Source organism: Agelaius phoeniceus, chromosome 2, assembly GCF_051311805.1.
Source record: "Agelaius phoeniceus isolate bAgePho1 chromosome 2, bAgePho1.hap1, whole genome shotgun sequence".
Classification (NCBI taxonomy): domain Eukaryota; kingdom Metazoa; phylum Chordata; class Aves; order Passeriformes; family Icteridae; genus Agelaius; species Agelaius phoeniceus.
Window position 1 is genome coordinate 103,498,224 of NC_135266.1, and position 54,317 is coordinate 103,552,540.

Below are 54,317 nucleotides of genomic sequence, written 5' to 3' on the forward strand. Positions count from 1 at the left end.
ATCATATGGGGTTAATTCACCAGTAGTTATAAATCGAAGCATATTTGCATATTTGCAACATCAGCCCGTGTTTAGCAGCTAGCTGGCGTGGCTCTGAGAGGATTTGCCAATTAAAGGCTGTGTATTTTTCAGGTGCTGTCCCATTACCTCACACCACTGGGAATACTGGAATCATTCCCCTGCCCTGTTGCCAGCTCTCTGATGATGAAGTCAGCTCAGCCCCTTCTGTATCTCCACAGTCTGGAGCCTCCTGTTTTGCCTCTATCCAGAGGGTCACTGAGCCTCAGCTGGGGGCGTTTCCTGCTCGCAACATCCAAGGGGCTGCAGCTCCTGTTGGCAGGGCTGTAGGGGCTTGCTCAGCCTGCTGGACCTTGCCTGTCGGTGCCGCGGTGCTGTGACAGTGACAGTGGCAGCTCCATGAGTGACAGTGACAGCGACAGTAACAGTGCTCCATGTGTGACAGCTCCATGTGTGACAGTGGCAGCTCCATAGCTAGGCTCGGTACCGGGACCCTCCATCAAGCTGTTGGAGCTTCTTGCTTCCGGTGTGCTTCCGGGTGTGACGTAGAGCCAACATCCGGGCATTTGTAGTGACGTCACCTCGGGCCCCACCCCCGTGTTGCCGCGGTAGGCAATTATAATATTAAAGTGAATATTATATGTGTTATGTTAGAAAGTTGTGCTGTATTCATTTTTTATTAAGTAGTGTGTTAAATATAGTTTTAGGTTATAACATAATGTTAAAATAGAAACAATGCTATGTAAGATACTTTTATTAAAGAGAGGACCCGCACCGAGATAGCAGCCAAAGGACACCTAAATCTTTCAGAGAAAGAGAATTTATTGCTCCATTATCAGAAGAAACGAACTTCTTCCCGCCTCGCTCAGCCATGAAGAAGCCGTCAGGATTCAGAGGAAGAAGTTGACACTGACCAGACAGAATCCTTTGTTTGAATGGAATTTATGCATCATGTATGAGGTGTATGAATATGCAACAGGCTATTGTTTTTAAGGGTTAATCCTCTGTTAACGAGTGTCCTTTTTCGGGCTTATTTTGCCCAGAAAGAGGTACCCAGACTGTCCGTAACTCTTTATTTTCATTGTCTCATATTGTCCTAAATCCTAATTTTCCAAATTTTTATTACTCCAATTATATTACTATTTTATAACCATTTTATTACTATTAAACTTTAAAAATTTTAAAAAAACCAAGTGATTGGCGTTTTTCACAGATCTCTTGTGAGCAGTTGAATTACCCCCTGAATTACCCTGCGAGCAGTTGAATTACTGCACATTACCAGCAGATGCAGGGGGGTAATTCAGCGCAGTTCGGCCAGGTGAGGCGGCACGGCCATTGTGTTTCCCCACATGCTTTTGGGCTTAGAAAGGCATGCATTCCCCCCAAAATTCATCTGGTGTGTTTTCCTTCCCATATAGTTCAGTATTTAATAGTCCTATTAAATCCAAAACGAGCCTCTGCGGTTTTATAACTCTTGGCCACCCCCAAAACCTTAATTTTGGGGTCCTGGTCACCCCCAAAACGCAAGTTTGGGGTTCTGGCCACCCCAAAACCTGAGTTTGGAGTCCTGGCCTGCCCAAAACCTCAATTTTGGGGTCCTGGCTCCCCCAAAACCCAAATTTTGGGGTCCCGGCCCCCCCTTTCCCCCAGCACAAGCCATAGAAAGCCGGGGGGGGGGCCCAGCGCCGCCGTTGTACAAATGTAATAAAGCACCCGCTGCACCCCAAAACTGGCCTGGGGGATTTTGGGGAGTCCTGGGGGAGGTTTTGAGCAGACCAGGAGGGGTTTGGGGCTTCCTGGGGAGGAGTTGGGATGTCCTGGGGGGATTTTGGGGAGTCCTGGGGGGGCTTGGGAACATGCTGGGTGGGTTTTGAGATGTCTGGGGGGATTTGGGGAGACCTGGGGGCCTTGGGGGCATCCTGCGGGGGAGTTGGGATGTCCTGGGGAGAATGTGGGGGAGTCCTTCGGGGTTTGGGGGAGTGCTGGGGGGTTTTCAGGGCTCCATCTCTTTCCTTGAGGAGGGATTGAAGAGGAGGAGGGCTGGAAGAGGAGGAGGTGTGGTTTAGTAAGAGGAGGAGGAGGAGACCAGGGAGGATGGAAGAGGAGGAGCGGGAGGCAGAGGAAGAGGAAAAGGAGGGACAAAGAGGGATCAGGGCTGTGCTGAAGCAGCCGTGCGGTCGAACCCTGCCTGTGGGATCATCGCCCCCCGCATCGCGCAGGTGAGCGGCGAGGGAGAGCTCGGCTCAGATATCCGGGGGGGCTCTGGGTTGGGTTTTTTTTTTGGGGGGGGATGTTTGGAGAATGAAGAAGTCCAAAGTTGAGCGGAAAGGGCCCCTTGGGGGGACATCGTGGGGTGCCGGGGAGTGCCGCCATTGGCGGGAGCCTCAAGAGCCTGGAGAGGGGCAGGGGGGACTCCTTGGAGCCGCTGCAGCCCAAAGCAGAGAATGAGGGGAGAATGGACCCCGGGAGCCCAAAAAGCCCCGGCATCCCGAAATGGAGAGAGCGAAGAAGGGGGAGTGCGTCCCCGGGGACGCCCTGGGGGGATCTCTTTGCCCTTGCCTGTGGCATGGAGGCAAATCCCATCCTCTCCTTGTCCTTCCTCCCCCAGAGCAGGAGCTGAGCATGGAGAGCAGGGAGGACAAATCCCCGCGGCAGAACCTGGTGGAAGAGGCCGTTTTGAGCGGCTCCACGGCGCAGGAAGCCAAAGGGGAGGAAAAGCCCCAGAGATCCCGCACGAAGAGGGGCTGCAAACGCAGATGGCGGGGATCTGAGGGGGAAAGAGCCAGCCTGGGCCGGGAGGGCGGCCAGAGATCGAGCCAGAGCTCGGAGCTTGTGCTCCATGAGCAGCTCCGTGATGGGGAGAAGCCCCATACGTGCGTGGAGTGTGGGAAGAGCTTCAGGTGGAACTCCAAGCTCATTGAGCATCAGATCATCCACACTGAAGAACGGCCCTATGAGTGTGGGGAGTGTGGGAAGAGCTTCAGCTTCAGTTCCAGCCTGATCAAGCACCGGAAAATCCACACTGGGGAACGGCCGCACGAGTGTGGGGAGTGTGGGAAGACCTTCAGGACGAGCACCCACCTGATCAGCCACCGGATGACCCACACTGGTGAGAGACCCTACAAGTGTGGAGAGTGTGGACAGAGCTTTAGCCGGAAGTCCAACCTGATGCGGCACCAGGTGATCCACACGGGGGAGAAGCCCTACGAGTGTGGGGAATGTGGGAAGACCTTCAGGTGGAGCTCTGACCTAGTCAAGCACCAGATGATCCACACTGGGGAGAGGCCCCACGAGTGTGGGGAGTGTGGGAAGAGCTTCAGCTGCAGCTCCCACCTGACCAGCCACCAGAGGACCCACACTGGGGAAAGGCCCTACGAGTGTGGGGAATGTGGGAAGAGCTTCAGCTGCAACTCCAGCCTGATAAAACACCAGAGGACCCACACTGGGGAACAGCCTTATGAGTGTGGGGAGTGTGGGAAGAGCTTCAGCCAGAGCTCTGACCTCATCAAGCACCAGAGGATCCACACTGGGGAACGGCCATACAAATGTGGGGAGTGTGGGAAGAGCTTCAGGTCAAGCTCTGACCTGATCAAGCACCAGAGAATCCACACTGGGGAACGGCCCTATGAGTGTGGGGAGTGCGGGAAGAGCTTCAGGGACCATGACACCCTGATCAGACACCGAAAGATACACACTAGGGAGAGGCCTTACAAGTGTTTCGAGTGTGGGAATAGCTTTCGGTTCAACTCTCATCTTGTCCTGCACAATCTGAGTCACACAGAGGAGAGGCCCCTCTGCTGCCCCGACTGTGGGAAGGGATTCAAGTACAACTCCCAACTCATCATCCACCAACGAATCCACACCGGAGAGAGGCCCTACGAGTGTGGGGAATGTGGGAAGAGCTTCTCACAGAGCTCTCACTTGACCCGACACCGATGCAGCCACCAGTAAGGGAAGCCCTGCGAGTGCAACGAGGCAGGAAGAGCTTCATGCGCTGCTCCAGCTCCATCCCCCACTGGAGAAACCACATTCCCTGTGATCCATGTTGGAAACACACCTGGCTGCTTCTCCTTTTGGTTGGGCCTTAATTTTTTTATCTTCTCCCTCTCTCTGCACTCCAAAAGCCTAACGGGATGGATCTGTCACCTCAAAACCACTCAAACACCAGTGAAAACACTTCAGTCTTAAAGGAAAAGAGCTCAGCTCCACATCAAAGTGGCTTTTTCCCTGCTCAAAAAAACTATAGCTTGTGACAAACTCACTCGATTCCACAGCCACCAAAGTGAGATGGGGTTGGGAGGAGATTAGGAGAAGTGGGATCCCAATTTCGACCCTCGGGATGGGGATTGTGTGGGGCTGGGTGTGTGGGATGTATTTGATAGCAAATAAAATTCTCAGACTTACTGCTTTCTCTTCCGTTCATGTTCAGTCCGTTGCAGTTCTGTTTGCAGAGTGCCGCCTCCCAGAGTGTCCCGTCACAGTGTCCAGCCTTGGCCTGAGCCCACCCCTTTCCCCTCACGGTTCCGGCCTTTCCCCGCCTCTTTCCCCTCACGGTTCCCGCCCTTTCCCCGCCCTCTTTCTCCTCACGGTTCCAGACTGTGAGGGTGGATGAGCAGGGGGAGGGGAGATGGAAGAGGAGGGATGAAGGCGGACAGAGAGCAGCGATGGAAGGAGGAGGAGGAGGAGAGGGGAGGGATGGAAGAGGAGAAGGAGGTGGAGATAACACAGAGGAGCGGGAGGAAGAGGAAGGACAAAGGCGGATCGAGGCTGAGCGGAAGCAGCCGTGCGGTCGAACGCTGCCTGAATTCGCAGCCCCCATCTGTGGGATCATCGCCCCCCCCCCATCGCGCGGTGAGTGGGGAGGGGGAGCTTGGCTCAGATATCCGGGGGGGTCCCTGGGTTGGGTTTTTTGGGGGGATGTTTGGAGAATGAAGAAGTCCAAGGCTGAGCGGAAAAGGCCCCTTGGGGGGACATCGGGGGTGCCGGTGCCGTCCTGCCGGGGACGCACTGGAGGGGATCTCCTTGCCCTTGCCTGTGGCATGGAGGCAAATCCCATCCTCTCCTTGTCCTTCCTCCCCCAGAGCAGGAGCTGAGCATGGAGAGCAGGGAGGACAAATGCCCGCGGCAGAACCTGGTGGAAGAGGCCGTTTTGAGCGGTTCCACGGCGCAGGAAGCCAACGGGGAGGAAAAGCCCCAGAGATCCCGCAAACGCAGATGGCGGGGATCTGAGGGGGAAAGAGCCAGCCTGGGCCGGGAAGGCGGCCAGAGATCGAGCCAGAGCTCGGAGCTGGTGCTCCATGAGCAGCTCCATGATGGGGAGAAGCCCCACACGTGCGTGGAGTGTGGGAAGAGCTTCAGGTGGAACTGCGACCTGATCAAGCACCAGAGGACCCACACTGGGGAGAAGCCCTATGAGTGTGGGGAGTGTGGGAAGAGCTTCAGCCGGAGCTGCCACCTGATCCAACATCAGGTGATCCACACTGGGGAACGACCCTACGAGTGTGGGGAGTGTGGGAAGAGCTTCAGGTGGAGCTCTGACCTGATCAAGCATCAGATGGTCCACACTGGGGAGAGGCCATATGAATGTGGGGAGTGTGGGAAGAGGTTCAGGTCGAGCACCCATCTGATCAGGCACCAGGTGACCCACACTGGGGAGAAACCCTATGAGTGTGGGGAATGTGGGAAGAGCTTTGGACAAAGAGAGAGCCTGATCCAGCACCAGAGGACCCATACTGGGGAACGGCCCTATGAGTGTGGGCAGTGTGGGAAAAGCTTCACCCAGCGCTCCAGCCTGATCCAGCACCAATTGACCCACACTGGGGAACGGCCGCATGAGTGTGGGCAGTGTGGGAAGAGGTTTCAGACCACCTCCAGTCTCCTCTTGCACCAGCGGATTCACACAGAGGAGAAGCCCTTCCTCTGCCCCGACTGCGGGAAGGGATTCAGGCAGAACTCCAACCTCATCCAACACCGGCGCATCCACACTGGAGAGAGGCCCTACGAGTGTGGGGAATGTGGGAAGAGCTTCAGACTGAGCTCGCATCTGATCAGCCACCAGGTGATCCACACCGGGGAGAGGCCCTACCAGTGTGTTGAGTGTGGGAAGAGCTTCAGCTGGAGCTCTGACTTGATCAAGCACCAGAGGACCCACAGTGCTGAGAGCCCCTACAAGTGTGGGGAGTGCGGGAAGAGCTTCAGCCACCATTGCACCCTGATCCGGCACCAGAGGAGCCACACTGGGGAGAGGCCCTATGAGTGTTCCGAGTGTGGGAAGGGCTTTACAAGCAGTTCCAAACTCCTCCGACACTATTGGATTCACACAGAGGAGAGGCCATTCCAATGCTCTGACTGCGGGAAGGGATTCAGGCAGAACTCCCAACTCATCATCCATCGGCGCATCCACACTGGGGAGAGGCCCTACGAGTGTCCCCAGTGTGGGAAGAGCTTCTCCAGCAGCTCTAACTTGAGCAAACACCAACAGAGGCACCGGTAAGGGAAGCCCTGCGAGTGCTCTGAGTGTGGGAAGAGCTTCATGCGTTGCTCCAGCTTCATCCCCCACTGGAGGAAGCACTTTGGGCACAGCCCTGGTCACTCACATTCCCTGTGATCCATGCTGGGAACACACCTGGCTGCTGCTTCTTTTAGTTTCACCTTAATTTCTTTTTGTTCTCCATCTCTTTGCACTTCAGAAGCCAATATGGATACATCTGTCACCTCAAAACCACTCAAATCCCAGTGAAAACAGCTCAATCCCATCCTGGAAGTGCTCACACCCACCTCAAACTCAATGTCATATCAAACTAACTCGATTCCACAGCCACCAGAGTAAGATGGGGTTGGGAGGAGACTGGGAGAAGTGGGATCCCAATTTGGAGCGGTGGGATGGGGATTGTGTGGGGCTGGGTGTGGGGGATGTATTTGATAGCAAATAAAAGTCTCAGACTTAGTGCTTTCTCTCCCGTTCATGTTCAGTCCGTTGCAGTTGTGTTTGCAGAGTGCCGCCTCCCAGAGTGTCCCCTCACAGTGTCCGGCCTTGGCCTGAGCCCGCCCCTTTCCCCTCACGGTTCCGCCCTTTCCTCACCCCCTTTCCCCTCACGGTTCCCGCCCTTTCCTCACCCTCTTTCTCATCACGGTTCCGGCCTTTGGGAACGGGGGAGGAGGAGGAGGGAGGGAAGAAGAGGCCGAGCGGCTGCAGCAGAAGAGGAGACGGAGAATTTTGTGGTCCTGGCGCTCCATGAAGTCGCCACAGCCCCTGGAGCATCGCCCCCCATCCTGCAGGTGCCTGGGTTGGCGGAGCTGAGCCCAAATATCCCGGGGGGTGCCTGGGTTTGGGGTTTTTTGGGGGGGATGTTTGCAGCTGGCAGGCCTCCAAAGCTGAACTGCAGATGGACATCGTGGGGACATGGCGGGGGGGTCCCCAGGAGGTGTTTTTGGGGGGTCTGGGTGCCGTCAATGTCCTCCCAGTATGAGCCCAGTTGGTCCCCCCGTGTGCTTCTACTTTCCTCAGCACTCCCAGTATGAGCCCAGTCACTCCCAATATGAGCCTAGTCACTCCCTGCCAGATCCCAGTCACTCCCAGTACGGGCCCAGTTCCTCCCAGTCATTCCCTCTGATGATGCAATTCGCTGACATGAAGATCCCAGTTTCTCCCAGTTTCATCCAGTGGGTTCCCAGTTCTCCCAGTTTCCCCTGGCATAATAATAGTCACACCCAGCATGGTCCCAGTATAATCCCAGTTGCTTCCAGTCTCTCCCAGTATGGTCCCAGCTGCCTCCAGTGTGGTTCCAGTTGCTTCCTAGATCAGCCCAGTCAGTCCCAGTATGATGCCATGTGCTCCCAGTTGCTCCCAGTCAGGCCCAGTATAGGGGATGATGTGCAGGGTATGTTCCCAGTCACTCTCAGATACTCCCAGTATTAGTCCAGTCACTCCCAGTATGATCCAAATATGGCCCCAGTGCTCCCAGTCACTGCCAGAATAAACCAGTTTTGCTCTACATAGTTCCAGTTCCTCTCGTTCACCTCCACTTTCCTTCCAGTCACTCCCAGTACCCCCCAGTGTACCCCAGTTCCCTCCAGCATCTTTCCAATTCCTTCCAGTATGATCCCATTTGCTCACAAGCACTCCCAGTCAGCCTCAGTGTAGTGGCATTCACTGCTAGTATGATCCCAGTCACCTCCAGCATGATCCCAGTTCATCCCAGTATAAGTCCAGCAGTTTCCAATCATCCCCAGCATTCTCCCAGTCACTCCCAGTTCCTCCCAGTTGCTCCTGCCGTGATCCCAGTTACTCACAGCTGTTCCCTGTCATCCTCAGCATAATCCCAGTCACTCCCAGAATATCCCATATGCCCCTAACATGGTCTCAAGTGCCACCCGCAGGCTCCTATTCACTCCCAGTATGATCCCAGTCTCCATCAGTGTGATCACAGTCTGCCCTGGTATGGCAGTATGATCCCAGTGTGATGTCAGTACAAAGCCAGTACAGTCCCAGTCACTCCCAGTACGATCCCAGTCCAGCCCAGTCCCTGGCAGTGCTGCCACTGCTGGGATCCTCCAGCCCGCTGTGCGTTCCCGCCTCGCGGATGTGCCGAGAGGAGCCCCAAGGGCTAGCAGTGCCTAGGCAGGGTCCCCAGCAAGTCCCAGTTTGGATGTGCAGCCCCCAGTTTGCCCAGTTTGCCTCTCCTTCGGCCCGGGCCGGGTTCCCCCCGCCCGCAGCGGCTGGGAGCAGCCGAGAGCCCCGCGCTGCCCATCCCGACCTGTCCCGGCTCCATCCCCGCTCCTGCCGCGGCTGCGAGGGCTGCGGGAACGGGCACAGAGGGAGGGCGTCGCTGCTGCTGGGGGAGGAGGAGGAGGGAGGGAAGGGGAGGGATGAAGGAGGAGAAGAGGTGGGGTAAGGGGGAGGAGCAGGGGGAGGGGAGATGGAAGAGGAGGGATGAAGGCGGAGAGAGAGCAGCGATGGAAGGAGGAGGAGGAAGCGAAGGGATGGAAGGGGAGGGATGGAAGAGGAGAAGGAGATAACACAGAGGGGGAGGAGGAGGGGCAATGGAAGAGGAGGAGTGGGAGGAAGAGGAAGAGGAGGGACGAAGGCGGATCGAGGCTGACCTGAAGCAGCCATGCGGTCGAACGCTGCCTGAATTCGCAGCCCCCACGTGTGGGATCATCGCGCAGGTGAGTGGGGAGGGGGAGCTCGGCTCAGATATCCGGGGGGGTCCCTGGGTTGGGTTTTTTGGGGGGATGTTTGGAGAATGAAGAAGTCCAAGGCTGAGCGGAAAAGGCCCCTTGGGGGGACATCGGGGGGTGCCGGTGCCGTCCTGCCGGCAGAGGCAGCCTGGAGGAGCAGAGTCCTGTGTCCCCCAGGAGCCCAAAGTGGGGAGCCCAGAGAGGGGGGAGCGCCGCCATTGGCGGGAGCCTCAAGAGCCTGGAGAGGGGCAGGGGGGACTCCTTGGAGCTGCTGCAGCCCAGAGCAGAGAATGAGGGGAGAAGGGAGCCCAAGAAGCCCCGGCATCCCGAAATAGGGAGAGCGAAGAAGGGGGAGCTTTTGGGATTGCTGGGACTGCCAGCAGCCTGGGCAGGGTGGGCACCGAGGAGAAGGGGGACCCCCAATCCAAGCGTGACCCCCAGCAGCTGGGACAGGGGGGAACCCCCGAACACCAGAGGAGAGGGACCAGGGACGGGGAACTCCTGGGAGGCTGAATCTTGGTGTTTGGGAGTGTCATGGTTTGACACTGGCACAATGCCAGTGCCCCCATGAAGATACCTTCTCCCTGGTTTCTGCTGTGAGATGTGACCAGGAATAAGCAAAGCAGGCTCCTACTTAGGGAAGAAAGAAAACAAAACTTTATTAACTACACTACAACTATGGATAAAAAGGAACACACACAGGGAAAATTAAAACCTTACAAATACATTTCCTTCTCCCCCCAAATTTCCAATACAATGCATCTATTCCCCAAATCACCAACTCTTAGTCCAGAATCACCCTTCAAACAATCAATCCTCAGTTCATTAAGAGGAGAGGAGTCCTTCTGGTACCATGGGCTTCCCCTGGAAACACAGCTGAAGCCTTGTGTGTTTCTGTGTCACTCGTGGCACCGCCCGGAGTACATCTGCCATCGTGACCTCTTCCTTTCATGTCCAGTGCTCTCACCACTGAACATGGACCAGAGCTGCTTTTAGGGTTGTCTTTTTAAGGATGCCTTGTCCTGATCCAAAAAAGGCACAGTCTCTCCTTTGGGACACCTGTCCCCACAATCTCTCCTTTGGGACACCTGTCCCCCCCATATTTTTTCACCCCCTGGGGCCAAGGGGCACCAACACTGAACCCTCTTGGTTCTGTGGCCATTGCCTCCCTCTGGATGCAGTCTCTGTGTCACAAGGAACATGGATCTGTCCATGGCTGTACAAAAAGAGTCCAGCAAAAGCCACTCCATCATCTCTTCCCACTAGGATTCTTCTCTACTCTTCTACTATCTCTCACTCGCCCAGACCTCTCTCACACTTGCACATTCCTTCCTCATCTTCCACTCTATCTTCTAGGAGAGGTCAATGTTCTGTAAAGTTCTCATTCTCCAAAAAGGGGTTAAAAGCTCCTAAAGCTCCTACAAGTGGCCGGCTGAACCCCCCCTTCTTCTCTGTCCCAGCCGTGCTGCCGGCACAGGCCCATGTTTATCAAGCTTCAAGGTTACAGTCTCAGGCACCGTCTCTCTCTCTCTCTCTCTCTCTCTCTCTCTCTCTCTCTCTCTCTCTCTCTCTCTCTCTCTCTCTCTCTCTCTCTCTGTCTCTCAGGGGGGGCTGCCCGGTCTCTCTCTCTCTCTCTCTCTTCCACCCTTCCACCCCCGGGCTCAGGCCTACCTCTCCCGGCCACATGGCTTTTCCCCTCCCCCTGCCCAGCCAGCAGCTGGGCCGGGGCAGAGACCCGAACTCTTTCCCGCCGGAGACCCAAGAGGAGCCTCTCAGGGGAGAGCTCTGCTTTTAACCCCATGTTCTCAGAGGCGGATCCATGTCCTAATGGCCAGGTTAGATGCCAATATTAAAGTCTGAATATCCATTGGCCCAAACACAACATCCCAAAAAACACATTTCCTGTCAAACCGCCACAGGGAGGTTTTTATGGAGCCCAGATGGCCGGTGACTTGTAGAGATGGACTCAGGCAGAGGGACCTTCAAACTAAACGTGTGTTTGGGAAGATGGAACAGGAAAGCCTTATAAATATGATTGTCTGGCAAAAGATTTTAAGAATATGGAAAGCAGAAGCAAGATTGAAATTAAATCCAGCTTTTTGATACCTTAGTTACTGAACAACTGGAAAACAATGGTGTAGCCTGACTGAAGGTAATCCCCTTTTGATGAAACAATTCCCTCTGCTTACAGACAGGTCCAGGGGTCAGAGTAGACCCTACTAGCTTAGCAGAAGGGGTCCAAAGAGTAGTTTTTAGGGTTTAAAACGTAACACAGTATGGTGATGTAATGATTTTTATAGGTTGTATGTAAATGCTATAGGATTTGTATATTGTACTAGATTGGTTAGTGAGAAATAGAATCTTCAACACAGAAGAAGATTTATTGTATTGTAATGGGAACCTCACTCTCTTACCCCTTTTACTCCCTTACTCTCTTACCCTCTCATCCTCTCTCCCCCTCTCTTCTCTTGGGCCTGCTCCGAGCTGTGCCTGGCAGCTCCAAGCAGGGCCCTGCACCCAGGCCCTTTGCAATAAACCACAAGTTCCACAACCTGGCTTCAGAGATCTCTCGTCTCTGTCCGTCCTGACCATCCTACCCCCCAATGCTCCTACAAATGTCCTCATCCCTTGTTTTCCCCAAACCAGGATTTCCCATTGCCAACCCTTGTGAGGCTGCGAGGAAGAGGAAGATGCCCCGGGACACTGAGGCAGGTGAGGAGGAAGTCAGTGCCCCTTTCCCCCTCTGTGCTGCTCCATCTCCCAGCCCAGCAGGGCCCTGGCTGCAGCACAGCCCTGGGGGGATCTCCTTGCCCTTGCCTGTGGCACGGAGGCAAATCCCATCCTCTCCTTGTCCTTCCTCCCCCAGAGCAGGAGCTGAGCATGGAGAGCAGGGAGGACAAATCCCCACGGCAGAACCTGGTGGAAGAGGCTGTTTTGAGCGGCTCCACAGTGCAGGAAGCCAACGGGGAAGAAAAGCCCCGGAGATCCCGCACGAAGAGGGGCTGCAAACGCAGATGGCAGGGATCTGAGGGGGAAAGAGCCAGCCTGGGCCAGGAAGGCGGCCACAGATCGAGCCAGAGCTCGGAGCTGGTGCTCCATGAGCAGCTCCATGATGGGGAGAAGCCCCACACGTGCGTGGAGTGTGGGAAGAGCTTCAGGTGGAACTGCGACCTGATCAAGCACCAGAGGACCCACACTGGGGAGAAGCCCTATGAGTGTGGGGAGTGTGGGAAGAGCTTCAGGTGCAGCTCCCACCTCATCCAGCACCAGAGAACCCACAACGGGGAAAAGCCCTATGAGTGTGGGGAGTGTGGGAAGAGCTTTAGGTGGAGCTCCAACCTGATCCTGCACCAGAGGACCCACATGGGGGAGAAGCCCTACGAGTGTGGGGAATGTGGGAAGAGCTTCAGTCAGAGCTCCAGCCTGATCCTGCACCAGAGGATCCACACTGGGGAACGGCCCTACGAGTGTGGGGAGTGTGGACAGAGCTTCAGCCAGAGTTCTCACCTGATCAAGCACCAGGTGATCCACACTAGGGAATGGCCCTACAAATGTGAGGCGTGTGGGAAGGGTTTCATTCGGAGCTCCCACCTGACCAGCCACCAGAAGACCCACACTGGGGAACGGCCCTACGAGTGCGGGGAATGTGGACAGAGCTTCAGGTGGAGGTCTGACCTGATCAGCCACCAGAGGATTCACACTGGGGAACGGCCCTACGAGTGTGGGGAGTGTGGGAAGAGCTTCAGAGAGAGCTCCAGCCTGATCAAGCACCAGAGGACCCACACTGGGGAGAGGCCCTACCAGTGTGGGGAGTGTGGGAAGAGCTTCAGCTTGGGCACCAGCCTGATCAGCCACCAGAGGATCCACACTGGGGAGAGGCCCTATGAGTGTTCCAAGTGTGGACAGAGCTTCAGCCAGAGGTCCCACCTGATCACGCACCAGATGACCCACACTGGGGAGAGGCCCTACGAGTGTTCCAAGTGTGGGAAGAGGTTTAAGATCAGCTCCCATCTCCTCCGGCACTATCAGATTCACACGGAGGAGAGGCCCTTCCAATGCCCTGAATGTGGGAAGGGATTCAGGCAGAACTCCACCCTCATCACCCACCAGCGCATCCACACTGGGGAGAGGCCCTATGGGTGTGATAAATGCAGCAAGAGGTTTCTGACCAGCTCCAGTCTCCTCCTGCACTATCGGATTCACACAGAAGAGAGGCCCTACAAGTGTCCCCAGTGTGGGAAGAGCTTCTCACAGAGCTCTTACTTGACCCAACACCAACGGAGGCACCAGTAAGGGAAGCCTTGCGAGAGCCCCGAGTGTGGGAAGAGCTGCTCCAGCTCCATCCCCCACTGGAGGAGGTACTTTGGGCACAGCCCTGGTCACTCACATTCCCTGTGATCTATGCTGGGAACACACCTGGCTGCTGCTTCTTTTAGTTTCACCTTAATTTCTTTTTGTTCTCCATCTCTTTGCACTCCAAAAGCCAATATGGGTACATCTGTAACCTCAAAACCACTCAAATCCCAGTGAAAACAGCTCAATCCCACCCTGGAAGTGCTCACACCCACCTCAAAAAAACTCAGTGTCATACCAAATGAACTCGATTCCACAGCCACCAGAGTAAGATGGGGTTGGGAGGAGACTGGGAGAAGTGGGATCCCAATTTGGAGCGGTGGGATGGGGATTGTGTGGGGCTGGGTGTGTGGGATGTATTTGATAGCAAATAAAAGTCTCAGACTTACTGCTTTCTCTCCCGTTCATGTTCAGTCCGTTGCCGTTCTGTTTGCAGAGTGCCGCCTCCCAGAGTGTCCCCTCACAGTGTCCGGCCTTGGCCTGAGCCCGCCCCTTTCCCCTCACGGTTTCGCCCTTTCCTTGCCCCGTTTCCCCTCACGGTTCCCGCCCTTTCTTTGCCCCCTTTCCCCTTACGGTTTGGCCTTTGGGAACGGGAAGAGGGGGAGGAGGGAGAGAGGAAGAGGCCGAGCGGCCGCAGCAGAAGAGGAAGGGGAGAATTTCGTGACTCTGACCCTCTCTGAAGTTGCCACAGCCATGGGAGCATCGCCCCACATCCTGGGCAGGGGGAGCTGAGCCCAAATATCCCGGGGGCTGCCTGGGTTTGGGGTTTTTTGGGGGGGATGTTTGCAGCTGGCAGGCCTCCAAAGCCGAGCCGCAGATGGCCCTCGGGGGGTCTCGAAGCTGGCAGTGTCCTCCCAGTATGAACCCAGTTGCTCCCCCGTGTGCTTTCAGTTTCCTCGGCACTCCCAGTATGGGCCCTAGCCCTCCCAGTACAATCCTGGTCACTTCCCCCGCCTCCCTGCATGATCCCAGGCACTCCCAGACGAGGTCAGTCCCTCCCAGTCCTTCCCAATGATAATGCGAATTGCTCCCAGCACAGTTCCAGTTGCTCCCAGTACCTTCCACTTTCATCCAGTGTGTTCTCACTTCTCCCAGTTGTCCCTAGCATACTCCAAGGCACTCCCAGTATGATCCCAGTTTCTCCCAGCAGGGCCCCAGTCACTCCCACTTGCCCCCAGTGTGTTCCCAGTTCCCCCAGCACATTCCCAGTTGCTCCCAGTCTCACACCCATATGGTCTGAGACCTTCCCAGTATATCCCAGTTGCCCTGAACATTCTGGCAGCCGTTGCCAGGCACTCCCGGTTACCTCAACGTGGTTCACTTGCCCCCAGTTTTATCCCAGTTGCTCACAGTTCCTCTAATTATGTCCCCAGTTGGCTCCCAGCATGGGCCTGGTAGCTCCCAGTAACCCCCAGTCAGGATCCAATCACACCCACTCTAACCCCAGTGTGATTGTAGCCACTCCCAGTAAGATCCCAGTCACTTGCAGTCTAATCCCAGTTGCTCCCAGACACTCTGAGTACAATTCCAGTGCCTTCAGTGTGATCCCAGTTGCTCCCTGTCAATGCCAGCATGACCCCAGTAGCCTCCAGTATGATCCCAGTAAGTCCCTGTCTCTCCCAGTTTATCCCAGTTGCTTCCAGCTTGTTCCCACTCACTCCCACCTCTTCCCAGTTGCTTTCAGCACCATTCCAGTTGCCCCCAGTGAATCCCAGCATGATTCCAGTCACCCTCAGAGTGATCCCAGTTGCTCCCAGCATGGGCCCAGCTGTTCCCAGTGTGCTTCCATCACTCCACTATGGCTACAGACACTCCCAGTATGGTCCCAGTTGAACCCAGTTGTCCCTGCTATAGTCCCAGTGACTCCCCATATGATCCCAGTCCCTCCCAGCAGGATTCCACTCGCTCCCAGTTGCCCCCAGCATGGTCCCAGTTCTCCACAGCATGGTCCCAGTAGTTCCCAGTGTGGTTCCAGTCATCCCAGTATGGTTACAGACACTCCCAGTATATCCCAGTTGCCTCCGGCATGTCTGTAGTCATTTCCAGACACTGCAAGTGGCCCCAGTAAGGTGTTAGTTCTCCCAGTATGATTCCCCCGTCATGCCCAGTATATCCCAGTTGCCTCCAGCAGGCATCCAGTCCTTCCCAGTTGCTTCAGTTTGCTTGCAGCATGATCCCAGTTTTCCTCAGTTGCTCCCAGTAGCCCAAAGTGTGATCCCAATCCCTTTCAACCCCAATGTGATTCCAGTAAGCTCCAGTTTGATCCTAGTCACATACCAGCCCTCCCAGTGTTTCCCCAGCATAATCCCAGTTACTTCCAATCTCTCCCAGTATGGTCCCAGCTGCCTCCAGCGTGGTTCCAGTTGCTTCCTAGATCAGCCCAGTCAGTCCCAGTATGATGCCATGTACTCCCAGTTGCTCCCAGTCAGGCCCAGTATAGGGGATGATGTGCAGGGTATGTTCCCAATCACTCTCAGATACTCCCAGTATTAGTCCAGTCACTCCCAGTATGATCCAAATATGCCCCCAGTGTGCTCTTTTTAGCTTTTTCAACTTCTCTGGTTTCTTTTCCACACAGCCCTTTGGCTGGGATTTCCTGTGACCTTTGTTTCAAAGCTAGCTCCTGCAGCCTTTGCTGTTTATTTTTGGCTCTTCCTGGCCTCTTTCTTTTCCAGCATTTTGCTCCATCTCTCTCTGCAATTTCCACGGGTCCTTGGACTGCTTGTCCTCATGTCAGGGGTCACCATGAATAATATAACACCCGTGATGTTCGTGTGTCAGAGACATAACACATGACAAAACTCCCCTTGGTCATCAGCAGACCTGATTTATTGTATCAGACACCCTTTCATAGGCAATTCAAAAACTGCTGGTGCTACACAGACATTGGTCTAAACTCTGTTGCCCCACAGACTCTTAACCGGTCAAATGCTTGTCTTTTAGGAGAGTTGTTATTTGTCCAAGCCTCTGTCAGTCAGCCCAAAGGCTGGTTTGTGGAGGTGGGCTGCATTTGTTATTTATAACTGGATTCATGTTCAGCTTGCAATGCAACAGGCAACCAAAGTACTTATTTGGGAAGGATGGGAGTAATTTTCATATACTTGGAAAAATCCTGGATTGAAAAGAGCCATTTTCAACTGATTAATTTAATTCACTAACTGCTGTTCCATCATACCTCCAACAAGGAAGGCAAAATCTCTGTGCTTACAGCAGCAGCTGGAGGTGGTAGAAAGGAGGAGGAGAGATGTTCACTTGCCAGAAAAGTGGAACCCTACCAGGCAGCTTTGGAAGGGTGAAGGTGCAGCAGTAGCAAATGGGAAGCTCTGCACTCGGCTTTGGGACAAAACAATGTGAAGGGGCATTACAAAAATCCAGTAAAAACAAATGAGCTATTGATACGTCTCAGCACAGTTGTTCCAGACTCACTGCAAATTCAGACTGGGGGTCCCAGGCTTGCTGTTTCATGCTGGGATTTGTTCTTGCACCAGCCCCCTGCTCACACCTGTTCTGCCCCCTCGCAGTGATGCTCAGCCTTCAGCTCTGCTGTGTGTGCCAATGCATCTCCCTCCTGCAACCCTGGGACATGCTGTCTCTGTTCAGGAGCATCACTAGATTTTATAAAGAGTGCTGGTGACCTCTGGGGTGCTTGAATCTATTGTCAGAGTGACATCAGCTGGGAAATCCTGGTAGTGGAGCAGGACTTTTTTAAGAAGTTACTTTCCACCCTATAGTACATAGAAAATCACCTCAGTTCTTCTGAAATCAAAAAATCCTAAGAAAATTGTAACTTTCCATAATCTGAAAGCAAGCAATGACCTCCCTCTTCAAGAGCATTTCCAAGATTAATATACAATGAAGTTGTATTTTAATTATTTCTTGTCACTGTCACTGAGGCACAGCAACGCAGCTGAGGGACAGAGCTCAGCACAGTGGAGTTTCCTCTTTTAGTCACACAGGAATGAAGCTTCAGCATCAGATCTTATGGCAGGTAGAGGTGACAGTGGTCATACTGAAGGGCTGGCTGCTGAGAATGTTTCTTTCCTGGTCCTTCTGATGATATAATTGTATTTTAATTTACTATTAGGACTACAGGCTCCTCATTAAAAGGCAGAGCAGTTACAACACAACACTACATCAACATGTTTATAATAATTGTTGTCACAGGCTGCCCACATGTATTACTATGCAAGAACCTAATGGATTTCATATGATCAAGGCATAAAGCACAATTGCATTTCTGAAAGCTATCCAGAATTGCTGTAGAGTACCATGGACAATTCTAGAATACACAGACAAGTGGGAAATATATCAGGATTTCTTCTTGGACAAGCAAGAATGCATAATGTGTTTCTGAATGTGTGATAGGTGTGGGTGGAGAAATCCTTCCCAAACAGGAAGATAGGTAAAAAAATTCTCAGAGACTCAGATCAGCATTGACAAAAGGTTTCTTTTCCTTGGGGCAGGAGACTATTTATTAATTTTTTTTAGCCAAAAATCTCTATAGGTACAGCTGAGCTCATCTTTTGGGAAAGAAGCTGTATGAGATCTTACTTGGTAATATCTATATTTGCTTCTCTTACACCTATTATTAGTTTGCTGAACCACTACAACCAGGGTTTCAATTAAGATTTTGTTTAATGACTAAAGATTTACAGTTCCAGCAAGTGACAGGCATTTTTTCATTGTCTAAGTTAAGCCTTGCAAAGGGAAATTGCCTCTTTTCCATATAGAAAACTGATTGCCCTGAACGTCATGGGGAAAAAACACATTTTTCAGACACAAGCTAGTTTAAAAGATGTTGAAAATATCTCCTGAAAACCAGTCTGCATGCACAGCATGTCCTTTTGAAGAAAGGAAAAAGCCAAGCTTCCCAGGAGAGAGTGACTCCTGGACTTACTTTGGCACCAATGTCCCTTGGCAAAAAGGCAGGTGCTGAGCTAGCACGCTCCCTGGGACCACTGTCAGGAAAAGGGAATAATTTGCCTGCTGTACTGCCACTTCATTGAAGACTTTCAAAGGTCATATAAGTAAAAGGAAGGAAAAAAGTGCAACAACTGCCACTAGAAGCATTTAATTTTGGTTTTCAGAAGACCAGTTTCACAAGTAAAAGGCCATTTTAATTAAAATTAGACCTCTGCAATATCAGAGAGTATTTGTTCCTCCCTCTTCAGCATTTTTTAACCTTCATATCAAGTTATGAATGGGTAAGATGTCAATACTCTAAAACTGCAAGATGGTAAAATTTCAGTTTGGTGCATGATTAGATTCTGTGGGTTCCAATCATGAAATAATGAGGCAAAATGTAATGGAGCAATAATGTATCTAATGCACGGGGTTCCATGTTACAACCCTCAAAACCAATCAATCATTAATTCCTGTCCTTTAATTAATTTCTTGTTTAGCATCATTCATGTTAAGAATTACTTTTCCAAAGGAAAAAAATTAAACATTATCAACCCAAATATATTTTAACAGCCCTGACATAGCAATATTAAATTCACAACCTTTAAGAATATGTATGACCTCGAAGAACAAGACGCCCCAGTCCAGTCAGTACAAATACTCCCCACAAACCTGTGTTAATGGACCACATAACAGTTTCTTGATCAGGCAGCAGAGTTCCATGTCAGCTTATCTTGATTAAGAAAGACATTGCAAGCTGTTAGTTGTAATCCCCTACATTGTTTCAATAACAATTTCTGTATGGTAGGAATCCCAAAAGAAACTCAGATTGGATAAATATATTAATAGCTATAAACCCAAATAATAGGTCCTCCACTAATATGATACCAGAGCACTTGTAAGTGAACTTTAAAATCACAGATTAATTTTGGTTGGAAAAGACTTCTAAGGTCAACAGGTCCAACAAGTTACTGAAATGTCTGAAAACCAGTATTTGCTGTCAATTACATGTTGTTGCTGCTAAGCTAAACATAAACATTTTAAAATCAAGTGATGTGGTAGGTATAAACATGACAAAATATTTCAGTCTTGAATTTGGCAGTCCAGAAGGAGGAGTTCAAAGTATAATGAGAATATTATTAAATTGTGCCTCAGTAGAAATAAAGAGCAGTACAAACAGAATTTTATCTTGTTTTTAACATGGACAGTACTAGCAGTTTTGTTAGCAGAGCCACATGAAGTAAATGGGGCCATCTGCAGGAATGAAAACGTCCAAAATTTACAGGTCAACGTGAACCATTCTGACTTAATCACTGATAAAAGCATAAATGGAATAATTTCACAGGGCTCCATTCTGTCCTACTACTGAGTTTTCATCATTTGTTTAATCTAAGCACCATTCTGAGATTTACAATTAAGATGTTAAAGAAAGCTGCTACAGAAATAAAGGACACTGAGTTATAGTTTAAAAGTAGAAACACATAGCCAAATATTGACTCAAAGAAGATACATCTTCAGAAACATAAGCTGAGTTTGCCTTCTTTCTGTACTGAGCTTCTGACTTTAAGAGAAAAGAGAATAAAGGGCAAGTATGCATCTCAGAACTGCTTGTCCCTGAAAGATACTACAAATTAAGTATGAAAATTAACTCTGAAAAATTAAGAAGGCAAATTAGCTGTATAACATTTTTATTTTACTATATTGACATTTTATCCACAAATACTTTATCAGAGTAAAAATAGAAAATAATTGTTTTATGGAAAATTACAAAAAAAAAAGTCAAAACAAAGAAATTTGTAATAATTAGCAGAGTATAAGTGTCTTTATTTAAAGAGTAAAAAGTATGCAAAACCCCTTCTGTTTTACAAAAATTGGGAATATTCTATGTTTTCCTTCCGGCAGTAACAGAAAATCCTTTGACAATACATTCTACATCTTTTGTTTTACTGAAGACGTCAAGTTAGTCACAGATTTCTCCCTCAACTACAGACAGCGTGATAATAATTTTATACCACTTGAAAGGTTCTTTCTTTACTAATTAGAACATGGTGGAAAAGCAGATGGAGCCACAACAAAGAACCCAAGGACCCTTACTCCTACTGAAAGACTGCAAAGCAACAAGAGGATGTAACCGCAAACAAAGGATGGGAGCAGAAGTTTCCCCCATTGGACTTAACCATGTAACAGGAAGAGGCAGGGGAATGAAGTATTGATACTGCTTTTCAATTTTGCTGTGTGCTTACCCACAGTCCAGTTTGATATAGAAAGCTGGTATTTTAAGCTTCTTTTCTTTTTATCCTGTATTTTAACTAAAAATGCCTCTCTAAAACTCTGCTATCTAGAACCCGTGACTTGTACTGGACTTGTGTTTAGTCACGGAATGTTGTTTCAAGCAGAGCTGCTGCCCTCAAACATCCACTTCACATAATTCTTGGTTAAGCAGACCTGCATCTCCTGCACAAGATGCATCCAACACTTGCCAATCAGTGACACCAACTCTAACAGCAAGAAAAGGGGTGATGTTGACCTTTCATGACAGATACATTTATATTTTTTGCTCAGGGCTTACAATGTTTTTTACAAGCAAAATGACATCAGCATGCTCAGCAGGTAGAGTGCTGTAAGAACTCAAGGATGAGAACAACAGTAAGAGTTACCAAAAGAATCCAGCAAAAAACCTTTGATTTTATAATCATGTCGATGAAAAAACACAAATTAGAACTATATGCAAACCTTCTAATCAAGCAAAACCTATTTGCAGATGAGCATCCACCTACAAAAAAACTTGTCCTCAACACATCTTGAGGATACACACAAGTCTTTGTATTCTCTGCCTTCTGCCTGCAAGTGTAACCATTCCTGCTCGGCTCAAGAGCAGCAGCCCAGTGCTCTCACTGCTCAGCACAAACACACTTTGTTCAGAATCTCACTGTTCAAGGACTTCAGATTTAAGGTTTAAGAGCAGCTCGATCCCTAACAGAATTAAAGGTCTTCCCTTGTAATTGTAAAGTGTTACCAGAGGGGGTTTAATTTCTAAAACGTTGGTGAACATCAATGCTGACATAGTAATTATGCTTTTTTTTAGCAGGAAGAGGCAAAAGCAACCCCCAAATCATACCGTTCTCAGACATCAAAAGAAGCAGTCTAACAGACACCAGTATGGAAACTCAAAAGCTGAAGCCTACTTTTCTCTGCATGTGTAAGTTTGCAAGAAGCACTGAGTAGCTCAGAATTCACGATACATCCCAACTATTTCTGACTCATCATCCAGACTTCAAATTGCACCCAGCTCTGGAGCATGCATTTGGCTTAAGAAGCTTCAAAAATATCACTTGGAAGTTCAAAGAGAATTTAATTTTAAATAAAAAGTACCTCTTTGTAGTTAATATACGTTAGACTGTACAATGATTGGGAAATTAAACCACAGTTCTCTGTAAAACTATTTTCAATTTGCTTTCTGTTCCTAACCAGGGACTACTGACTGTGATTAACTTAAGTCTTTGGATACTAAGGTTGACTACCATGCAGGTATAAGCACCTTGCAGAACACAGCATTACTACTCCCCACCAAAACAATCCGCTCTTTGGGTGAGGGCTGTTTTTTCAAGTTTTTGAATTACCTGATGGGGAATGGCATGGGGGGAAGAAGTTCACCTTTGCTTTCTGCCAAATGGCTAACGTCAAGTATGTATTTCAAAACAGGTATTTGCCCTCATATATGTATATTATGTGCATACTACAATGAAATACTCATAATTGGCTTTTCACCTAAGCCATATCTAAACCTGGATCTTCTTCTTCAGCACTGATCTCCAGTTAAGTCTAGTCTTAAGTGTCCTTTGCTTTTAAACACAGAAGCTATTTTAAGAACTTGATGCTTTGTAACATTTAACATGTCTTTCAGCTCCACTTGATTAACAGAATAATGAATATATTGTAAACTTTGAAAGCATCAAATGCCATTTGGTAGTTCAGCAGAGAACAAAAGACTGGAAAAGGCTGCATTCACACAACTGATCAGCCTGGGGACTATAGGGACTTAATTTTTGTTAAAAGTGTTGCAAAAATTACTTTGCACAGCTGTGGTCACAGGCTCCACCTCTCACTAGCTGCAGAAGTTGGGGTGATCCCTTAAATTACATTAAAATATATGCTGTTAAAAGATCCAAATTTATGCACGTCTGAATTCTTTATAGAAATTCATGCTCTATATTGTACAATCAAGAAACAAAAGACGTTTCCAATTCTGATCAAGGTAAGAGCACCAACTGCTCTGGTTATAGAGGAAAGGCCTCAGGTTCCCACTTACAGGTCCCAGTGCTTAATTATCTTTCTCTGCTTGCAGGGATGCTGTAGCCAGAGCCACTGCTGTAACTGGCTGTGCAATGCCATGGAGCTGCATCTTGGCCAGTTTCTTCTGCTCGCACTCCGTGACCAAGCGGTTCAGCTCTGCTGCGCTGTACCCAATCAGAGTCTTCAGGTCGCACACAAATTTGTACACAAACCTCTTGCCCTGCACCTTGCAGATCATGTCTCCATCATAGTAATACCTGCAAAACAGAAATCAGCAACAGAGAATTTTAGCATCTGCAATTTTCATATGCATCCATTACTTACTTAAGGTCACCAGAGGCTAAAATATTATTCTTTTTCTCACTGAGATTCTCATAATTTCATATTCCAAGATATTGCTTAGGCATTTTCTTATATGAGAAAAGAGAAGTGTTGAAAATTGTCTCTGTACCTTGGTATATTAAGGAGAAATAAAGCACAGTAATTATTTTACAGGCTACTGGAAGCATCAGTTCAGGAGAAAGTCCTAGACCAGTTAAAAAACAGCTTGTCAGGGAAGATGTCTTATAGGTAGTGCTTTGCCTTAATAAGAAAATACTGTCTTTCCCCATATTATGGTCCTTTGCTTTGCTTTTCTGAAGAAAAAAATTAATGCTGGAAACGGGTTGAAAATTGCCAAGCAGTTTCCATGCTATGAAAGCAGCTATTCTCTCCATACTGTCTTCAAAAATGGAAATAAAACTATAAAGGCATGGGTTGGATTTGTGGGGTTTTGCTGGTTTAGTTTTTTTGTTTGGTTTGGTTTTTGTTGGGTTGGGGTTATTTTGTTATAATTCATATGCTGTTAAAACTACATCTTTGCCTTTATTTACAACTAAAAAGGGAAGTCTCTAACTATAAGTATCTTTTATATTATGTGACACAAGAATTATCAGTCTGGGCAGAAATATAGTGAGATAACAAGGTCTACATGACCCCCCCCAATAAAACACAAAATAAAACACAAGTTAGAATTTTGCAGTTTTCTTGCTGTTCTACTCTCACCACAAGCTTTAATAGAATGTTTATACCATTCCTCATTAAGGAAACTTAAGTGACTGGGATGTAACTTGGATTTGATGAGCTTGAAAGCTTATGATAAATTGCAAAATAATAAAAACTCAACCAACACAACTCAAACAATGTAATTTCCTCAAAACCATCACCCAAATATAGAACAAATGAACCCAGATTTCTTAACTGTCTAAAACTCAATCCTGTGACATGTTCATAAAGCAAAGATGATTCCTGTTCAGTAGCAAAATTAAGTCAATTAAAACACAAACTTCTGACTCCTAGCTCTGGTGGAAAAGAGGTGACTAAGAATCCCAGCAAATTCTTCACACATCTCAAGTTCTGGAAAAAAAAAAGCCTTTTAATTTCTTACTTTTGAGGGTCAGGACCTAAGCAGCAGGACCAAAGACAGATGAGAGGCTGTGTAGAAAACAATGTTGGTAAATCAGTTGGTTACTGAGATCATACAAGAAACCACAGAGGTCTGTCATGGAGTACAGGAAGAGTCAGAGTAGCTTATTATTGCTCTGTGGGTAAAGGCAGTGTGGTTTGTTTACTAAAGCTCTCCTTCAGCTTTTTCCTGAATGGCATAAAATTATAAAAAAGCTTCCTTTCCAGTCCTTCTCCTCACTCTACCCCTCAAACCACCACCTGCCTCCCTCAACTCCTCCATTTCCTTCTCTGTATCTCTATGCTTACTCTTGGCTGCCACTACAGCTTCCACCCAGCAATTCTCCCATGCCAGCCCTGTTCTCCAAAACATCTCTGCATCAGCTGAAGGAACTGCTGTAATGCTGTCCAGGACTTTCAGCCTCTTCCTGAGGTTTAGTTGCAGTGGGTTGAATGAACTCTGTAAACACGAGGGTGGGATCATAATTTGTGTTCAGCTTTGAAGCAGAGTCTTGTAGTACTGGGCAGAATTGGAGAAGGATGAGCAATACCCTGGTGAGTCCCTTGTGTGTGAAAGGGAACACTGGGCTCAGTGTGGGAACACTGGGCAGACTCTCCTGTTGAATATGACAGGGTAGAGGACATAGAGAAACTGAGCTCTGCTCACTTGGGCACTATGAAGCAGAAAAACAAAGTTTGCAATATGCAGCCATGGCATATGTCAAATGGCAGTGGTGATCATTTTTTAAAGTTTGTTAACTCAGTACAAGCCTTTCCATTTATTGTACAATCCCATATAATCATCCCTATATCAAAAAATGCTGTAGAAAAATGTTTTATAAAACTGAATATACTTTGAATTACTTAGTCCACATTACTGATAGGATCAGAAAGGAAAAGAATCACAGGATATTAGATCATGTTTATATGAAGGCCCAAAACATGCAAGATTCCCACATCTCATGCTCTAAACACTCAAGTTTAAATCAGTTAATGTAGCACGAGGATATTTTCAATACCATGTTCAATGTATTTCTGATTACAGCATTTGTCTACTCAAAAATATAGAAAGCTAAAAAATACATAACATTAAATATCCATGCAAGTTCACAAAGCTACTGGAACATTCCAAGACACATGGAAACTTTGTTTCAGAATAATACAGAAGATGAAATTTTTTTCTTCAAGTCTCACCTCCCTACTGATAACTAAACAGACTTAAACAGGATTTTTAGAACATTTACCAAGATATGTATAACAAATAAAAGCTGCTCTTCCCTTTCTGCCCCTCAGCCCTAGTTTCTATATGCCTGCTTTTCCTGCAGCTGGGCAGAAGAGCCAGCATATTTCTCAATAATACCAACATTATTTCCTGTATTAATCAATGATTGACACAGTGATTTCAATACATTAGTAAACAAAACATATAATCATTTATTAAACTTCAGCTTGGCACCAGTGTTTATCACAGGAGCAGCAAGAGTCATTAAATATCCCTTCAGACAATCAACTGTTAGAAGACATGTCAATATTGATGCAGCTGCCAAAATGACACCACTTTGAGAATTGTGATTTCTGTAATTCTGTGACTAAAATATAAATGCAAAATTTTTCTAATAGTGATTTATGCAAACTGGTGTTTAATATCCCACTGATAAGAGCATTATTCCAAAGTTCTTCAGCTGCCTTTGGCATCTTCTGTGGAGCTTGTTGATGAAACCCAAAAACATCAGCATGGTTTACATAATTTTTATGTATCAGAAGGTTTTCACATATGCCTTTAGTACACAGACTCACAGATACACGGGTTGGAAACATGGGAATGGTATTGGAACAATACAGGCTGGGGAAGAGCTGCACTGGAAAGGTCCAGAAACCTCCTCCAGCCCTCCAACCCAAGAGTCTGTGATTCTAAGAAAAAATTAACATTCTCATTAATATATAAATAATGCAAGACTAGCCATACAAGACCAGACTAAAGATCCATCTAGAACAGGAACAGACTCCAAGAGACTGAAACAAGACTCCCAAGAGACCTAAGGAAAAGCATGAGAGTAAGCATCTACCAATGCTCCTCCTTGCTTTTAGTGACCTGAGGCTCAGGAACTCTCATAAGTTGCATCTTTCAATACCTAATACAGTTCAAAATATTTGCTTTTCATTAATTTTTCCACTTGTCTGTCAAACATAAAATAATTCTGGCATCCTCAGTGCTGTGCCTGAAGAAGTTCTAAGACAAACAAAAGGGTATAGTTTAGCTGTGTATCTCATGCCTGTCAAATGCTAATTAAACACTCCCTAAAAGGGTAAAGAAAGCCAGAATATGATACTTTACCATAATTTCTTACAGAGGGATTTTCAAATAGAAGTTGATATTTTTATATAATGCTAGAGGACTTTACTTCAAAAAACACCAATCAAGCAATGGCACGTATCCAGAAGTGACAATGCTAGTAAGTAAAACATAGACCCTCAATCAAAATGGAACTTCACTCATACAAAAAGAATTTCTAAACCTGCTTGAATAATTTGCAGGATTAGGCAAAAAACATCTTTCTCGAAAACAAATCAAGATAAATATATTTAACAATATCAGAATAAGAAATCAGAAGTTCACTCTCAATGATTTCAAAGAACGTGGATGAATTTTCAAATGATTCCAGAGACTAAAATAATCAGGGAAAAGCAGTTTAAAATTCAGGTACATGCACTCTTCCCCCTCCTCAAGTACCTCACCCACAGTGAATCAATAATACAAGTCCCTTTTATCAATGTCAAACTAAAAAGTCCCAATGAAATGAAGATACTGAAACTCTTCCATTTCTTCAGATCATAGTGATGTTGGAATTGCAACTGTTGGAACATAGCTGTCAACCGTATTTTGCAATTTAAGATCCACACAATAAGAACAATGACATGAAACAATGAATATTTGAAGTCAGAAAAGGTTCTTACATACAGAAAATCACTAACAATTATAGAGAAGTATCTGCTTTATTCCATAACAAGAGCTAGAAGAACACGGACAGTAGAACATAAAAATAAGTTGATAATTCACATTTCTGTATCTTTCATCAATAATCAATATTGTTTGGCATGCTACTAAAAGCATAAATATTGAAGATAAATAAAAACCAGGTATATTTCTGGAAGTGAGCAACCCAAATTAATGATCTTGAAAAAAGGAAATCTATTTTCAAAAGGTTATTCTACTAGCTTCTTTAAAAATGAAAAAAAAAAAAAAAACCAAAATCCCAAAACAAAGGCAAAAAGCCCAGCAAATACCTCTGCCCTAAGATCAGCAGGATCTCATTGCAAGGACCAGCTTCAGAAGATCTGCCTTACTAAAAACACTGCAAGTTCTGCATTATGCTAATTGAAGAGGTAGCCAAATGAAAGCAAATCATACCCCACGAGTTCCTTAAGTTTCTTACCTCAAAGCCCGACTAAGCTTCTCATAGTTCATGGTGGGCTTGTTCTTGCGCTGTCCCCATTTCTGTGCAACCAGTTCAGGCTGGTTCAATTTAAACTCTCCTTCATCACCAACCCAAGAAATACAGTCCCGAGCATCTTTGTCTGTGAGAAGTTCTAACAAAAACTGCCACAGCTGGATCTGGCCGTTGTTCCCTGTTAAAACAGGAATAACAAGTTTCACTTCAAATTGTCCTTTTCATGTTCCATTCATGGCTAAAAACTTGCAACCAACATATTAAAGCAGACCAGCATAGACTATATGATGGAAGGAAAACTTTCACTTAATGAATCCCTCCTAATGATTCTTTTGCAAACGTTTTCTTGTCATCAGTACCCATTTTTTAAAATAAAAATTAAGAATACAGGAAAAAAATAATCAAAATTAATCACATGAATCTTCCCCTAGAACTTAAAAAAACCACAACTCCCCCAACATAACCATTTAGAAGCATATCTGTCTTTAAAATAGAACAGATTTATCAAGAGCTGCTAATTCCTCTTCACATACACACATATGTATGTAATAGCTGTTTTTAAAAAAAAACATTTGGTCTCAAAGTTTCAACATGAAATATGAGAAACATAAAAGAAACCCCCAAATTTCAGTTTACACCAATGTTGCATCTTTCACATCCAATAGTTAAGATTTTTTTCTAACTCAAGAAGCCACAGTAAAATTCCTAAATTCTCAGTGAGATAAAGAGAGTAGACCTGATGGCTGAAGAGAGAAACACACAGTATTCTTCACTAATGTCAGCCAATAAAACCTTGGCCTTAAAATTCTGAATAACATCCTTAGAGGCCTTTATGGAGTCTAAAACAAATAAAAACTCAAGGATGAAGAGAAGGAAGGATTTAACAGAAAAATTCACAACATAAAGGGAAGCAAAACAAAAATGACAGTAAGAAAAAATAAAGAAATTAATAATCAAAGAGTATGTATAAATAACAGTAATTCCAGTATTAAACTGCAAATTTAGTGTGCAGTTTTCCAGACATACATTCATTTAACTAAAAAAGAAATATGAAATTTTATAAATTTTGAAGTCACCAGACTGGGGAAGAATGGAGGAGGAGCACAACAGACAGTGCAAGTAGCAGCTAGGCTACATTTTACAACATAGAGTTTATTTTCTTTCCTTTCTACAAATAGAAGGAGGTTCAAAGCTTGAATAAATGCTATGCAGTGGTTTGAGAGGACAGATTGTTAAGTGATAGGGAAATATATACATTTTATTTGCTGCAGAATGGAAAAACAGCAGCATCATGTGTGAGCTGACCAACCTGCCAGGGCTGCCTGTGCTTACCACAGATTTTTGTACCCATGGCTCCCTTCACAGAGACCCTACAAACCTCTCATCTGGAGCTACCAAGTCGTGTCTCACCAAACTGTAATTCAAACGAATGGGTCAGTGTTCAGTGCATTAGCATGTAAAATAATGGAGGCCATACCTGTTCTGTTCCCAGGGGAACTCCTATCTTCCCCGGAGATCCTTGGAGCTCTCTGTACTTTGGCTGCTTTTGCACTGCTGTTTATCACTTTGATGGTGGTGGGGGTAGCAGGCTGTACGGATGCTGGTATAATCTGCACAGCTGTAGAGCAGAGAGTGTTGCAGAACATCAACTATAAGTTGTTTGAAACAGGCATATTTTATTTATTACCTGTATTAGCATAACATCTAGAAGCTATTTTTTTCCTTTGCTAAAAAGACACACTGCATTAAGTCACAATGCTAAGTATAATTTTTACCTCTTATTTGAAAATTGCAGTTTTAGACTCATTGCAGAAGTGTCACATTAGAGATAAAACACCAGTTTTAATTTATTATGTGTTTACATGCTTCCACAAAAGGAATACAAACTCTCTCAAGCCCTTGTTTTGTCTTCATGCTGTTCCCACATGATCTGCCCTAATGCCCTTTTCTCTACAGTCCCTGCACAAGCTCCATACCTGATATTCAAACAGCAAACACCTTCTATTGCAATGGTGTAGGAGGATACAGATGCCCCACTCAAGATGGCTTTAACTAGACACAACCACAGGATGTAATAAACAGTATGTCTATTTAACATATAAGATGCTTATAAATCATCTGAAAATTGATTCATTTCAAAAATTGATGACACTGCTTAGCTGAAAGAATGAGTTTCAAATAACTGGAAAGTTACTTTAATGTATTATTTCTAATATTGGTTTCTAAGCAAGTCACCTCTTCCACAGAACCCTTCAGTTTTTGGAAACACTTTTTTATTTGAAAGTAATATTTAAATAGATCCATTCATTAATGCAATATATAACCTAAAGCCCCGAAACAACTAAAAACCTCAAATATGTATCCTAGACAGCTTATTTCAAGAAAGTGAAAAATCTACCATCCAAAATGAAAGTTATAAACTTCCATAGTTCAGGTCAAATACTACCTTTCAGCCAGTAACAAAATATAGAGAAACTCAATGTTATCTTTTGAAGTTTAAAATATGTCCTCCTCCCTTTCCCAAGGAAAATCTCTCTTGAGTGATTTTCTAAATGTTGCACTATCATACTTCTGAACCACAGTACAGTGCTAAACCTGCACACAGTGAATTGTGTGAATTAATGCTGACACAAGTACTTACGCTGATCAATTGTAACAGTTGCTATTTCTCCAGAGTGTTCTTGGCTAGCCAACACATCTACAGATTGGAGAAAAAAACAATAGGCTTATATTTAACCTGCAAATAGTAAGTCACCTGAAGATCAAAAACCTTCTTATTTCATAGAGGAAAGAAATAAAAATTTGGTATCAGTTTGCAAGAGATGTCATGGTCTTACAAGTGGAGACATTTAACATCTGTCACTCATTTTTAGAAGGGTGTACATGGCAAATTTCCACTAGCTCCATCCCCAAAAACCTTCTGCTATATTATGTAAATGAAGACAGAATTAGTTATTAGTCTGGCAAGTCACCTCCAAGCATGGTACATCTGAAATGCACATATATTTATTATGTTAGTGTATTATGCACATACAATGCATCACTTAGCAGCTGTGTTGTGTACCATCTAAGGATTTCACTTCCTGTGCTTAAAAATCTCCACTTCAATATGCCACAGAAATGTACATTGAATAACTCAAAATCGATATTTAATTATAGAACTAACAAATTCAGTGGATGCACAAACTATGAAGCTTTATAAAAAACAAAGGTGGAATAATCATTCACTACCTTCCACCAGTTATGAGGTTTGATAAAAGACAGGCAGTGTTTAGTATGCAGACAATGTTTCATGGCAGCAGACATTCTAATACCTTCTCTTATCTTGTACTGACACCCTCGTTTTTACCATCAACATCAAGTAAAGGAAAAATGACCGCTCGTAATTGGTTTCATAGTTCAAGAAAAAAAACTGGGAAAAAAAGCCCCATACACTTTCGAAGAAGTTCCAGGTGGCTCCAGAGGATTTCTCCCCGTGGGACACGCTGGAAGAAATCTTCTTGGCTGAGGTTGCAGAGGTCCCGCCCAGGAATGCTGAGTGCGTTGAGGTCGATGTCAGTCATGCTGAACTCCTTCATCACCCACACCACCCAGTGGAGCACCTGGTCTGTCGACCACTGAACTGGGTCTGGAAAAGACAGATGAAACTGCAAGTCACCTCATCATACACTGCAAGGTTATTATGTAATAACTTCCATAAGAGTAAAGGCACAACATCAAGAAGCAGAGTTACTGAGACCAAATCTACCTGGAAAGTTGGTGACTGCACTTAAAATGGTGATGGGATGGTGTGGGTTGGTGGGGTGACGGAAAGGGTGAAAGAACGATTTTCTTTAGAGAAAGATTTTACATCAGATCTATGCCTGACATATCTCAAACATAAAAAAAGAATTTTCTTCTTCCACAGGTCTTTAGCTTCAAGAGAACAGTACCCTCTCTCACAGAAGGATACTCTCCTTCAAAAATATTGATCAGTTTGTGATTATGGCAAAATACTGCATTCTAAACTCATTCACATCATCTCAGTTTCTGCTGACAAAAACCACCACTGGCTATGTCTGGGATGGATTCATTTTTTTCCCCAGAAGTCCCTATTGTGATGTACTTTAGGCTGGTGACCAAATGGGCTTGAGTTGGCTGCAACCCATGTTCTCCTTCCTGGCCATTAGGAACACCTAACTTTGTGATGGTGACTGTATTATAGACACCTGTACCAGGAATCCTGTTGGGATAGGGATTGGGATTGTGCAATGTTCTGAAACTGCTGTATTCTTTCAAGAATATCTTACCTCTGTGCTGGGTTTCAATGTACCTTGTATCACTCTACGAAACCAGAAATCCCATAATATCAATGTAATGATATCAATGGTAATCAATGTAATACATGATTACATGGTATCAATGTAATATCAATGACTTTTAAGTAAATCTGATATTCAGTATTACACCCTGCACACATGGAATATCTAGAAGAACGGACTGTCTTGTCAGACTATTGGACTCCAATGCAAGGCCTTCTCTGTTTCTCATTCAGACACCCCAGGGAGTAGACAGGGGGTGCACACAAAACTGAGGAGGGACAGCTGACCTCAATTGACCAAAGGCATATTCCACACTACAGGGAATAGTGAGCAATAAAACTGAGGACCAGGCTTTTTTCAAGTATCCCTTGCAGAGAGCCTGTCTGAGCATTGGCCTATTGGAGGTGAGTGATTGCTTCTGCAGGACCTTTTCAGCCAGACCATCAAGTTTTGGGATGTTAACATTGGATACAACATATCAAAATATGTCAACAGGTAAGGACAAGAAACTAAAGTAGGGACATCTACTTTTCACTGGAGCAGAGTGATTATTGCTGCGGAGATATTTTTAAATTCTGATATCCCAAGCAGATGTCACCTTGACATTTTTTTAAGATTTAAAACAAATAAAATTAAGCATTAAGAAAAATTAAGCAAATTAAGATTTAGAGAAGGGAAAGTACCCTAAGTCTATAAACATTTATCTAGGAGCTACAAATTTAATTTTGGTTAACAAAGAACAGCTACATGGTATCATTTTTCACTAATGCTACCTAAAACAATGCAATGTAATCCTGTGGCAAAAGACACACCACAAGAGGGTTGATCTACCAAACATCAGTAGCAGTGAGCTTCCATCAAAAAGCTGCTAATTTGTTCTCATTGAGAGAACACAATCTGCAAAGAAACAAAAATCATTACTTTCTCTAACCACTTCTGTGGTTTCCAAGCTTTCTGCTGCTCCATTTTCTGCATTTATTTCTCATAACAATTAATATTTTCCTTCCTTCTAGGTACCAAATATTTGAATTCCAATAGCAGAAATACTTGTAACAGAAAAATATTTATAATCTCTATAAAATCCACCCAAAACATAACATAAATATAAAACAACATTTTAAAGACCTGCTAAATGCTAGTTTTCAATTTGCAGCAAACCAGAGAAGCCTGTAAGGACGAAGACATTGAACTACTACTTTTCTGGATGATTATTTATTGACTAGTCTTGACTCTTAACATCAACACATTCTGTCTTCTGAAGATTCAATAAATAATTTTGGATTTTAATGTTGAACCTAGGAGCACCTTATTTCAACCCAGGTCCCTGTAATGTCTACTCAGAAAACATTTAAAATGTTATTCTTTTTAGAAGTTTAATTTAGCACATTTTTTTGATATCAAGAGAACACTATTCTTCACAATCTACAGATCTCTGTCATAATGAACTAATATGATTTTCCTAAAAAATCTGCACTACTATGGCCCAAAAATCATTGACCTTTTGAAGCCACAGTTGTGGGTTATAGTGTTTTCTCAAAGCATCAGCATTATTAAAGTTTATTAAAAATATTATTCAACATAACAACATTGGTTTAAGTAATTTTATTCTAATATTAATGTGATAGCATGATGAAAAGTATTAGTCTGCTTCTGATAACGCCTCACATTTTTTTTGTTCAAACTTAGACATCAAATCCCTGATTATCAACAGACATAACATGAGAAAAATTGTTTCTGAAGTGCTTACCATTGAGAAAGCTAAAAACTCATGAAAAAGCGTTTGCTTTAGTTATCAAAAATATGCTCAAAATATTGGCAAGCTGCATGTCTGCAAAGACCAGTGACTTGACTGGAATTCTTAAATCCTTCCAAACTTCCCTCTAGCCAAATATATTCCAGTTTTACAGGTCTGCTCATATGGAACAGCTTCCTGAATATGTCTTGACAGTACATTTCTGCCAGTCATAAGAAGCAATTCAGCTGGATAATCTCCCAAACATGATATAGGTCAACATCCCACAGTTCCAGTTCAATCTTAAACAGACATGCAGAGATGTTTTTAAAGCTAACATTAAAAGAGCAACCTGCTAAGTAACAACATTAACTCAAAAAAAGATGATCATCCAGAAAAATATTTCTTTTCAGTTCTGAATCCTCTTCCTCCAGTATGATGAAGTCCAGCACAGATTCTCATACAAAATCTAATTTAACAGAATATTCAGCATCCTCCAGTCCATGAACAATTTGTTTCAGCAACTTTACAGGCAATGCCCCAATACCAAGTCTGCTCAATTCCACACACACCTGAAGTGCTTTATCAGTACCACACACATTTTAAGGAGGGCAGGAGAAAAGTACTTTCTAAAAACTACATTGACAAGGTAGTTATGGCACAAAAGCACTCATTTAATGAAACTATTATGAGCATTCATTTTACTTCTCCTTGGTTTTTAGAGTAGGAAAAAATTCTTCCCTGTGAGAGGGGTGAGGCCCTGGCACAGTGCCCAGAGAAGCTGTGGCTGCTCCATTCCTGAATGTGTTTGAGGCTGAGCTAGACAGCGCTTGGAGCAACCTCACCTAGTGGAAGTTGTCCCTGTCAATGGCAGGGGATTGGAACCAGATGACTTTAAGGTCCCTTCCAAGCCAAACCACTCCATGATTCTACAATTCCCTTATGCAGATTATTTGCATTGAACTAACCCATACCACAGGTTTCCTCCTCTGAGGTCCTTGAGCACCAACCCTGCACAGCACAGAAGGGACCAGCCCCCAGCTGAATGCACCCACAGCTGTGCACTGTTACCATAAGGAATTCCAAGGCGCTCCTGCTCCTTCCGGTAGCCTTCCAGCGCTGCCGCCCACCGCGTCACCTGCTCGGACGTTTCATCGGAAATTGTTGCAATGTGTTTTGTTCCATCCAAGGTTATCACTTGAGCTTCCTCAACAAGGTGAGCTTCAGCCTCTGCATGATGAGCATCTGGATCAATCACAACCTCCACGGTCTCCACAGGCTTCACGATTTCCAGGATGTTCAGCTTGGGCTCTATCCCTAAGCATGGAAACATCACAAAACTTAAAGACAGTAATGCAAATATGACAAAAATGTTGTTTTAAAGCTTTCTGATTAGTAGGGCTAGCAAACTCAGGAAAGAAGCAGGACACAGGAGTGTAATCAAATATCTCTGAGTGTCCTAAATTAAAATGACGTACTCTATTACAGCTTCTTGTTCTATTTAAGTGATGTATTTCACAGATCTTGAACAGAATGGTCAGCATGTGAGCATAAAGTACAGTATTTTGGTCTGTAAGAAATATACAATATAAAAAACCCCAAAACAGATAGAAAAAGCAACCTCCAAAAGGACCCAGAACAAGTATCCAGCTATACTCCAACCATAAGGCATTTCTTTCAGCATTTACAATATTTCCCTGATATCTCTGTAGTCTACACAAAGCAGTTAACACTTTCTTTCAGTACTCTGAAGCAGGCAGTATGTTAAACAGCAAATTAAAAGAAACCTAGAAAATTCTTCTCATCTTAGACTTCATCAGGTATTAATGTTTTGGCTTTTTGTCTGTCATCTCAGGTATTAGATCACAGAGCTAACAAGATATGTCTGTATCTATTCTGCAGCAAGAAAGAAGACATTCACTAATGCTTTGTATCACCACCTTCTCTGTTATCTTCCGAGGTGTTTTGTCCAGCTGGTGCCTCATTAATTTTCATACATTGTACAGAAGATTTTTCAAAATTATTTCAATTTTTCATTATAATGCCAACAACCACACTTATTTTAAGAGATTTTTATCAAACCTATTTTCACATAAAAAAAGAATCCTTGCAATTCTATTTTATCATGAGTTGGAAAACCTTGACTATGGTTAGGCTGATGAAAGTCAGATTCACAGAACCTCATGTGGCCAGAGTAACTTCAGTATCTTATATTGTACAGATATTACTTTGTGTCCTTCCTGTGTAATCTGTATTAAAGCACAGCATGAGATGGTTCTACAGGTAACAGTCTTAAATGCTAAATCCACAATCCAGTCAGACTTTGTAATGGAAAACAAATGGAGTATGTACCTGTATTACAAGTAAGAAAAAACAAACCTTTTTCAGACAAGTATTCCTCTAGATTTTAATATGCATTCAGCTTGAAAAAATATTAGAAAGGGAACAAGCACTATAAAGACCCTAGAGTACAAAACTCAGCAATGTGAAATCAAGGAGGTGAAAACAGATGTTGACAGCCACTAAGTGGTTGATTAGATGAAGAAGCAAATATGAAGACTAAGGAAGACTAAGGAAACAAACACCTTACTTCGGAGAGTGTTTTATCTAGGCCCTGAAAAATTAATATGCATAATGCAGGCTTCCTTCAAAATCATACAAAAACAGGTAAGGGAAGCTACTAAGGGTTAAGATTCTATTTTTGGTCCTCAAAAAAGAAAGTAAAGAAAAAAGAGATACAGTTCATTATTGCTCAACAAAATAATTCACTGTGTGTCATAAAACTACACGCAATGAATCGCTGTAGAGGAAACATCTTGTAAGTAAAAATGGGAATAACAATCTGCCATCTAACTCACTGCGACACCAGAACAACATTAATCGCCTGGGTTTGCCTGCATCTCTCCTCCCATAAGAGATGACCAGTTCCAGATTCCCATTCCTCCAACCAGAGCAAACGAGTTAGGGCAAGGCAGAGCGCCATAAGAGTCTTACTAGTAAAATGAAAAAATAGGAATGGTATTTCATCTGCTGTAGAATGAAATGCAATAAAATAACTACACTCAAGTTCAACTATAGAAGAAGAAGAAATATGTTTCATCTGTTGTCTTTGAATTTAAAGCCAGCTCATCAAAATTTGCTAGAACATTTGAACTGACATAGCAGCTTTTCTTTCAAGAAATAAGAGAGACCAATCCACCACAAGGATTAGCATCACTGATTACTCTTAGTTGAATTCTATACATTACATAAGTGAGGGGAAAATAAACATAAGTGAACTGAGAATCTCTCAAAACCTCATTCATGCAGGTAAAATATGAGGATGGAGTAAGAAGCTGTTTTTTGCCATCTGGCTCAAAGGGGGACTATGGTCAAGAGTAACAAGTCCATTTTCCTGTTAGTGATCCAAGTATCTTCCTTTTGTTTATATGCATGCTATTTGTTTTCTGATATTCTGCCCTGCCATATTTTACATGCCTTTAACAAACAGGTATCTTATGAGTTATTAAAGTATCAAGGCCTGAAAAACAACACTGAGGAGTGTTCCAAAGTGAAATAGAAGTACTTAATATTCAAGTGTTTCTTTTAAGATGGAAGGCAGGGAGGGGGAGAGAGAGACAAGTTGTGATGGGGACATGGAGCAAGAAGCTCCTTGTGTTATATGATCATGAACCTCAGTTTTACATTAAAGGAAAAAAACAAAACACAGGAAGAACATGGGTGATGGTTTTGAAACTGGGTGGAAACACCAATTTCATGTAGTGGTTTTGGTTCGCCAATTTGAGATTTCGCCAATTTTGACATTTCCCAGGTGGCACATTGAGGAGTGTGATGGGTTCAGCATCAGCCAACCACCAATGCACTCACTTCCTGCTGTGAGATAGGATTAGAAGAAAGGCAAAGCAGGTTCAAAATTTTAAAAGGGTATAAAGAAAAATTTATTAACAATAACTAAAAGAAAGAGCAGCAAGAATCAGAACAAAACCTTCAGAACACTTCTCCTCCCCCAGAACCTTTTCTTTCCCACTGACAATGTAAAGAAACAAAACTTAAAATTTCAGTCAGTTTACCACCTCTAGAATAGTTTTTCTTCAGTTCACTTAGGGAGAGAAGTCCCTCTTATTAATGTTATGGAGACTTCTCCACAAGGGAAAAAAATCCAGTTCTCTCACGGCTCTCAATTTGTCACAAATAGCAGCCACCCAGGGAAATCTGCAATCTTGAAGTCCTCCCACTGCCATAAGCCTTCCCACAGCCATGTTTATGGGCCAAATTATGGGGTATTGTTTTAAAGATGAGCTGTTCAAAGGCAAAAGTTCTCATTATCTATCTCTAAAATCATCTTCATCTGTGGGAACAGAGGTCTTCTCCTGGGGGTACAGGACCACTCTTCTCTCCTTTTCTGTTCAAACATCTCATGGGATCACAGCTACTTTAACATCTGCTTACTTTAGCATGGAAGCCTTTGCTCGATATCAAATTGCACCCTTCATGTCCCCATGGCTTTCATGTGTTACGGGGAAATAGAGTCTTTTCTCCACAGCTTTACATAAGTATTCCAGCTCCAAGATCAAGGCATCTCCTCATCCCTCCCATCTGGGACTTGACTCCTTCACTGACATTGGTGTCTTCATGTTGCTCCTTTACATGCTTTCATCTTGTTCCACTCTCTCAAGGGAGGACTGAAGCACTGAAAGATCTCTCACCCAGGGCCTGCAGATGGTCACTGGGTGCCAGAGGTGGGAACTGTGGCTGGGGCTGTGTCAGGAGCAGCTGCATGGCTGCTCTTTGGTTTCTCTGCATTCAATTCCAGCCGCAGGGCCACTCTGCACAGGCTGCAGGGCTGCCCCTGCTCTCAGCTGCTTGATCTTGTGCAGTGGCCGTGCTGGGGGAAGGGGACCTGGTGGCAAGATCTCCACAGCCATGGCCGGGCCTGCTCCAGCCAGGGCTCCACAGGCTTCTCTGCCTTCCTGCCTGGCAGTGCTGGGGCCTGGCCCGGGCAGGAAGGGGCCTGGTGCCCCCCAGACCCCTGGAGAGGGGCCTGACCCCATGGCAGAGCCTGCCTGGCCCGGCCCATGGCACTCCCTCCCCTGCCTGGCAGCCGATGGTGGGGGGCCCCATGGGGAAGGGGTCCAGCCCTGTGGCCAGGACTGCCCGGCCCCAGCCTGGCTGAGACAGGGTGCCAGGGCACGTTACCCCTTTGCAAACAAGAAGAGAAAGAGGAAGTTCCTGCACTTCTTTCGTCTTTAACATGTGTTTTTCACAGAGGCACATCCAGCTTTCCGGTGGCTGGAAGCTTTGCATCACTTCTCTAAATGTCTCCCATGCAAAACCATGGCAAACCCAAAAGATGATAGTAAAGACATTCATTGCTCACATCCTTTTGAAAAGGGAAGTCTGAGCACTGAATACTAGAAGTTACTGGGCATGAATTAAGAGCAGTTACTCTGGTTCCCTGAAGGATATTTCTATTCTATTTTATAAGTAGAAAGGTAGTACACTTCCCATTACATATGGGAAACTGAGGACTCAACCTAGCACTAGTCACCTGACACTCAGCATTAAATGCAAATTGTCTTACTGAAGACTGTTAATACAAAGCAGAAAAGTTTTCTTCTGTTTAATCTACAATGAAGCCAAAAGGAAACAAAAAGTGCACCTCATATTTTGCTCATTTGCTTTGCTGATATAACTCAAACCAGATAACTAATCTACTCTTGTATGAACTTGTCTCTGTTTAAAAATACAGAAATAAACACCTGTAGCTGTTGCCACAGCCCAATATGTACATTGTCTATAAAGACTGGTGGCTGTTTGGCTGTCCTTCCACTCAAGACATATGGAGGGGGCAAAGAAGAAAACTAGGACAAAAAGTAAAATAATGACAAAAAGTAAAACAATGAAGCTGCTAGTTCCTGAAAATCTGACAAAGAGAAATCCTGTCATACCAGAGAATACAAATAAAAACTGTGCGTTAACAAATCCATATCCAACTGGTTAAGGTTCCTCTTACACAATGGTTGATTCTGACTTCTCATCCAAAGAAAGCAGACAGTAGACAGTGATCATGGACCTTGATAAGGATTTTCAGTTAGCTACATTTACTTTCACAATGTAATTGTTCCTAAAGCACAAAAGCTCACTCATCTCACACGGGTGAAACTGCCACCTACCTACACAAAAATCTTTTGCCTGCATTGATATTTGGTCTGATATGAGTAACTACTCAACCCTGAGGAAAACCTCATACTGTAACTGATACTACTTGACTAAGAGTTGTTTGGGTTCTGGATTTGGTTTAATTTTGGTAGTTATGAAAACAATACAAAATTCCTTTAAAAAACCTTTCAAATAGCATCAGTGCATGACATTTACTTCAATTTTACTACTTAGAACTACCGTACACAATGAAAAAGACATTCTGAAGCTCTGTGACCATTCATTTATTTTCTCAATTTTACAGCTAGGAATAGGAGATTAGGTTTGCTCACAAGTATTTGTGCAATATTAGTTTGTCTGCACAACAGACAAATGTAACTGCTTACCTTGCCTAGATATTACTTGTACACTGAGTTGCACTGTTCCATCTGTTTTCACTCCTTGATCAAAAAGGCTTCGATCTGGGTCCAGCTTGAGATAAAAGCATTACAAATTAAAAAATTAAAAATATGTATTAGTCTCATAGATAGAATAAACCTGCTCTCCTTTAAATTTTAGAAACACTGGGTGCCTGCAGCAAATTTTCTGAAGAAGCATGCAAATATTTTTAGTACTGTCTTAGACATAGTACAGAACAGAAAAAATTTTACCATATTTGAAACTTGCCACTCTGTTCTGTTTAAGATATTTTTGCCTACAGGAACATTTTTTGACCTAAAAGAAGTAATGCAATAGGAGGAGGTACCTCCACTACCTGAAAACTATCTACAGTTCCTTCTCTGAGTTTTTAACACCTTCATAAAAATTCTTATCTTTATAACAATATTCTCCTGCTGTTTCTGGAAAAGCCACAGATGTTTGATTGTAACTTCAAATAAAACACAAAACAGTTACACTGTCTAACATGTGCCAATGCCTGCAAAAAGGCGGGGGGGAGATTTCTTGAGTAATGCTTTGCTACCTCTATACCTCAATAATACAGAAAACTTCTCATTTAGATTAAAAACAAGATTAGAATTATGGAAGTTCTGGCAGCAACAAATGATGTGGGCTACCTCAAGAGAAAGTAGTATGGTCATTGCCCTCATTCTTTCACTAGCAAGGTGCTTTCTTAACCTCACACCAGGAACTCCAAGAATATTTTGATTGTATTCACACTGAATTAGTGTGCATATATTAAATGGTCTGATGATAATGAACCTGACATGAAATTAAACTCTTAACTGCAGTAAATACTCCACATGAAGCATGAATTCTACAGACAATGGAAAAAAGAGAAAAAGTAAGTAAAACTTTTTCCATTACAAAGTTAAATCTTTCATAACCTTTCAATTTACCTGGATATCTTGCAGACAAATCTCATGTGCATCCAAGGAACACTGCAGTCTGGGTTCCAGCAACTTCTTAAGATTTCCAATGGGTTCACTGATGTCAATAGCCTGACTCACAAACTCTGCGGTGGTGTAGCTTTGCTCGACAATGCTTAAATAGCAAATTGATATAATAAATCATTACTTACATGTTAATAGAGCAGGTATAGGACAGCTTAATAAAAGTTGGAAGTGAACTAGATAAAAAGTAATACTGACTCTGAAATCTTAATAGCATGCAGTGTTGCATTGCACTGAGTAGTTTATTCAGTTATTATTTTGCACTGAGTGGTTTGTTGTGTATCACATGGTTTGCTCTGTACACCCTCCCAAGTCCTGTGGTGTTGTTTCCCCCCAGGTTGGTTCCTCCCTTCTCCCCCTCTCATCACTGTATCCCATTGGCTGTAGTTCCTTTTCTCCCCCGGGTTTAAAATCTCCCACCACGAGGTACCCGGTCTCTTTCCTCTCCTGGGCTCCCTGTTTTCTCTCCCAGAGTTGTTCTACATTAAAGCTGTGGGACTTTGGTCCCAAGCAGAAAGACCGCCTCTCATCTTTTGCTTTTGTCCTTGTTGGCATTGCTGGAGTCCAGAGCTAGCCAAACTGATCCCCCATGAGGTGAAAACTGACAACGTAGTATTAGTTTGAGTACTCCCTGTTTGAGTAGAGTTACCTACTAAATTTTAGTTTACCTACTAAATTTAGTTACCTACTAAATTTTACAGTTGTGTAATTCCTCTTTTACCCTGTCACCACTAAAAGGCTCAGGTAAATACCAAGATTCAGATCACATTTTTCAAGACAGTAAGGCATGGTTAGCATACCACATGTTGTTAACTTCCATGTAGAGTAAACTAATTTCATTTGCTTTGCCTGGACTGTATTTAAAAGATATTCAAGTTAAAAGCAAACACAGAAACACAGACAGGGAAAATAGAAGGAAAAAAATGCTCACACCCATACAGAGCAACTTTCCATGTCTTTTCACTGGTCAGTACAAGAATAATAAGCTTAACACATAAAAGGAGCAACCAGAAGGAACTACAGCAACATGGAGCCTTGAAGGAACTATTGGTCACATGACATGGTTGTCCCACACTACAACAATGACAGTATTGGCACATGCATTCAGAAATGTCATTGTTATGGGACACATTTATAACAATGACCTTACACAGGCTCTTCATTTACACAGAAAGAAACCAGAATGTACACAGACACAGTCTGTAAGTGGCAAAAATACACAAGGAACTTAGAACAGTAAGAAACTAGTAAGTAGCTTTGAGTCAGTTCTCCAGAACAGGTTCTTAGAGAGTAGTTAACCTAACCAGCCTCAGTTCTTTCTACCTGTTGGAGACTGAAATGTTATGGTATATGGCTTAAACATCTTTATGAAGGATTTCTGCCTATTATAGCAAAAGTGGGTAACCAGAACTGCACCAGTGCACCCTGAATGGGCCTCCTGACTTGAGGCCCTCAAGTGCAAATTAATAGAGAGAAGATAAAGTGACCTAAGTCTGGGCTGGGGGAAAAGAATACATTCACAAGAGTGTGATAAATGATACTCACTTCTAAAATTTTAAAAGGTATATTAAAACCTTATCAAAAATACAAGAGAAGACTGAATACAGGAAATATTACAGAACCAGGATTTTTCCTACCATGGCCTGGCTCAGCTACACAATGAATGTTTTGCCTTTTAACCCTTTAGCCCCTCCCAAAGTTCTGTCTCACCACCAAGGAGACCAGACGGAGGGAAGCAACAAGATATCATTGGGACCCTTGGAAGGGTGATATGCTTCCACTTAATATTTGTCACTCTCCCTGACCCCGCCTCCCACCTCTATTGCTTTTTTTCTTTCTCTCTAGTATTAAATAAAATATATCAATTTTTTTGGTATCAACATCTAACCTCATTGGGTTTTAATTATGTTTTGGGTTATATTTCATACCTTCTGTGTTTGATCTGTTTTATTCTGAGAGAATTAGTTTTCTTTGCTCTTCTGTGCTTAGACCGGAATGCAGCACTATCCTACACATTAACTGATGCTCTGAGCTTCCAAACACAGTAGTGAAAATTAGAATGGAAGCATACAAAGCTAAAAATCCAGGTTGAGGTAATTAAATCAGAGGGTATCCTACTTCAGTATGTACGGCTTCCATGGCCCTAACAACAGTATAGTAGATACTGAGCATCATTTCTGCCCTGTTAAAAACAAATCATCCTGCACAAATCCTGTATAACAGTAAAGCAAAGGACTAGAGATATAGAAAGGTCCATCTCAATTACAGAAGGATCCACTGAAGCTGAAAGGTTTGCAGCACACACACAAACATACTACTACAGACATGAAAATAGGAAAAGTAAAGTACTAATAACACAGCAAGAGATAACCAAAACAGTTTGGGATTTAGATAATTAAGTCTGAAGAACATGACAGCACTATACTGATTTCCTATAGTGGCTACATCTCAACTTCTGGAAAACCACTGTTTAATTAGACAAGAAACAGAAAAATAAATTAGTCAATTAATTGCTGCCCAAGGATCCCAAAAAGCAAAGACCGTACATACCTTTCTTCAGTGCATTCCTGTTTCTCAGTTCCATCAATCTCAATTTCTATCAGCTCCTCTGCCTCTCTCTTAGTCATGGCTGCAACGTCTTAAGAACAGAGCTATGAACAGAAAAGATTTTTTTGTGTAAGTCACAGACCAACAAGACTAGACAATATTTTGTGTCCTATCACACATTTTTTGAATCAAATACCAGAATAGCCTTTGAAAGCCAAAAATAAACCCAAAACCTAATTCATATTTCACAAAATATATTACTATGGCTGTTCTCAAATAAATGTTCTAGAAGCAAACATGGGACTATTAAGACATTTACACAGAGCCCAAAGCCTCCATCTCTTGGAGGCACCCAAATTTATGGATTTTTTTTGTTGTTGCTACAGGCCACCTACAGCAAAGCACATCTGAAAATCCAAACTACCTTCCCAGCATGGCTGAAAGATGCTTATAAATTTGAGCAGCATTTTACATGAAATGCTGCAGAAGGCAGTTAGGGAGAAGATGAACGATTTCTTCATAGGCAAATAAAGTCAACAACAAAGTGTTTGTTGAGTATCTCGTCTTTCCACCCATGCCTCCCATAGGTGAACAGCTGGTGACATGAACACAATGAATGTATCCTGTGAAGTCCTAAACTAAAGCAGGATGTTAGTAATGAAATGAAAAGCTATTCTGTGACGACTTTCTCACTAACACTGCAGATTTTCATGCCCTGTAGAACACTGGAACCTCTTGGGAACATAAGTGGGAAACAAAGAATTACAGCACTTGGTCTGTAAGACATAGTTAGTCTGGTATTACTATTTTTCACTAACCATACACCATAACTATGAAATAGATATGATAAAAACCAAGCCAAATTATATTAACAGTTTACAATAAATAACAGCATGAATTCATACAAAAAGAAGTAGGAATTAGAAGTACACTGGAAGGAAAAAAAAACAAAACAATGGAGAAAAAGCAAAACATTACTACTATTTAAATAGCCAAAATAGAAGAGGTCACTAAGATTCCCATCCTGGAATCATCCTTTCCCAGGTACTACTCTATCCCAAACCAACTGTTAGCAAGAGTATCTACTGAAAACAAGACAATAAGGACATGCATTAATCTTTAAAACTTCTCAGAAGCAGTAGCAACCAACTATGTTTTACAGCTGCTATGTAAATTGTCTAAAGAAATTCAAACTACTCATCATCTCCTTCAAAAACTGTTTTGTAAGATTAGCTGTCAAGAAATCAAGTGCTCAATGTGGTTGATTCTGTAAGAAACTACCAAGGTTAGGAAGTAAATAAAACACCTATGAACATCTCACCACAAGAAGCAAACCCAGAACCTGTTTACAGATCTGGCTCTGTGAAAATCTCCAAAGGGCCAGTCCACTGAATAGGGCCCCAGGAATCCAATTCCTGTATCACTTAATCTTGTGTATTATTCTCATGATAAATGGGAAAGACTGAAACACAGCTTCTGAAGAATGCAGACAGGCTTAAATATCTGAATGCAATGACACCCACATAGTTACAGGTGATCTGCCAGACTGTAAAAAAATATTTCAAACCCAAGATTTGAGCAATGTCTCTTGTTGAAAACTCCCAAAGAAGCAAACTGATATGATAAAAAAGGGGAGAATGTCTTTTCTGCATTAGCAATCTGTTGTCTTATCTATTACAACAGTTCTTTTATCATTTTGGTGCAAGGATTCCATAGCCTCAGAGTTTCATACCTTTTCAATGCTTCTCCTAGGCAGCTCCTCTGAGCACTGGCTCTTCTTGGTCCTTGCAGCAGCCAGCTGACTCCTCTAAGTCCTCCTAAAAACCTACTCTTTTATGCCATTTGTTCTTACTGGCTACAGGTGTGGCCTGTTAAGATCAGGCCTGTTCCTAATCATTAGTAAATGGTTCCAGCTGCAACTCGTTGGGGGATAAGATTACATTCTACATTACCTTCATTTATCCATACTGTGTCCCCCTACAGCAATCAGATTAAACACACAAAACAAAGGTAAATTGTCTTTTTTGTGATGAAGGGAGTTTACCAGTAAGGTCACAAAGGGGTTAGGCTGGGATTTCTATTTTTTGACATATTCATACGTTATTTACTGAGAAAACAGTGCAAACTTACAGAAAGAACTCACCACCTTGATAGATTTCTGCCAGAAATTATTCAATACACCTAAATGCAGAGTGATGAGAGTGAGAAAATATTAGTGCCCACAGCAGCAGTACAGACTTAGTTAAGGCATTTAGAAGTCCCTATGGATTGGACTCTAAACTGGCAGCTGGGACTAGTAACTGCTCACTCCCTCTTCAAAGGCAGTTCATGGTTGAATCTCTCAGGCTTTGCTATATTTCCAGATCCCTGGAGGGACAGGAAAGAGGAACCCAGGCACAAAAAGCAGGTGCACAAATAACAGGCACACAAAGAGGAAGAAAGATGGTTCTGCTGAGCACAGACACAAGAAGGGAGATGGGTATAAAGAATAACAACATAATGTAAACACATAAAGTCATTAAAGTTCACAGAAGCCTAAAGGGGAAAATTATTCAGTCTTCCCTATACTAGCATAAAGAGATTTCTTACAATATAAACATTTCACATGAAGTCTAGCAGTTTGCTTCTACAGGATGATGCAGAGTTTTAAAGTGAATATAGGTTCAGATGGGACTGAACTGCCTGCCCCTTCCCTGAAGGCTGCTGAGAGACAAGAAGGCTCAAAGAGCCTGGCTTGCATGGAGGGTTCATGTGGCAGGAACACTTCAACAGCAGTACTTGTTCAAAGGAACATAAAACCTGTGGTTGATTGCTGGAAGGCTCAGCCTACTGATTTCTGCTTGTTTCTACATTTTCTTTCAACCTAACAAGCCCTAAGACTTACCAGTTAGCCAAGGAGAAAGCTGACCTCCCCTAACATACAAGAAGGCATGTGTCAACAGAGCCTTTTTCCCTTGTGACAGCCCAGTGTTACTCCAGTATCTTTTACAGTAAGGAGAGTAGTCCCCCTGTTCTGTTTTAAGATCTATCTTTTTCCTAGAACACGAGGAGTTAAGCAAGGAATGAGCCCACTGTGAAATGGGCACAAACTCTATGAGCAGAATTATTTGCTACCCCAGCAGGTAATTGTGAGATGGGCTCCAGCTCTGGAGCTCATCCACATAATCAGCTGATACTGAAGCCCAGTCACTGGAGTTATCTGTGCCCCAGAGAAGCTCTGGTGTGCGCAGCACATGGTTCCTACCCATCCATATTATCCAAATTATAGACACCAACACAAAGCAGGTAGCAAAGCAGACAGCCTGTCCTTTACAGATCAGCTTTTACAATCATGAGCCAGTTCAGTTTTATGATGGAGATAGTGGAGCACTGAAGAGGGTGGGGGGAAATCACACCAGAATTGATGCGTTTAACTTCCCTACCAACAGCCTGAAATGAGAAAATAAAGCCAAACTGGGAGCTGTGGCTGTGCAGCATGTACCTGGCCAAACACTAGGAAGCAAACTACGCAAGATCATGGGATCAGTTAGGTTGGAAAAGACCTTCAAAATCATCATGCCTGAACGCCATGAACATCAACTGAGCACCATGTCACCTACAGCATGGCACTAAGTGCCACATCCAGTCTTTCCTTTAGCATCTCCAGGGATGGTGGTTCCACCACCTCCCTGGGCTGCCCGTTCCAATGTCTAATCACCCCTTCAGTGAAGAAATTCCTCTTACTGTCCAACCTAAACCTTCCCTGGCACAGCCTAAGGCTCCTTTATTACTGATTTGCGGAGGAGCAGAGCCCACCTGGCTGCAACCTCCTATCTGGGAATTGTAAAGAGATACAGGGTCTTCCCCGGGCCTCCTTTTCCCCGGGGTGAGTCCCTCCAGCTCCTCCTGATCAGACTTGGGCTCCAGACCCTTTCCCAACTCCGCTGCTTTTCTCTCGACTCCCTCCAGCCCCCTTAATGTCTTTCTGGGAAAGACTGGCCCAGAACTGGACACATCACTCGAGGGGCTTCTCACCACTGCAAGGGGAGAGCCACAAGACGCCACACATCCTGTTAAGCTTTCAGCCAAAACAGGGTTTTTACAAGCGGGGATAAGTTTCCAGGCGCCGGGGAGGCCTCGCGATCCCCGCGGCGGGAGCCCTCGATCCCTGATCCCAGGGGCCTTTCCCCGCGGCCGCCAAGGCACCACCTCCCCGTGGGCCCCGCTTCCCGCGGCGCCTCCGCGTCGTTGTTTGAACCCGAAACGGAAATGGGACCGCGGAGCCGCCGGGAGAGAAACGGAAACAAAACACGGGCCGGGCCGCGCTCACCCGCCGCCGCCACCGTCCGTCCGTCCGTCCGTCCGCTCGCCCGTCGCACCGACACGTCCCGCCGTCCGTCCGCGTCCGGGAACTCCCCCAGCTCCGGGTGCAGGACCGGCTCCGGGAGCGGGTCCAGGAGCGGGCTGCGCCAGAATCGGGGCGGCGCGCAGGCCCAGCGCGGGGAAACGCGCGACACCGCCGCGCCCCCGCACGAACTACGGCTCCCGGCAGCCCCCGCGGCTCCGGAAGGCCCTGAGCCCCTTTCCCTCAGTTGGAGGCGGCTCTGTAAGGGGACGGTGCGTGCTGGGGTCCTCCAGGGCTCTTCCCGCGGCTCTTCCCGCGCTTAGCCAGGTCCCACGGGCGCTAAGCGGGGCCGGGCAGTGTGTGCGGCTGGGGCAGCCCCGGGTGTGCGGGTGCAAGGGGCGGGGGGGGGGGTGGTGGCTCCCGGCGCGCACTGCGAGGGCGGCGGGGCCGAGCGGAGGCAGCGGCTCGGCCAAGGTGACTCTGGGGTTGGCAGTGTCTTCTTTTTTTCCTACTTAAACAACGCGAAGAGCGGAATTCACGGTTTGTCTGGGTTGTTCTGTCGCGGTTCCGTACCGAGCCGCGGTACCGAACCGGGTCGCGGAGCTGCAGCCGTGGGATCACGGTGCCCTCGGGTTCAGTGATTGCTGGAATTTCCCCTCCCCCCCCTATGCTGTTTTAAATAACCTTTGAATACTTCTCTGCTTTAAAGCTCAGCTCCAAAGTACATTTTTCTTTTTTCTTATGCATTTATCTTAACAATATCTTAAAGGACATATTTTAAAAATACTTTTCTGTATTTTAATAGCTCCAAGCTATTTTTTTCCTGCTTTTTAAATGCATTTATTATATCGCAGAGACTAATTTTTTATTCTTCCTTTCGTGTTTTATTAATGGTTAAAGTAGTAGTGCCATCATGATCCTGCGGCAGATTTTGCGGCTTTCCTCCCTTTTCCACTCCGCTGTGTCCGTTCACCTGCGCAGGAACATTGGGCTCTCTGCCATTGTCTTCAACAAGGCAAAAGAGCTCGACCCCGTCCAGAAGCTCTTCGTGGACAAGATCAGAGAGTACAACACGAAGAGCAAGTGAGTAAAGAAAATTGTCTTAAGGGGAAAATCTGTTGATTTTGACATAAAAACATCAGACCTGAAGTGTTTGATACTTCTGTAGGCTGGTCCGTAAATATTTGAGGTGTGTTTTCCTGCAACACTTATCGTTTTGCTATTGGGAAGGGTTGTTCTTGCATATCTAATAGAAGATACCAGTTTTTTTTCCCCTTAAAAAAGAAAAAATCTGATGCCATTCTTCTTGGGCAGTTAAGCCACACAGTTATGGCCTCTTGCACACTGCATGAATGTACTGATATATTAATTTTTACCCATCTACATGCTCTATAAATAAGGGGGGGAAAGCTAAACAAACCCTTTCTTTTGTTGTTTTTTTTTTTTTTTGGCTGGGGAAAACAGTTATCCTGCAGTCTTGTTTCCAGAAGCTGAATGGAAATAGCCTCCAAAACCAATTAAGAATTAATGGAATTATCAGGATAGTCCATTTACTTAACTGCTTTAGTTAATAAGCAGTTCCTTCAAATGGAATCTTAGTTTCTTGTAATGTTTGGATGAACTGCTGACCAGGAAACGAAAACTATAGTAATTCTGTGTAACTTATTCTTGGGAAGTATTCCTGGGAAGGAATTAAGATGCTTCTTAGCTCAAGTGGTAGAAGATGTGTCTATCCCTACCTACTAACCCATCTGTGTAGGGAGGCAGATATTTGGTGGTTTTACCAATCCTAAGCATGGATCCTGTGCTGGTACAACTGAGTGCTGGCAATCTAAGGAGTTACTATTTTAGTTATCTGATGCTTGAATGCCAAGAAGCTCCTGTTGTAGAGGGGATTTTTCCTTCTTTAGTGTTTAAAATGCATTTTCTTGGCAAGAACAGTTAAGCTTTACTAACTGAGAAAACTAGTTCAAAGACAGAAGAGGTGCAAATCACAGTTTTGTTAGGAATTCACACTTGGAACAAACAAAACTATAAGCCAGGAGAGCCTCCATACTCATCAGTGGTTTTGCCTCATAAGGCTTGGATTTTCATCCCTGATAATTGGATTTTCTTCACTGACAGCAGAAAACCTTTACCCTGAGAATCTTGTTTGTGTGTAAGGTAAGGAGGCCCTAAGGTGTCATATCTTGAGTTTTGGAAATATTTTAAATTATTTCCTTTGACTGGCTGTTAAAAAGGTTTTAATTTATAAATGGGCTTGAAAATGTAGAATTTTCCATGTTAAATATTAGAACTGAATTGTTAATCACAACTTTTAATGTTTATTAGGCAAGCTGGAGGGCCTGTTGATGCAGGACCTGAGTTTCAAAAAGATATGAATGAATCCCTTGCAAGACTCCAACGGGCGTATGGTGAGGGAGATCTCACCAAGTTTCCAGAATTTAAGTTTGAGGGTGAGTTAACAATCTCACTGAATTCTAATTGCAAGTAGAGACACGGGTTTCTTAAATTCCCCTTTAGTTTATATTTGTACCATTAATTTTGTGTAAAATGCCCTCTGGGAATCTTATGCTTTTGCACAGTTCACATTTGTTTCCGTGTGACTCCTATTTTGATTATTTGCCTTTTCTAGCGGGGATGTGGTCTTCATTATACTACAAAACTTGCAGTCAGATCAGGCTATCTTGATTGTCCTTCAGACCCCCTAAAGAGAGAGGTCAATTAGAAATAGCCTAGGGATTGTATTTTTCTCATCTTGCCAAAAAGATCAGCAGAATATAATGTGAATATCAGTTAGTCTTAACATCATCCAAACTGTGACTTTTTGGATTTTGTAAGCTCCTCTGGAAAGCCACTGATTTCAGAAAATTAACATAGGACTTAACTTCCTTACTTATGAGTATTTTGTGGCTAAATTATATTAAACCTTTTTCTTCAGCTATTTGGATATGATTTCTGTTTAACTGCTCTAAGTTTGTTTTAGTGTGGAAGGGAAAGGGCAGACAGCATGACGCTTGGTGGGTATCTGGCAGCCAGCCAGGGCCAAGCAATCATAGTCAGCAACTTGTAGTTCTGATCAGACTGTCTGGGAATTCCAATTTACACTTGGAACACACCTGAAAATATTTTGGGTTTTGGTAGTATTTCAGTTGGGTAAAGTTGGTGTGAGGTTGTTACTGGTAGAGATAAAACAAGAGTACCTGTAAAGTAGGATCTATGGTTTTTCTGTTTTATTTTTCTACAATTTTAGGGATGTAGTTTCTCTACATTCAATTTTATTTTTGTGTCATATGTGAAACTATGCATATTAAAATTTTACTTGTTTTTGTAAGGAAAAAGAATTTGTGTGACCATAGGAACAGAGCAAAATACAGACACAACATGACTTTGTTCTTTTGCCACTATTGCCTATTCTTGATCTAATTTCAATTAGGTTTCAAATTATACTTAATATGAGTAATTATATGAGTAGGAACATCAATTTTTTTTACCTTAGAGATGCTTACTATAAGCTGACCCTTGCCTCCCAGACTTTGTATTAAAGACAGCAGGCATTAGGAGCCCAAGTGCCCAAAGCCCTAACCTTTGTGAGCCTGTACCTTTCACATCAAGAATTCCTTGGTCAGTGTTTGCACGTGGAGAGTATCTTGCTGAGTTGAGTTGAAATTGTGTGCTCCTCTCTGTTAATACTCTGATGGTACACTAATGAAAGGGAGAGAAGAGAGATTACTTGTTCTTAGAGCTGTGTTGGAAATACTTGTCCAGTAACGTTCTGGTTGACCTCTTCAGTTTCTCTGCTGTCTTCTCCCCTATCCCATGTGTCACTAAAAGCTGTTCAGGCAGAATATTACTGAGGCTTAGCCTTTATACATAACTCCTTCAAGGTGAAAAAGACCTGTCTCCAGCCTACTTATTATTTACTGCTGCCCACATTTAATCAGTCAGGAGGGAGTGTAGACTGCAATGTACTGCTTTAGCTTGCCAATGTAATAGTTTTCTTTGAATTACAAATTAATTGTGGTGTTTGAAGATGGAATAAAAAAAGACTAATAGGAATTTTCTCTCTCCCATTCCTTCTGTAGAGCCCAAGTTTGAGGAGACTCCAAAGTGATCTCTGCAGCTTGTACACCAAACAGCAATGTACAGCCATGGAGTCGTTGAACATGGCACCGGTTGTAATTTAATAAATGTAGTACTTCAGTTTGATTTCAGTGGTGTGAAGAAGTTCTTAATTGCATGGTGAGTGTAGCTAGCTGTGATCATCAGCTCTTACATGACAGAGGCAGCTGAGTAGTGCTGCTCAGTGTTAACTGCAAAACTCCTTTGTGTGCTATGTTTTAATGCTTAGATATTATAACACTTGTAATGATACACCAGGAAGGAACTATTTGTTCTGGTGAGTTTATCAAAAAAGCTTCTGCAGAAAAAAAATCTCCATGAACTTAAGTCTGTAGCAAAGCCCTACAATAGTGTTGGAGGTGCACAGTCAAAAGCATAGGCACAAAAGCCCTAATTCTACACTGCATCAATGAACACAAAAGTGATGAAGTTAATCTTCCAGAAGAAAAGGAAATCTGCTAAAGAGGTTGTAAGGTGTGAATTTCTGCAACTGAACTATTGACACAAACACTTCTTCTAGCTTCTGAGGAGCTATTTATTTATAATAATTATATTTTATATAGATTTATATATATCTGAGAAACTACATAAACACTTTGACAGTCTTCATACTACAGTTTGAATTGTATTGACATGATTTTTCTTCAGAATGAAACTACATAAGCAGTCACAGAGAGAGACTTCCACATTAACCACTAAAACACTGCTTGAGCTTTTATTACAGGAAGATTTATTTTGTCAGCATAGAGAGTTTACTGCTACACGCTTTGAAATTGTATCAGATTTGCCAAAGTCATCTCTTAAGTCCTAGTACGTTAGAATTGCAGGAGAAATTGAGCTCTTGACAATGGTTGAGACACAAGTAGTGAGATCATCTATGAAAGTTATTTGAATAGATTGTTCCAAGCTGCAAGAATGAATCTTGTATTGCTGCATGTACATATGAACAAAATGGGAAGCTTTCACACAGAACTAAATTGAATATACAAGTTAATTTAAGGTTATTTGGGGGTTGTTTTTTTTTTTGAAATACCATCACAGCTAGGTTGACTAAATATTGGTGGTTTTTATTTTCAACATGTAAGACATGGAAACAATATTTACAGAGCAGAGGCCAAAAGATCCCTTGATGTTGTGGTTTTAACCCCAGCCAGCAACTAAGCATCCTATAGCCTCTGGCTCACTCCCTGTCCCTTCCCCCTACTGTAGGGAAGGGAATTAGAAACAAAATTCATGGGTTGAGATAAAGCACTTAAATAACTGAACCAAAGTAATAATATGGGAAAAAGAGAGAAAGAGAAAACCTGAGAAGCACAAGTGATGCAGAGCACAAGTGCTCATCACCACTCGCTGACTGATGCCCAGCCTGTTCCCCAGCAGCAAATGGCCCCTCCCAGCCAACTTCCCCCCAGTTTAAATACTGGGCATGATGTTATATCCCTTTGCCCAGTTCAGGTCAGGGTACTGGCCCTGATCCCTTGTGGCTTGAGCACCTTCTCACTGGCAGAGCATCAGACACTGAAAAGTCTTTGAGTCAGGGTAAGTACTGCTGAGCAACAACTGAAACATTATTGTGTTATGGACATTATTCTAATATTAATTAAAAAAAACAGCTCTGTATCAGCTACTAGGAAGAAAATTAATTCCCAGCTGAAACCAGAAAAGTATCAGCTGCTTACTCCATACCATTTATGTCATGCCAGATCCCACGCTTCCCAATATACCAGCACCTTTCCCGTCTTTTTATAGATGCACACACAGATACCACTTCCTTAATCTGTAGACAATCCCTGTAGAAGTCTATTGAATTAATTCAGTCTATGACTTTTTGCTTGTACAGTTGTGACTTGTGAGTGTCATGAACAGTCTCTCAGGGCAGGGAAGAGGGTGTCTGGTGTTGGATTGGTGCATGTTGAAGCCAGTTCTGATTCCGTCACTGCTCTGCTTGTCCAGTTACAACAGAGTTCATTCTTAATACAGCAGTTGAAGGGGAGCTGGGTTCACATCCCCAAAGCTGGAGGGGTGGAGACAGGCACCATGAGGTGCCCAGTGCAATTGTGGACATGCAGCTGACGTAGAAGTGCTAATACACAGCATTTCACA

General features: G+C 44.2%; 4 protein-coding genes and 1 long non-coding RNA gene across 11 annotated transcripts; 4 read left to right on the top strand and 1 right to left on the bottom strand.

The window, feature by feature from the left end:
* Nucleotides 1–384: 384 nt before the first annotated feature.
* LOC143693405 (uncharacterized) lies at nucleotides 385–1,164 on the top strand. The gene is made up of 2 exons (XR_013181054.1): nucleotides 385–626; nucleotides 829–1,164. It is a non-coding gene; the product is annotated as an uncharacterized LOC143693405 (long non-coding RNA).
* A 914-nt stretch (nucleotides 1,165–2,078) lies between these two features.
* LOC129133958 (uncharacterized) lies at nucleotides 2,079–6,968 on the top strand. The gene is given in 3 exon segments (XM_077174495.1): nucleotides 2,079–2,237; nucleotides 2,627–3,952; nucleotides 5,319–6,968. Coding segments are annotated over 2 exon segments (2,619 nt in total). The 5' UTR covers nucleotides 2,079–2,237; nucleotides 2,627–2,640; the 3' UTR covers nucleotides 6,626–6,968.
* A 2,151-nt stretch (nucleotides 6,969–9,119) lies between these two features.
* LOC143691878 (uncharacterized) lies at nucleotides 9,120–13,943 on the top strand. The gene is given in 4 exon segments (XM_077174492.1): nucleotides 9,120–9,186; nucleotides 11,845–11,910; nucleotides 12,070–13,389; nucleotides 13,392–13,943. Coding segments are annotated over 2 exon segments (1,554 nt in total). The 5' UTR covers nucleotides 9,120–9,186; nucleotides 11,845–11,910; nucleotides 12,070–12,078; the 3' UTR covers nucleotides 13,635–13,943.
* Nucleotides 13,944–20,246: 6,303 nt separating this feature from the next.
* GABPA (GA binding protein transcription factor subunit alpha) lies at nucleotides 20,247–48,218 on the bottom strand. Of its 2 annotated transcripts, none has more exons than XM_054652416.2 (10): nucleotides 48,078–48,218; nucleotides 43,772–43,872; nucleotides 41,168–41,312; nucleotides 40,217–40,301; nucleotides 34,743–34,988; nucleotides 31,072–31,266; nucleotides 30,280–30,336; nucleotides 29,116–29,256; nucleotides 27,624–27,816; nucleotides 20,247–23,003 (listed from the first exon to the last, which is right to left on the bottom strand). In XM_054652416.2, the coding sequence occupies exons 2-10, from the start codon at nucleotides 43,846–43,848 to the stop codon at nucleotides 22,775–22,777; spliced, it is 1,368 nt and encodes a 455-aa protein (XP_054508391.1). In that variant the 5' UTR covers nucleotides 43,849–43,872; nucleotides 48,078–48,218; the 3' UTR covers nucleotides 20,247–22,774. The 2 variants fall into 2 exon arrangements, with proteins under 2 accessions (XP_054508391.1, XP_077030608.1); XM_077174493.1 differs by lacking the exon at nucleotides 48,078–48,218 and adding an exon at nucleotides 47,783–47,975.
* Nucleotides 48,219–48,229: 11 nt separating this feature from the next.
* On the top strand, nucleotides 48,230–52,301 carry ATP5PF (ATP synthase peripheral stalk subunit F6). 6 transcript variants are annotated; one of them, XM_054652434.2, is made up of 4 exons: nucleotides 48,230–48,364; nucleotides 48,996–49,175; nucleotides 50,424–50,548; nucleotides 52,178–52,301. In XM_054652434.2, the coding sequence occupies exons 2-4, from the start codon at nucleotides 49,006–49,008 to the stop codon at nucleotides 52,204–52,206; spliced, it is 324 nt and encodes a 107-aa protein (XP_054508409.1). In that variant the 5' UTR covers nucleotides 48,230–48,364; nucleotides 48,996–49,005; the 3' UTR covers nucleotides 52,207–52,301. The 6 variants fall into 6 exon arrangements, with proteins under 6 accessions (XP_054508409.1, XP_054508435.1, XP_054508419.1 ...); XM_054652460.2 differs by having other exon boundaries at nucleotides 48,237–48,364; nucleotides 48,993–49,175; XM_054652444.2 differs by having other exon boundaries at nucleotides 48,286–48,419.
* The last annotated feature ends 2,016 nt before the right edge of the window (nucleotides 52,302–54,317 follow it).

Coding starts and splice junctions, on each gene's coding strand:
- GABPA (XM_054652416.2), bottom strand. CDS start 43,848: ATGACTAAGAGAGAGGCAGAGGAGCTGATAGAAATTGAGATTGATGGA. Junction 34,989..40,216: donor ACAAGTAATATCTAGGCAAG/GTAAGCAGTTAC, acceptor TTCCATGCTTAG/GGATAGAGCCCAAGCTGAAC. Junction 27,817..29,115: donor TTCCCCTGGGAACAGAACAG/GTATGGCCTCCA, acceptor CTGTTTTAACAG/GGAACAACGGCCAGATCCAG.
- ATP5PF (XM_054652434.2), top strand. CDS start 49,006: ATGATCCTGCGGCAGATTTTGCGGCTTTCCTCCCTTTTCCACTCCGCT. Junction 49,176..50,423: donor GAGTACAACACGAAGAGCAA/GTGAGTAAAGAA, acceptor AATGTTTATTAG/GCAAGCTGGAGGGCCTGTTG. Junction 50,549..52,177: donor TCCAGAATTTAAGTTTGAGG/GTGAGTTAACAA, acceptor TTCCTTCTGTAG/AGCCCAAGTTTGAGGAGACT.